Below are 72,089 nucleotides of genomic sequence, written 5' to 3'. Positions count from 1 at the left end.
CATATTGAGGAACTAGTGGTTTCAGTTCAACCACTGAACAGCCTACGTGCATTTATGAAGATAATACAGCTTGCATCGAACAGATGAAACTAGCTTATATCAATGGTGACAATACGATACATATTTCTCCAAATTTTTTCTATAATTAGCAACAACAAGCTCTCCTCAAGATTCAAGTGAACCAAGTTAAATCTGAAGAGAATGTGGCAGATCTATTTACCAAGTCATTGCCTAAACTTGCGTTTTAGAAACATGTAAAAAAATATAGGAATGCGAAAGCTTTCCGAACTCCCTTGATTAAAGTAAGAATCAGGGGGAGGGGTAGACTTTAGGGGGAGTCTAGACCCACGCATGTCATTAGTGTGTTGTACTCTTTTTACCTTTGACCAATATTCATTTTGTCCCATTGGGTTTTATTATTTGGCAAGGTTTTTGATGAGGCAACAGTTCACGCACTACTATGTCTTTGACTTGGCACAAGGGGGAGTGTTAAAGAAAAAACATTATTGCCTTATTAGTGTGCTTTCGTCAAAGTAACTGAGGGAGGCAATTAGGCAATTATCTTTGATGCTTAGTTAATTACGGATCTAAATTATGTAACAGTTCAATTAGCGTTTATAGTCATTAAACTGATTGATACATTTCCATGTAATATTTCACCTATATAAAGGGGATTCGTAATAATACGTGGAGACCAATTCCATTGTACTTTTACAATTATAACATTGATCACATAAACAAAGAATAAAACAAGCAACAAATTGTACAAGTTACAAGTTTTTTTAACAAGTTACTGTTTACGAAGTGAATTATTTTGTAACTGTACTGTTCATGATCACTGTTCACATAAATAATTTACAAATATACAATTACACATTTCATAATATAGTACGAAATTAACACTTTAAACAATTGAGATTTTCTCAATTTCCCGGCAACGACGCCAAAATTGATGCGATGCGTGAGCGTCTCATAATAAATCATGTAAAATGTCATCGTTAGTATAGAATAAGCATGTATCGTTCTGTCTGGGAATTGAATGGAACTCTAGACTTCGAAATCTTAATAAATAAAAGGGGGGTTTAAATGTTCATCTAACTATTTATAATGATCGATTTCTATTTAACAAACTTTCACCATCGCAACTATATCACATAACAATGACAAATTAGGACTCAAAAACGCATTCAACACATATTTACTCATCTGATTCAACTTACCTTCTTTTTTTTGCTGTTCCATTACTACATGTAAATCACCACTTTTGGTATCTTTTGTCCCTTAGTAAGTTTGGCAAATCTCCCTAGATATTTGCCAAATCACACAATTAGACACCGATACAACTAGAGCCATAGCGGTCATCTAGTCATGCAAGATCTCTTATGTATATTAGGCTAACTTAATGCCTAATACCTAAATTCTATGTAATCAAATCCAAAAACACGTAGCGTAGAATTCAAAGAAGATCACATATAAGCACCAGATCTTTGTCGGAGACATGTTAACATGGAGGCGTCACTCACTATGGAATACATGTAAAATTTCAGAAATTTAAACCCTTTTAATTGATACAAACCGAACATACTTAGCGCATGATTCGATGTAGATCAAAATGGTAAATGAAATTCAAGCACTAAATTATGTTGCACATATATGAAAATTATGTAAAACATATAGATGCATTGAAGAACACAAATTGACTACCGAATCATGAAATCATTAAGTACATGCGACTACAAATTGTCATATAAATAACAAATAAAATCTGAAATTATTCAACAATATATGGAACAAAAGCATGAGCATCCACAAAACAAAAAGATCTTTATAGACAGTATCTTTTAAATACAAAAATCAAAGAAGCCATTGAATGAGATATGAAATTCACACTTTGAACACCTTAGAGGGGCTGCAAAGGTGGTGGCCGGCAATGATGGTGATGATAGGGTTGTGAAGTGATGGTAGGATGGCAGAGATGAAGGAAATGCTGCTGATTTTTCTGCTGAATTATGGAGTTATTTGGCAGAGTATATAAATTTGCAGTAAAAATATTGAGTCTCATTTTTCATGTATAAGAGTTAAAGAGTTAAGCTAAAATAAATATAAGCATAAGAAATCGTTTACCCCAAGATTGGTTGATTAGTCATCCTAACTTGAAGGCTCAAAAGATCCACCATATTGAGTTTTCACTATCATTAGACAGTACTGGTTGGTAAAAATTCTAAATGTAATAACTCTATATGCAAATGGGAAGTGATGTCAATGTGAAAAAAATGTCATGCTATTTATAGAGGAATGAGGGAGAGGGACTACATAGTTATGGGTTGATTCTCTCTTTCTTTTTCTTTTTTTCTTTCTTCACCATTGAATGATGATCATCTTTGTTGGTGACATGCATTCTCTTTTCTGCTAGGCCACATGCATTTTTCAGAAATATCTCTTAGTTATCTCCTTCATTTTTCTTCTTTTATTTCCCTCTTTTCTTTTATTTTTTTGCTTTTTATGACTGGATAACTTTCCTCATTTGAGGCTACATACTTTTTCCTTTTTATCTCATTTAGAAACTATATTAGTTCTTTCTTTTTTCTTCGTTTGTTTCTGAGTTTTTATCTTTCATTTAATTCTGAAAATAAGAAAAGAAAAGAATTCACAAATGTTACAGAAATGTCGAATAATAAAACTCCTAACCCAACTAGGTTTCCTACTTCAACAAGGAATACTACTCTTTAAAGTACTCTTCAACAATGTTTACCTCTATACTACAACAATAAGAGCTAAGCAACGTACAAATAGAGGTAAACATATGTTAAGAACGTCACACAAAATGCTCATATCAAATGATCAATTCCTTAAGTGCATCTTTAACTGCTTCGCCATAATTTATTTACCATGGAGAAAAAAAATACCTTAGATGCCTCTGCCTCTCCAGTCTTCCCATCAATTCTATATCCTAGTTGCCTCTCTAGGATTTCCATCAAGAGATAAGTCTACATCTCTAGTTGGAGAAAAAGGTCATGTTGGGACCTTGATCTACTAGCGATGTTGATTGTAACCATGGAGGGGGCCGAAGTAATTTCCTTCATGCCAGTGGACAAGACGTGAGGCATTTCTCTCGCCGTGCTCATCACTCTCACCACGCTCAATAAGCCCCGAAAAAGCTCACCGAAAAAGCTTGGTCTCACCTCTTCATTCGTCTTGCGGTTATGCGAATGTAATTACGGATGTGAATATTTTGTAGACAAAGTTGCTGCTGAAGGAGTCATAGCTACTGCTACCCCTTTAGGAACCAAGGCTGCTGCTCTAACTTAAGAAGTTGAGGCGGCTATTGACGTGGAAGCACTTACTCGAATAGAATGAGCGAGGTTCAAATCGATCCTTAATATAGGATTGTAACTCACCCCACGAGAGGCAAAGGGTGAGTTATATTAAAGGCTGGTAAAAAAAGAAAACATAATGATTGAGTTCTGGACTTGTATGATTTAAAATTTATGATATTTTTAAAATTATTTATCACTGTTATAAAGAAGAGGGGCGACATGTCATGTTACCGGCTCATCTGGTGAAGTTGATGACTCGGAGGATTATAATTGATTCTAATACCGTGGGAGGTGAGTTGCCCAGTGGATATTGTTCCGTAATATGCTATCTGAATATTTCATTATGGAGTACATATATGTGTGGGACTCGGAAAGATAGGCTAACAGTGTGTTTGGATTAAAAAAATTATATTTTAATAGAATTTCATAAATCATGGGAATTACTATTTCATGGATTTAAATTCCATCAATTAAGAATTCTATTGTTTGGATTTGATAATGAAGAATTTGTTAAATGACAAGAATTATGAATTCTAGTGTTGGATTATTATATTTTAGATGGAATTTAAATTAGATCAAACAATATACGTTCATGATCAAAAATATATAATTTTTAATTAACAAAGTTCATGATATCGAATGGATAATTTCAATTAACACATTGAAATAATTTTTATCTATGATTGGCATTCATGGATTTGTAGCGTGAGAGAAGTCAGATTCTTACATTTCAAAATGTGACTGAAAAACTGAGTATTGCGAGGATATCAAAACCCTAGCCGCACATAGAGCCCTTGTGCTCTGATAGTCTCCGAAACCAAAAATCATACGGCACCGATCATGATTCTCCTTCCTCCTCCATCACACAATCATGTCTTCCACTCTCGACTCTGTGACAACAACCTTTGCCACCTCCCTTGCGCTCGCAAGGGGGGATGAGGACGACGTGATCGATATCTCACACATGAACAAGGATGCAACAGTGCGAACCAATTCCAAACTTTACCTCCTTGACAAGCCTCTCACCAACAAATCTTATACCATTGGGGACTTGCAAGCGCGGTTTTAAGGTGCTCTCCCAACCAAACAATCGATTTGTTTTCAAGTTTCATCTAGCATATGATCGCAACAAGGTGTTTTTGGGAGGTCCCTGGTACTATTTGAAGGGCACAGTGTTCTTTGAAGAGTATGATGGTCTTCAAGATCCGGAATCAGTTCCCATGAATGTGACATCCCACCCCAAAAACAATAAGAAATAATATAAGTTTAAATCAGATTATCTTCCATGAATAATCATTAATATTACCTCTATTCAGGAAAATCTAACTGTTGAATTCCTCTGAAATTTAGGCGGAAATTAGAAGACCCAATATGGAACAAAGCTTGTGAACAAGTCACAACCATACGAGTAAGAGAGGATGAAGATTTCCGCAGCGAAGTGGACTGGTTGATAAATTTTATTCTCATCGACGATCCCAGAGAGAGAGAGAGAGAGAGAGAGAGAGAGAGAGAGAGAGAGAGAGAGAGAGAGAGAGAGAGAGAGATTCTCTCCTTCTCTCCCCCGAGAGATTGAAGAACGGGTGGAAAAAATGATGAAGTCCGTGACAGGATATAATCGAGCACATCGGAGCTCTCCTCTCTCCCCAAAGAAATCTCTCATTTCCCTTGTCTCTTGTTTAGTCGGTGGCATATCTCTGATCATTCTCGACTCATACACAACATTTCTCTATTTAATATTTTGTGATACCTATCAATATTATATATTTATTTATTATACTAATTTCTTCATATATATATTTATAAAATAATTTGCACTTTTCATTTAAAAGCCTACGACTAACTATAGCTAGAGAGTTAGATTGTAGGACCATATTTTTACCAAGTTTCCAACTCTTTTTTTTACTCCAGCAGTTTATCCTAGTTAGGCCCATTACCTCTCAAATTAAGGTCATCCTGAACACCCGAAACAAGCGGACAACCTCGTATTTAGGCCAACGAGAACACCCCATACAAAGCAGATTCTTAATTGGGTTTTGGGTCTTTCACCTTAGGGAGACACAATCCCATCTTAATTATCCTGTCTAACCAGATTCAATTCCGGCTATGACTTCTTTTGCTCATATTAAGGCCACCGAGCACCCCCGTACTAAGCGGAATCCTGATTGGGTTTTCGGTCTTTCATCCTAGGGAGGTACAATCCCTACTTAATTATTTATCTCGGGCCTAACCGGATTCAAGGGCATCACATACTTGATAATTTGTCCATCACGACATATTATGTTCATCCACAAGAAGATCATAAACTGATTGGATGATCTCAACCTCAACATGGAGACATAAAACATGTATATCATATAAATGAAAGCTCATTATAAGATAAATATAGGCTACCGTGTAAGCTATATGTTCATAAGAATATACAGACATATCCAAAATAATAAAAGGGAAGTAAACCAAGTAAGGGTAGTACCTTGAATTTGAGATTTAAGGATGCTTTGCTAACTAAATTGGAGGAAGTACATATATATAAAAATACAGCCATGTACCACTCATACACAATTGTACAATTAAGTTCTTCAAAATCAAGTATGGACATTGCTTCATCTCCATATACGTGCACCTGTCACCTCACCACAACTTCAATAATTGATTAGTGCCCCTTTTACTTACTCAATCGTATACATGATCAAGCCAGAATAATGATAAAGTATAATGATTTTTTTTTTCCATTTTAGTATGAAACATCAGGCAGTGAAAATGTAAAGTACAAAATCCACATATAATAAAACATAGATTTCTTAATATAAACAGTTACTTATATGTTTGAATATAAAGACAGGATAATACATGATACCTAGATGTCTTACAGTATAACAATCTTGCAAAGGATATCAACTTCTAGTTTAACTAACCTTAAGAAATTTTGGTGTCCACATCTGTAAAGAGTTACCATAGTTCTTAAATAAAGGAAGATAACAAAATCTCAATGACACTATAATTTAAACCCAAATGATTAATTAAAAAAATTGCAGGAGTCATAGTTTTGACCATGTAAACCAAAAACCAGTAGTGAATGATATCCAAAAACCAAAGAGAACTTGGACATCAATAAGTAATACCCAACCTTGTAAACCAGGTAAATAGAAGACCATTGTTGAAGAAAAACATTAACTCTGATGTATAACAACCATAAAAATACACAGTACTTAATCACCTATAAACTTAAATACAAAAACAAGTAGACTACGGGAGCTTATTCCAGGCACCTTGGTGCCTTAGCACCAGCACAGGCATCGTTACTGCTGTTAATTGAAATGGAGACAAAAAATTGAACTTGCAGAAAACCCCGACTTTCATTATCGATTCATCATCAACCATAACTAACTTGCATCAAGCCATCAACTATACATCTATACTAATCATTCCCAACCAGACCCACTTACCCATCACGATTATAATCACCATGACCATCACGGCATCACCAACCAACTTTCTTATAACCTAGAAACTATCGAGTATCAATTCAAAGTCTCAACCTCTACAGCTCTACTTATCTTCCGGGTACTGCGTGCTTCTCATAGGATATCCAAAGCCTGATATCCGAAGTCTAATATCAGATGATTCAAAGTCTCAACCTCCGTTAAGATGACATGGATCTATTATCCCCCCCCCCCCCCCCCCAACCCACATAATAAAGATATTAAAGACTTAAAATCTCAATTGTGTTTGGTTAATGATGCCACCATCAAGTAGAATCAGAATTGGAATCGATAGTTTGGGAATTTGATGGAGCTTTGCCATGAATGTGACATCCCACCCCAAAAACAATAAGAAATAATACAAGTTTAAATCTGATTATCTTCCATGAATAATCATTAATATTACCTCTGTTCAGGAATTTGATGGAGCTTTGCCCTAATTGGGTTAGGGTTGCTCGTTCTCTTACTAGAATTTTGTTTGAAAAGAAAAAACTAAAGATTGTCCCATGTGTAGAGGCCGAGATCGGCTTTACATTTGAGAATTTGATGGAGCTTTGCCCTAATTGCAAAATCATTATACATGAAGATGGCCCTTGTACTAGGGTTATCCAGCCGCCTTCTAACCCTACTCCTGTATTACCAATCTCTATGAGAAGTTTTGCAACTGTGGGTTTTGCAGGTAGTCTTTTCAGGTTCAAAGGTGATCAGGGAAACAAGAACACTGACTATGCTAGCTCATCAGTAATGTCGGGTTTCGCTCCTACTGCTTCCCTGCGAAAACCGGTGTTTATCAAGAGGGATTTGGTGCAGCCACCGGAACCTAGAGAGATCCTATCTATTGAGGCTGCACCGGTGGAGTCTCCGTCAAAGAAAAGAGGAAGGCCGGCCTCTCCAGCTACGTTTCCAAAGAAATTAAAGCTCATAACTAGTGAGATAGTGCTTGTAACGGTGCAAGAGCGCAAGAAACTAGAAAATACCGGGTGTGAAGCTGTAGACACATGACATTTAATGAAATAAATCTCTTCATTAAATGATTAAATCGACTAAGGACCCGACAAAATTGCACACGTGGCCCAAAAGCAAACAAAGTTGGTGCGGATCCGAATAAAACTCGTGTCAGCACATAAATGGATGATTGTAATCGAAGTTACGTAATTCCGACTTAAATTGAAAATTGAATGTCGTTAATGATTCAAAATGGTAATCGGACATTTAATTATATTAATAAATTCTTTAACAGCTATAATTAAATCAATTATTTTCTGTTTAATTTAGTTATAAGAATAATTAATTTTAAATTAATCGGAAAATACATATTGATTTAATTATACAATTAAAGAATTTATTATTTTAGTGTCATTAAAATATTCTACAAAATAGAAACCTTGACACTATAAATACCCCCCTTCAACATAAAGAGGGGAGAGATTTTTAGACTTGGAGAAGGAGAAAAATCACTTGAGCAAGATCACTCTCGACAAATCCCGAATTCTCTCAAGTTCACGAAGAATCATCAAGCGGTCAAATCGCTCGTTCTTCATCAAATCCAAATCCAAATCCAAATCAAATTCAAATTCTCAAGATCAAGTTCACGTCACCCTTGAGCCAAGTCATATACGAAGATAGAATCAGAGGAGTTCACAAAGATTGTAACCCCGCGCTTGATATTCTATAAATCACATTTTTATTTGTACACGTGCATGCATTCTCTTATTGGTTTTCAGATTATCGTTCTACTAATTGGCACGCCTAGTGGGACATTTTTGGCCTCTCATCTCCTTCTCCGAAGAAATCTTTCGTTTCTGCGATGGCTTCCAAGCACAACCAAGCCGTTTCATTAAAGAAATCCAAGTCCACAACCGGGAGGTTAAGCGAAGAGGCCGAACCGGTCAAGAAATCCAAACAAGCATTCTCCAAATGAAAGAGTGAACCGATTTCCCTTGTCACCCGGAGTGTGGCTAGAGCTCAACCCACAATATTTCTGGCGCTTGCTAGCAAGCCTCGTCAACCAGTCATCACCTTGGAGAGCTTGGGAGCAATAAAGCATGCCTCTCAAAGTGGGAAGAAGCAAGTGTCAAAGGAGAAGGAGCCAAATGAGCAACCTCATCTATCCGTTGATGGTGATGGCCATATCCTAGAAGATGTTTTCTCTGATGACGAATCAAGCACGGCATCATACCATGGAAGCCCCAAAGAAGATGACCATGACTTTCATTCTATGACACATGAATCCTCTTCTGACAATGCGCAGGTCTTGGTGACGGGGGCATCCACAGTCGAGGAGCAACTCTCCAATCTGTTGGAGATGGTTGAAAAGCTCACCCGGACGGTTGAAGAAAAGGATGTGCAAATCGCTGAGCTTTATAGCAAGTTGGCAGATCACAATGATGAGAACTCCACCAAAGGGTCGCCTGTCAAGAGCAAAGTAAATGAAAAGGGAGAAACGTCCAAGAACGATGGCGACTCGCTTGGTTCCTTGTCACTCCAGCAATTGCAAGACATCACCAACTCAATTCGGGCTCAATATGGAGGTCTTTCTCGTGACTCCATCACTTACTCCAAACCTTACACGAAGAGGATCGACAGCTTAAGGATGCCGCGGGGGTATCAGCCACCAAATTTCCAACAATTTGAAGGTAAAGGAAACCCAAAGCAACATGTTGCCCACTTCGTGGAGACTTGCAGTAACGCCGGGACAGAAGGCGATCACCTTGTTAAGCAGTTTGTTCGCTCGTTGAAAGGAAATGCATTCGAGTGGTATACAGACTTAGAACCGGAGTATGTTGACAGTTGGGACCAAATGGAGCGCGAGTTCCTTAATCGATTCTATAGTACAAGGCGGACGATGAGCATGATGGAGCTAACTAACACGAAGCAATGGTAGGATGAACCTGCGATCAGCTACATCAATAGATGGCGCTCACTTAGCCTTGATTGCAAGGATCGACTGTCAGCCATTGAAATGTGCATCCAAGGCATGCACTTTTATTTGCTATACATCTTGCAAGGAATCAAGCCTCGTTCTTTCGAACAGTTGGCTACTCGAGCCCACGACATGGAGCTAAGCTTTGCAAGTCATAAGGGAAAAAATGAAACCCTGGTCGACCAACGAAAAGATAAAGCCTTTGGAAGCAAATTTGACAAGGTTGTGAAGAAGCCTTCTAAAGAATCAATGGTCATTAATACTGCACCGGTTAAGATCTCTACGCGGGATAATAAATAGTTCAATAAGGTGGAACCTTCTCGAACCTACGATAGGAGTAAACGCACGTTAAAGGAGATGTAGCGAAAGACGTACCCTTTCCCAGACTCTGATGTGGCGGACATGTTAGAGGATCTGCTCGAAAACAAGATAATAGAGCTTCCAGAGTGCAAACGTCCATAAAAATGCATCAAGTCAACGATCCGAAGTATTGCAAATATCGTCGCCTCGTTAGTCACCCTATAGAGATGTGCTTTGTTCTCAAGGATTTGATAATGAACCTCACCAAACAAGGGAAGATTGACCTGGACATTGACGACATTGCTGAAGTCAATTGCACTACCGTAACTGATACGACCCATCCCAAATTATACCCAAATTTCGAGATGAATCGTGCGGGGATCACCGTCAAAGGAGATACACCAAAATTTCGGCATAGTCTCCCCTGAAAGTGGCCAACCCTTCCTGCACAAAAAACGACACTTCTAATAATCGCAATCCACCCAAAACTCCTGGAGCCATCTGCTCCTCCAATCAAAATGGCCTCCACAACATTTAAACAAATTTTAGCATCAACAATATAATTCTCAACCTATAACATTCATAAAAACGTCCGTCACGCTATGAGATGTTAGGACATAGGACATCGATCGATCCCTAGAACTTTCCGCTCCTTTTACCACAACCTCCCAACCCACGTTACGACCACCAAAGTCGTTATTTAACGTAATATATAATTCCCGAAATAATTACTAAAATCCCGGAACTATCTAATCAATTTAGGGGATTTCCCAATCTCGAATAATCATACAGCAATTATAAAAATAGACTAGCCTCGCTAGTCAAACTAATAACTCATAAATGAAGCTGGACTAGCCCCGCTAATCAAACTAATACTATCTGATCATTCTAGAGACCCGACTAGCCCCGCTAGTCTACATAAATAATTAAAAATAACTAGAAGCTGACTAGCCCCGCTAGTCGCAACAATATAGCAATATCGTACCATAGGCCCCCAGCCAAAATATATATATACCTATCAAATCTCAAGTTTTCAATACAGTCACGTCACGTTCACGGAGAGGGTATTGAATCATCCTATCCTAGCCGGCTATATATCCTCGCCTCTCAGGCGGAAAAACGATATCATGTAATCTCGCCCCTCGGGCGGCATCGCCCTCCCGGCGGAAAAGTGATATCACGTAACCTCACCCCTCGGGCGGCATCGCCTTCAGGTGGAATAGTACTATCAAGTAACCTCACCCCTTGGGCAGCATCGACCTCAGGCGGAAAAGTACTAACAAGTAACCTCTCCCCCCCCCCCGGGCGACATCGCCCTCTAGGCGGCATCGCCCTCCAGGCGGAATAGTGATATCACATAACCTCGCCCCTCGGGCGGCATCGCCCTCTAGGCGGAAAAGTAATACAGTCTACCAACACAGTCACACAAATAGGTATCATTCATATCCGTTGATCATGCCCCCTTTTTGATGTTGCTAAGGAGAGGATACCGGATAGAATGGAATATGATTCCATTGATCGTGCCTCCTTAATAAGATTAAAGGAGAGGATACCAGAATATGATAGAAAATCATTCTTATCCGCTGATCGTGCCCCCTTTAACTTAAGAAGTTAGAAAGAGTACAGTTCCCAACCGTACGTATAAATCTCAATATGAATATAAATATCACATATCCCGAGAACCCCGTTCCCGGATAAAAATCCACACTTTCCGATTAAATCAAATAAGGCGTTATAAACATATATATCTCATATATATATATATATCCAAGTCAACCAACTATAATTGCATAGCAATTAAATCATATAACGCCCGAAAATCACATAAATAAATATTCATCCATGCATACATTTAAATTAACGTCCACTCGTAGCCAGGAACCTAGCCTCAAAATTGGATACTTGCAAACGTAACCCGATATCTAATCTAAAATAATTGTGGTTGCACCCGAACGCTGTTTGGGCTGCCTACGTACCCTTTACCAGGGATCAAGCCATTCGTAGTTCACCTATTTACTATAACAACCCGACCAGACCACTATACCCGTGTCACACACAACCGTATCCATAATAATGCAATCCTCCTAACCATTCTGATTCGTCTATCACACATAACAACACATTCACATACACAACCATCGTCATAACCATCGTCTACCAAACACACAACAATCACAATAATCCTATATACGATAATCTAAATTATCAACAACATACGACAACCAAATTCATCGATTAATATGTCGATAAGTTCGTATCGACGAATGCTACACAAAGGAGCAACCTACTGCCCTAAAACTGTCACCACGCGCCGCCGGAACAATGGCGGCGGCGCCGCTACCGGCTGCCTCCGATCATCCCCAAATTTCATCAACACAATCCAAATAACATTCCTAACAACTTTCAAGTTCACAACATTAACCAATTTCAACTCTAAATCGTCCAATTTCATAAAATCCGAAAACCCCCAAATTCGAAACCCTAGAAATTGAAATTGTCGATTCTCATACCTCGATGTGAATTGGTTCGATTCCTTTGGAGGATTTGCTATACGGCTCCTTGCGCTTCTTTTGGGACCGGTTTGTGGCCTATGGTGGTCGGAGGAGTAAGCGGCGCCGATGAGGCCGTGCGGCTTCAAATCGTCGCAGCAACCACCGGACGGCGAGACGGGGGGCACCACCGCCACGGATCTGTGGGGGTCGGCCACGCGCTTCCAACGCGACCAGTCGCGGCCAGAGCGGTGCCCGGAGGAGGGAGAACCGGCGGGAGGTGAAATCGAGGTTCCGTCGGGTGAACAGTACCCGACCCGACATTTTCAGATTTTCTTTTCAATTTCCAATTTTTACCCCTATTTATACTTATTTCCAAAAATGCCCAAATACGCTTTGATTCGTAAATTCTTCATACGAACTCCGATTTAGGCGTGCCGCATGTCCACGAATTCGTATCGACGAGCTCTACGACTTTCGTGAATGAAGTTTTCCCGAAAAACTTACGTATCAAAAAGTCAACTTTTAGAGTCGTCACACGTAGTACGACTCTCGTTCCGAGTAAAAGATTAAACTATTATTCCCACGAATCGTAAAAGATTTGGGTCGTAACAATAAAATTCGGGTCGTTCGAGCCGGTTCCACTCCCTTTTTACCCGATGAAAGCACCGTTCTGTTTCAAAAATGAGGCGTGCGAACATAAGAAGACCAAATAAGTGAAAGAATGTCCTGCTTCCACTCCTATCCTCCAAGTTGCCTCTAATGTCGATGATGAAGGATGGTGTTGGTCACTCGGAGAAGGACTCGCAGAGGTATGATGTCAAATTCACCGATTGCCCAACCAAGCCATAAAAAATCACTTCCACGACGGGTGGAGAACGGACGAGGACATTTTGAGATGAAAATTGTTCCATATTTGTGGAAGCCTCTTCGCCGAAACTTGTCAAAAGAACACTTGCCGACAAAACAACTAAATGTCACTTCAATGGCCACAAGTTGTGAAGTCCGGTGCAAAGAAGACGAGAAGCATGAAGCAAGAGAAATAGGTGCAAGTCAAGTGTTAAAGAAGAATGAGGTGTTGAAACAATTGGAGAGTCTACCTTTCCAACTTAGCCTCTCTGACTTGATGCAATTGCCAAAATCGACGAGATGCGCACTTGTGTAGCTGCTTATCGACGTAGGAAAACACTCCACAAGCATGAAGGAATGTGACGCTTATGATGCATATTGTGATACCATTCACTTCACCGATGATGACCTCCAATTGGGCTCAAAGCCACATAATCGACCTCTTTTTGTGACAGGGTACATGCGAGAGCGGAAGTTGAATTGCATGCTCATAGACGGAGGGTCAGCAGTGAATATCATGCCCAAGTCAACCATGTCTCAACTCGGCATGAACGTTGATGAGTTGTCAAGGAGTCGCCTCATGATCCAAGGTTTTAATCAAGGAGGGCAAATAGCGATAGGAATGATCAGACTAGACATGGACATCGGAGAGCTAAAATCAAACACCTTATTCAATGTCATCGATGCGAAGACCTCATACAACTTGTTGGGATGACCATGGGTACATGAAAATGACATCGTGCCATCCACTTTACACCAATGCTTCAAGTTCTATCGTGGAGGTGTGAAAACCGTAATAGGAGATACCAAACCATTCACTGAAGCTGAATCATCCTTTGCGGATTCTAAATTCTACACAGATGAGGAGTCAATGAAAGAAGTTCTTCCGGTCAGAGTACCCTCTACGGGGAAAGCCGCTAAAGTTAGGGAGAACGATGCCAAGTCAAAAGACATTGAGCTTCATAGTGAAGTGTCGCAAAAAGTCTCATATGAAGTGGTAACATCGTCTGCAGAAAGAAAAGCCAGCCATGCATTTCCGGTCCTTCGCTATGTCCCGAAATCTAGACGAGGAACCCAAAAACAAAAAAAAAACCCTTTGAAGGATACGTAGGCAGCTTGAGAATAACAATCTTAAGTTAAGTCACATCAAAATAAAAAAAAGGTTTTGTCTGCCAATCATAAAGCAAATTCTTATTTCACCGACAATAAGTTGAATTTCAAAATCGATTGATTACAAGATGATTGAAGAAAAATAGAAGGAGCAAGTCTTGATCATTCAAGTCAGCTATCACATCCATGTCAAACCCGTGAAGCTACTACAATGTTCTTCAAAATTGGCTCGCAACTTCTTCGCTTCTTCAATCTCTGTTACAGTCAATTCTGGAATCTCTCGGATTTAGCACTTCTTCTGTTCTAGATCAGCAAGTCTTGCATCGTGAATAAAAATGTCTGCATCTAGCGAGTCCAACGTCTGCTCTAGTTTTTGTTGTTCTTTCTTCAAGTTCTCAAGGGACTCAAGTGTAGACCGACGCTGATCAAAACTATTTTGTCAAATTTCTTGGGCTGTCGTGATTTCAGACTCTGTCTCCGCCAATTTTTGGGCGCTTGTGCCCATGGCGCATTTGTGAGCACATGCAAGCCTTGCCGAGTCATATAGGATAGCGCTTGTCATCAACTGCTCCAGTTTGTTTTTTATTGTTGATGGGTCGACTCCATATTTGCTAAGTTCATTCATCAACATATCAAGCTCATTCCTCCCCGCAATAATCATCTTCAGAGAATACGTCGCTATCACGCCTTCTATCTTTGCACAAACTTCTGCAGCTGCTCGCATGCGGATATCGCGAAGCCATTGACTTGTGTCCACTACCTCAATATCGCACACAGAAGTTTCAGGAAATATTGTTTTTTCTGAAGGCTTTATACTTCCCGTCGCCAAGGACAAACTTGTGTATATGAGGGTGAAAATGAGCATAAATTATTGAAGAAATACGGGAAAATAATATATAAACGAATTCGCGTGTACCTCTCTGGTCAACTGGCTGTGGTTCACTCTCCTTTCGATGTACATCCTTTTTCTGGGAAAATGTTAGCTGCACACTCCTCAAAAGGAAATTGAACGCCGTCACTTGAGCAGACTTCATCGAAATAACCGATATCTTCGAGCTGGGAGGAATAAAATTGGATTAAGTTGGCAATAAGTGAACTGTTGAATATGATACATAGCTAAAGGGGACAAGCACAAAAGCAAATACAACAAAAATGGTTTAAGTGAATACCTCAACATGCGCAGGTACGAGTTTTGAAGGACCAGGAACATCCCCAAGAAAATTGCCGCCAAGATCAAAGTCGGCATTAGGGTTGAAGTAAATAGGTCCAAGATCAGCATCATTCCTCTTTTGACGTTTGAAGTGCACGTCACTATGGGTACTACTGCTGCTTCTACTATGCCTTCTGGATGTAGCAACCTTCTCCTTCGACTTGGGACGGAAATATGCTGAATCTCTGATTCCTTCCAAAATTGGAAGAGGTGGAATCTGGTAGTTATCATCCGGGGACAAAGCTTCGGCGGAAACTAAAATTTGGAGAGGAGTTGTCGCACGGTCGTCTCCTTTAGCTTTTGGAGGCTCTTGTTGTGGCAAATTTACAATGGTTACCTTCATAGGCCTCTTCGACATAGAGTGATGAACATTGGACCACCATTCGATGTAGTCCTGAGTAACCATAAACTTGGTGATGTCACTTTTCATAGGCAAAATTATCTCACCTTTTGTGCCAAGCTTCGTCAAGCTATCCCAAAGCGAGTATGTCCGAGTAAAAGGTATGGGTCGACTATGTCTTTGGAAATCATCGGGAACACCCTGAACATATCCGAATTTTCGACTGAATCGTTGAGGGCTATAGGGTTCGACTACTCGCCAACTATCTTGCCGTAAGGACACAAAACCGGAGCGAATGCTAATGAGATAGGCAGAATCTAAAGGCCTGAAGTTTTCTGGATGTCGAGAGAAGAAATAGGTGCTGAAATACTCGCCCAACCACCCATACAAGTAATGAAAAGGAAGCGCAGTCAGACAGCTTCCTAGATCACTCGAGACGGATATCGCATTTAAACCCTGATATATATTTGCTAATACGGGAACCGCCAGACAGTAGTGTTGACCTCGGGCCATTCTGTGAGCGATCTTAAAAACTGCCGGACGAATAAAACCTGGATCATTCTTCGGGAATACGAATAAACAAAGCCAGCACACATAAAAGGCAGAGAGGTAAACAAATTTCATGCTTGTTTCTTCTACGTCTAAGTCCTCGAATGGTAAAAGATCTTCCGGAGTTCGCCGGCGAATCCCCGGAATGTTGCCCGAAGATCATGAGTATTAGTAGGCGGGTCCCTCTTATTTCGTGTACCCTTTGTAGGAGGCCTCTTGTATCTCATCTCGCCTTTTTACCAATATTGTATCCATGTAGCTATCTTCACGTTGCCACGCTCCCTCTTACACAGTCTATGGTAAGCAAGAAACAAATAACGACAACTTTTGAGGATGAGAAGCTCCTCTTCTTTACTCTTGGCAGAAAACTCGGCAATGGGTGGAACAACTTCATCATAAAACCTTCCAAGGATAGGCAAGCCTCCAATATGCTGAAGGTCCAAAAGGGATATAGACATCTCTCCTTGCGATGTGTGCAGAGTGTTTGTAGCAAGGCACCAATACTCGCAAAAAGCTCGCACAATAGGAGAAAAACGATCATAGCTGAACAATGACGCAAACACTGCTCGATAGAGGCCCGTTTTCTTGATGCGGTAAAACCCAGTAGCACTCTGTGTAGGTAAAACCGCCGGTAGTTCGAAAGGTACCCCATCGCGCAGAGTTGTTGGATATAGAGTCGTTGAGAAGCTTGAATGACGTCGTGGGAGCCTCTTCGTCACAATGTGCAGACTTCAGCATCAAAACGTCTGAACTTAACTCCTCATTGCCTGACTTAGACGGTCGAAAGCTGGCTACTTGATGGTGCACTGCGTGAGTCCACTGCGAGACGGGAGTGGAACTGCCATATAATGGAGTTTTAAAAGCGAATGGCCCAGTAAGAGAGGGATCTACGGTTAAAGTGGTGCCTTCTTATTGCTTATCTCCAACATCGTCGAGGATAGTGATCGTCCCATCCTTGAAACTCTTGAAAGCCACCATGGTGAATGTGATGCGTAAAGCCTAACACAATTTTGTTCACTGCCGTCAAGTCTATGAAGTGAGAGCAGTCAAGCGATTAGGTCGTTTACGTTCTTCAAACTCTGAAAGCCACCATGCTGAATGTGATGCGTAAAGCCTAAACTGCTTTTTTTTAGTGTTGTCAAGTCTATGAATTGAGAGCAGTCAAGCGATTAGGTCGTTTACGTTCTTCAAATCCGTCAGAAATCAACGCGTTCTGAAATGAGCCGAATGGTTTAATTGACCACAGCGCTCAAATTGTTGTCAAAATCCTACAAAAAATGGGAAGGTCAATGTCAAGCCAAAAAACAAATCAGATTCGAACCATCAAAAAAAAAAGAGGTCAAAGTCAAACGACGAAAAAAAGTTGGTCAAATTCAAAATCAGGCAAATTAAAAAAAAAAGATTGCATACCTGAGCCAAGCCGAGATGCCAAGCCGAGCCGAGCCGAACCGAACTGAGATGCCGAGCCGAGCCGAGCACCTTTCCCTCTTTTGCTCCTTTTTATTTGATTCCCCCTTTATTTCTTGTCCTTTTCTGTCTCTTTCACTCTTTCTCATCAGTTTTTTTTTGTTGCTCCTTTCTCTTTATGAAAGTCACCAACAACTTCCCTCTTTTGCTCCTTTTCATTTGATTCCCCCATTATTTCTTGTCTGTCTGTCTCCTCCACTCTTTCTCTCATCCGTTTTTTTTCAAATCTATACAGCCAAGCTCCTCTCTCTCACTTCGTCAATCCGCAACCTCCTCCCCAGATCCATCTCCACCAAGTATGGCAAGTCCTTCCTCACCTCCAAAACCGCTCCCCTCTTAAAAATGCCTTAGCCGGTTACAACACTTCGGTTTTGTCATATGCACAGATTTGTAACGGGAAGACGTGCATGCTCTAGGGTCCGCCAAGTGCCATGGTTGAGGATTCATCTCCTGATAGTTGCCAAGGCATTGTTCCTCCTATGTTTCAAATGTTGTTCTCAAAGATACAGAAGGAGCAGGAGAACTATGAAGGGAAACAGTTTAACTACCAGTTCCGGTATTCGTTTCTTGAGGTATATAATGAGCAAATAGGAGACTTACTTGATCCAACCATGCAGAACCTTGAGATCAAAGGTGATCCTAAAATGGATTGTATGTTGAGAATCTGACTGAGGAGTATGGTCAGCCAAAGAGAATGGAAGTCATGGGCATTTGCTGGAGGCAGAAGACGATGACCGAGAGGATGATAATGAGGAAGACTGAAAGAGAAGGCTACCTTTCTTTCTTCTGTGTATCGAATCAGAAGATTGCAAGTGATTATATAGGAGATTACAAGAAAACATTATGGGACAAAATGATGGAAAATGACTCGCACTCACAATGTGTTGATGACCTTTGCCAGAAATGGAGGATGCACTCACAATGTGTTGATGGCCTTTGCCAGAAATGGAGGATTTGTGCTGTCGTTTGGTGAGATGTTTGGCCCAAATATACATTTGTTTATGCTTGGCCAAAATGGAAAGATTAAAAAAATTAAATTAAATTAATCTAATTAAAATATATGATGAAAAAATTACGACAAAATTTGCGGAGTCTCGGAAGTTAGTTCCACAAATTCTCCAAATCAAAGTGCATACTTCAAACTGCGCTTTCGGCACGTGACGACGACATGTCTGCAGCACGACTTGAAGTTGGGGCATTTGTAGACACATGAAATTTAATGAAGTAAATCTCTTCATTAAATGATTAAATCGACTAAGGACCCGACAAAATTGCACACGTGGCTCAAAAGCCAACAAAGTTGGTGCGGATCCGAATAAAACTCGTGTCAGCACATAAATGGATGATTGTAATCGAAGTTACGTAATTCTGACTTAAATCAAAAATTGAATGTCGTTAACGATTCAAAATAGTAATCGGACAGTTGATTAAATTAATAAATTCTTTAACGGCTATAATTAAATCAATTATTTTCTGTTTAATTTAGTTATAAGAATAACTAATTTTAAATTAATCGGAAAATACATATTGATTAAATTATACAATTAAAGAATTTATTATTTTAGTGTCATTAAAATATTAATAACAAAATAGAAACCTTGACACCATAAATACCCCCCTTCAACATAAAGAGTGGAGGGATTTTTAGACTTGGAGAAGAAGGAGAAAAATCACTTGAGCAAGATCACTCTCGACAAATCCCGAAGTCTCTCAAGTCCACGAAGATCATCAAATCCACTAAGAATCATCAAGCGGCCAAATCGCTCGTTCTTCATCAAATCCAAATCCAAATCAAACTCAAATTCTCAAGATCAAGTGAACTTCACCCTTGAGCCAAGTCATATACGGAAATAGAATCAGAGGAGTTCACAAAGATTGTAACCCCGCGCCTGATATTCAATAAATCACATTTTAATTTGTACACGTATCTGCATTCTCTTATTGGTTTTCATATTATCGTTCTGCTAAGGCTTTGGGATTGATTGAGCAACTTGATAGCTCTTTTGTTGCTGCTAACAAGAGTGATAGAACCAAACTGGTGAGGACGGGATTTGCAGAAGAAAAGAGGATAAGCTGAAAAGAGTTTAATGAATAATTGTTCATTCCTTCATATCCCCCCAAAATGCTCCGGGTTACAAGTTTTAAAGGAAGAGCCATAGAGATTCTCTTCCAGATAAAAGGGAAAATGTGCCACGTCTTGCAGGACCCCATTAGAGCTTGTAACTATTACTACTGCATTTAATATAATGTAATACACAGAACTGAGGATTAAGAGGGTGTTAAGAAAGTGATCCTAACATGTAGCTTTATTAGGATGGGAATTAGGGATGGTCCTAACAAGTAGCATCATCAACAGGGAGACCCAACCATTTGACCAGCCACATTGTGACTGATTTCTTCTTCCGGCGGTGAATAGCAATATCAAGAACTTGCTCGGGTGTCCAGAGTAATTCCCCTTGATCATCAAATGGAGGCAATGTGGTAGAGGTAGGTGTGTCTGAGCCGACTCTGCGTTTGAGGAGAGAAACATGGAAGGTAGGGTGGATTTTGGAGTAAGAGGGCAGCTCCAAATGATAGGCCACGCTGCCAATGCGTGCTAAGACATTGAATGGACCATAAAAGCGAGGAGCAAGCTTGTGGGATGGTCGTTTCACCAAGGATTGCTGCCGGTAGGGGTGCAATTTGAGAAACACCCAATCACCTTCCTTGAATTCTCTATCGGTGCGGTTCTTGTCGGCTTGTTGCTTCATCCTGTTGCGGACACTCTCTAGATGCTGCTTAAGTTGAGCCAACAATTGATCACAACTACGGAGGGTAGTGTCAACTGCCGCAACCGAAGTAGACCCCAGTAGATAGCGAGCTACTGATGGAGGAGGTTTGCCATACAAGGCCTCAAAGGGTGTCATACGGATAGAGGAGTGGAAAGTGGTATTGTACCACCATTTCGCCCAATGGAGCAGCTCCGACCAAGATGAGGGTTTGTCTGCGACATAACATCTCAAGTAATGTTCCAAAAAACGAATGAAAAGCCTTCCAAAAACAACTAATAAAGATTAGATCCCTATCACTCACAATCTTCTTAGGCATTATGTGTAAGCGGAAAACCTCCTTGGTGAATACAGCAGCGATACCGGCAGCAGTGTAAGGATGAGACACTCGAATGAAATGGCCATATTTGGACAAGTGATCAACTACCACCATTATAGCATTGTGGCCTTGAGAGAGCGGAAGACCGTCAACAAAATCCATTGATATGTCCGAGAACACTTCTTCTGGAACCGGAAGAGGCTGAAGAAGACCTGGAGGTCTAATGGTCTCATAAGCTTGGCGTTGGCACTGGTCACATGCTGCAATGTACTCTTTGATGGTTCGTCGCATTCCTGGCCAAGCGAAACTACGACGAATATGAGCATAAGACCTCAAATAGCCTAAATGGCCTGCTTGCAAGGAAGAGTGGTACTCAAAAAGTAACTTGGGTCGCCAATCTGAGGAGGCAGGAACAAAGAAACGATCTTTGTAGAGCAAACGATCGTTGGAGATGGTAAATCCTGCCTTTGTAGGTTGGCCAGCTCGGATAGCAGCCATAATTGACTGAGCCTCAGTGTCTCGGTTACAAGCCTGTGCAATTTGATCCATAAAATTCAAAACTGAGGCAGAAATTGAATGAAAAGCCTTCCAAAAACAACTAATAAAGATTGGATCCCTCTCACTCACAATCTTCTTAAGCATTATGTGTAAGCGGAAAACCTCCTTGGTGAATACAGCAGCGATACCGGCAGCAGTGTAAGGATGAGACACTGGAATAAAATGGCCATATTTGGACAAGCGATCAACTACCACCATTATAGCATTGTGGCCTTGAGAGAGTGGAAGACCGTCAATAAAATCCATTGATATGTCCGAGAACACTTCTTCTGGAACCGGAAGAGACTGAAGAAGACCTGGAGGTCTAATGGTCTCATAAGCTTGGCGTTGGCACTGGTCACATGCTGCAATGTACTCCTTGACGGTTCGTCGCATTCCTGGCCAAGCGAAACTACGACGAATATGAGCATAAGAACTCAAATAGCCTAAATGGCCTGCTTGCAAGGAATAGTGGTACTCAAAGAGTAACTTGGGTCGCCAATCTGAGGAGGCAGGAACAAAGAAACGATCTTTGTAGAGCAAACGATCGTTGGAGATGGTAAATCCTGCCTTTGTAGGTTGGCCAGCTCGGATAGCAGCCATAATTGACTAAGCCTCAGTGTCTCGCTTACATGCCTGTGCAATTTGATCCATAAAATTCAAAACTGGGGCAGAAATTGAATGAATGGCGCAAACCTCGAATTGCCTAGATAAAGCCTCAGGAACTGTATTTTGGGCACCGGCGCGGTACTGAATCTCATAATCATACCCCAATAGTTTGGATAACCACTTGTGTTGTGACGGCGTTGTGATGCGTTGATCAAGCAGGTGGCGAAGGGTCTGGTGGTATGTAAGGATGAGGAACCGATTACCCAATAAGTTGTGGCGCCATTTATTGACCGCAAAGAGGATCGCCATCATTTCTTTGTCATAAGTGGAGAGCTGCTGATGTGCAGGAGAGAGAGCTTTGCTGAGATAAGTAACTGGATGTGTCTCCTGCATCAATACTGCACCCAACCCCGTGCCCGACGCATCAGTCTCGACAACAAATTGCTTGGAAAAATCTGGCAATTGGAGGACCGGTGCGGAGGTGACTGCGGCCTTGAGAGCATCAAAAGCGGCGGTGGCTGCAGGTGTCCACACAAAATTATCTTTTCTCAGCAACTCAGTGAGGGGTTTTGCTATTATCCCAAAGTTTTTCACCAAACGGCGATAATAGCCTGCTAATCCGAGAAAGCCACGCAAGGCTTTGACTGAAGTGGGCAAGGGCCAAGCAAGTAGGCTGCTGACTTTGTCTGAATCGGCTGCCACACCTTCTTTGGAGATGACATGGCACAAATATTTGATGGTGGGCTGAGCAAAGTCGCATTTAGATTCCTTGAGCTTCAAATCATTTTCCCTAAGAATGGAAAAAAACTTCGGCAAGCAAGGTTACATGAGAATCTAAATCTTTGCTATACACCAAAATGTCATCAAAAAATACTAACACACCCTTGCGTAATAAAAGCTTAAGCAATGAATTCATAAGTGCTTGAAATGTAGATGGAGCATTAGAAAGACCAAAAGGCATTACTACAAATTCATAGTGACCTTCATGTGTGCGAAATGCGGTTTTGTGGATGTCCACTTCATTCATGCGAATTTGGTGGTAACTGGAGCGAAGGTCAAGCTTGGTGAAAAGAGTGGCTCCATATAATTCGTCAAGTAACTCATCAACAATCGGAATTGGAAACCGATCTTTAATGGTCACGCCATTGAGGGCTCTATAATAAACACAAAAACGCCATGTGCCTTCTTTCTTGCGGACAAGGAGGACCGGAGAAGAAAAAGGGCTCCGACTAGGTCGTATGAGACCTTGGATGAGCATCTCACGGACTTGGGCCTCCAATTCGGACTTTTGAGAATGAGCATATCTATACGGTCGAACATTGACCGGTTTGGTATTGGGTTGCAGCGAGATGCAGTGATCAATGGGCCGTGGGGGAGGTAAGCCCGTCGGTGTAGCGAACAAATCGCTGGAAGAATGTAGCAACTCCTGGATACTCTGAGCATGGGTCAGTTGATGCTCCAATTTGGGTTCGAGTGGGTAGGGATAAGTATCCAACTGTTCTAAAGATAATAAAGCACATAAGTCCAGTGGAGCCGCAGAGGATGGTTTGTTGGTTATACCTTGCAGAACGTGGAATTGGCCTTGAGCTATGAAAGCCATAACTTTATCGGGGAAATACCACCCCATAAAACCCAAAGTATCTAGCCATTGGACCTCGAGAAGGAGATCACATTCATCAGCCAGAAAGAGAAGAAATGAGCTGGTAAAGTGATAGCTTTGGATGGTAACTGTTACATTCTCTGCCATCCCGGACGGTTTGACCGGTTCACCAGTCACCGACTTGAAGCGGAGGTTTGATGGGGGAACAATGGTACAACCCAGCTTGGTCGCAACTTCCGGATTGAGGAACTTCATAGCAGAGCCACAGTCAACAAATACTCTGATTGGGTGGTTGTTGATGGAACCTTCGAATCTCATCATTTCACTGATTCGGTTAGTGGTAATAGCATGGATGGGTAAGGCTATATTTTGATCTGGTGGTGGGTTACATTCTTCCTCTTCTTCTGCATACCTCTATGTCTTAGTGGGTTCACAAATGGTGGGGGCTTCTAGAATTGCCATAATTGGCTGCTTGCAAACATGGTTCCAAGACCATTTGTCGTCACAGTGAAGGCAGAGACCTTTAGCTCTGCGCTCTCTCTGGGAATTGGCTGGCCAGTGACGGAACTGAGTATCGGAATTTGTTCTTGGTTGATAGTGGGTTGGACCATTGGAGGCAGATGGGGATTGGGCATGGTTATGTGATAGAGGAATGGTTAAGTGATGTGGCAGAGGAAGGTGGTGGCCTGTTTAAACTTTGCCAAGGAAAAGGACGGGGGAAACGGCTCACATTCTTGTCTTGTAGTTTGGCTTCATACCTTCGGGCTAGGCGTTGGGCAGTGGACAGGGAAGGAGGATCTAAAAGTCTGACGTCATGTTGTATCTCCGGTTTCAAACCACCCAAGAATATGGATTTGAAATCATCGTCGGTCCATTCCGGAATCCGACAGGCCAAAACGGTGAATTCTGAAATGAAGACATCGGCCGACGAACGTTGTTGTAGGCGAGTGATACTCGTCTTGTAGTTAGTGATGGTACCTCCTCCAAAGTGCTCCAAGAAGGAAGCCACAAATTGTTCCCAAGTGCAATTGCGGTTTCTCTGCTCAAAGAAATTCATCCAATGTGAGGGGTTGGGACCTAAGTGAGCTGCAACAGTGGAAATACGCGCCTCCGGCGGTATTTGTTGTGAACGGAGGTACCTCTCCCCCATGGCGAACCAGCCGGTAACATCCTCTCCCATGAAACGGGGAAGTTCAATCTTAGGAGAGCGGTAGTATGGTTATTGGTGGTGATGGTTCTGGTTGTGAGGTTGTGGTTGTACATTTGGGATGTGGTGAAGGTTGTTCTGTAACTGAGATCGTGATGTAGGCGAAGTGAGAGGGTTGATGGGGTGGTTGTACTGTAGAGGAGTCGGATAGGGGGTTGTATATGTGGGCTGAGCGGTGGTGTAAGATGGTGTTTGTGGGGAATTGTGTAGGTGGATAGATGGGCATGGTGGGGCTGGGGTTTGTGGCAGAGGCAGGGCTGATGGAGTAAAGCTGCCAAATTGGAGATTTGAGCTGGTGTGAGGCAGAGTTGTTGATGTCACGACGCTTGGATGTAGAGTGTCGTTGGGCATGGCACTGTTGCGGAGCAGGAGTTGCTCAAACAAATCCAGCTTAGTGGCTACCCGATCTTCGTATTCCTGCCTACGCTCGGTGGCTCGATCCAATGCCATGTGCAATCCATCTCGGACGATCTCGATGGCCTGGCGGACTTCTGTAGGGTGGGTTTGGGTTACTTCCTCGGGTTAGAAGGACGAAGATGGAATGTCAGTTGGGGTTGCAGAGTTGATAGGGATGTCAGCGGAAGATATGGGTATGTTGGGTGGTGGAGGTGTCGGTGAATGGTAATTTGAAGACACTTGGAGCCCTCTCATGATGGGAGTCTCGGATACCAGATGGTAGAACCAAACTGGTGAGGACGGGATTTGCAGAAGAAAAGAGGATAAGCTGAAAAGAGTTTAATGCATAATTGTTCATTCCTTCATCTCCCCCTAAACGGCTCCGGGTTACAAGTTTTAAAGGAATAGCCATAGAGATTCTCTTCCAGATAAAAGGGAAAATGTGCCACGTCTTGTAGGACCCCATTAGAGCTTGTAACTATTACTACTGCATTTAATCTAATGTAATACACAAAACTGAGGATTAAGAGGGTGTTAAGAAAGTGATCCTAACATGTAGCTTGATTAGGATCGGAATTAGGGATGGTCCTAACAAAGAGTCCAGGAGTTAGTGATGGCTCTGAGGAAACAAAGAAGAGGAGGGGATGTCCTTTAGGCAAGAAGAACAATAACCCACCAAAGAACAAGAAAGAACCAAAAGTGGCTCCAAGTTTGGTTTTTTCTTATCACCCTATTAGTGTTACGAACCGATCTTTCATCGTAATTATTACTGGTTAATCTTGAGTATAACTATTATTTTTAAAACATTTTGGGAAAGAAGAGAAAAAGGGAAGAAAGAAGAAAGAAAAAAAAAGAAAAATGGAAGGAGGAGTGCATCAGCCCAGCCGAGCCCGACACCTCCTCCCCTGCCGGATTTCAAATCGCCGCTGCGCCGCTGTCTTACCAAGTTAGGTTGCCAAACCGGTCTTGTTTTAAATCTTGAACGATTCTCTTCCATCCTAGGTAAGTCTCTCACCCCCTCTCGTCGTCGTTTGAGAGAAATCGAGCTACACTGATATGGTTACTGTTCATCGTCTTCATTCTTGATTCTCTCTGTCCAGGACACCATTGAGCGAGTTGTTGGGCACATCGTGAAGGTCTCATTCTGGGCAAAAATCCCTGCAAGCCACTTGATCCAATTCGCTAGGTAAGAAGAAATCAAAAAAATTAATTTCTAAGGTATGAATAGTGACGAGTTCATGATGATGATGTTGATCATGAACGAGGTATATGCAAAGTATATATTGGGATATGAGAATTCCGGATTTTGATGATGATGATGTTGATCATGCTAGCATGGATGTATATTTCTATTCCACCTTAGGGTGTCGATAGCTACCCCAAGTGATGCACCCAAGCCCTTTCCGCCTGTGAGGCGATGTGGTATGCCAGCAATACCACGAAAACCCGTTACCCTCTCTGTTAATGTGACTTGACGGTTTCAGGAGTATGAGAGTACTTATTTCCCCCAATGGGCACATGCTATGGCTCTAAGATATTGAGATATTATATCGACTAGCAGGACTAGTCTATTTTCCATTATTGAGATATTATTTTGACTAGCGGGGTTAGTCCAGCTATTCTAATTACTTCAACGTTGTCTTATTTGAACTAGCAGGACTAGATCCCCTATATGTTGCAGAATTATTATATTTATCTGAATATATTCTTATATATTTTCATCTAGCGGGGTTAGACTACATGAAATAGCGTACATTTTTACAAGAGAACACACGCATGCATGCGTAAGTATTTTTATTTGATTGATATAAGAGTAAATGATACAAACAGTATCTAACTTTTCTTCAATTCTAACTTTTCGTATCTCACCTTTCAATAATATCATAATGATGTCTCACTTTTGAAAGTATATATCAGAATGGTATTTGAAACTAACGATTTCGTTAAAGTTAACATATTTTTTTTCAAACTTTAGGTAATCCTATTAGGTATCAGACACTCCCTGAAAAAGAACTAGTATTCAATATGCCAAACATTTTCACCTAACGACCTCATGTCCGTGGTTACTTGGACTTTGGCGAAATCACTGCTGACTTAACCAGGAAAGTGTTTAGACAGACTGTCAGAAATACCAGAACCAAAATTAACATAAGTAAAAAACTTAAACCAACAACACTTAAGATCCACTCTTAGGCGGAAGTCCGCCACCTGGGGACTTAAGGGTATAACAAAACGACGGTGTTATGGGCTCACAATATAGTTTATTTATTTAAACATTAATACAGACTAAACTCAGAGCCTCAACTCTGAGGTAAACAGCTAAACTATTTAGTTTCTCATGACTGAAATAAATACAATTTACTTTTATTACAAGCACTCCACACCAAATTAAAACAGTAGGAAACTTCAAAAACCACTTCTCACACTCAGACTATACTATACACTCACACTTTTCTCACACTATACTAAAAATGAACTTCTATCTGAAGAGGGAATATAACTTCACTCTCAAGTTTTCTTTTGATCTTTTATCTGCTCTTTCCACGAGAAGGGTGAGCTCCCTTTTATAAACTCCGGACTCCAAACTACATTTAAAACTTATTCAAAAATAAGTGGACGACAAAAAATCTTAGCTTGATGACTTTACTTTTATCAAAGCAAATTTGTTTGTCTTCATGCATCAGTAACATTATTATTAAAGCAAAGTTGAGTGTCTTCTTGCGTCGGCAGCTTCTCAGCCCTCCATATGATTTATTATATTGGAATGAGCTTCGTCATCAAATCAAATGAATCATCTGATCTAAAATATTCTGGAATTAATTCGAGATCCGAATCATATACAGGAACATTTTCCTCATGCCCTATTTTTTTTCTAGCCAAGTAGTTGTGGCCAGAGTACAGTTTATTTCTTTTCTTACTAAGGACTTAAAGAAATCACAATTCTGAGGGAGAGGTTGGTCATAACAAGTAACCATAATATTTTCTTCGCTTGCTAGGAGACTTGCACTATATCTCTTGGAATTATCTTCCTTATATTGGTAATAGTCATTGCCTTCATCCAGGGAATGCTCCAATTAGGCTTTCCATTGTATTTTTTGACGGAAGCCTGCTTTGACGACCCTTGGATTATTCTGATATAATGGTATGGAGAGATGTAATTCATTTCTCCATTGATTATTGTCCACTCAGGAGGTGTGGACACAAATTTTAATCTCAGGATGCATCCATCATGTCTGATATTCTTAATAGCTTCATGGATTATTGCAGGAAATCCCTTTAAATCTTCATTTGATTTTGTCCACATATTACAGACAAAACTATTTTTTAAAAGCCAAAGTTTGTGCTTCTGGGGATGTTCAGCTTGCACATCCACAAGATATGATATCTCCCATAATATGGGCCATGGACTACCATTAATGTTTATGTAAGAATGTCTCTTTTCTTAGAATTTCCCTGAAAATCATGAAAATTATACCAATCCTCCTCACTTAAGGTTGCAATAGGAACCTTGGCACTTTCAGGATTCTCATTATAGATCACCTTTGGATTTTGACCTTCTTCAGTAGCAGCTTGCTTATTTTTTCCATGAAATACATGCAACTCTTCTGCTAATACTTCAAGGGATTGAAGCATGAGATACTCATTATTTTCATAGAAATTGTAAAGAATATTGTTGACGATGATCTTTTGTTTAAAGGACAATACCATTTCTGTTTTGAAAACATATCCCTTAAAAACCATCAGCAGTTGGCCATGAATTCCTTTTATTCTGGTAACTTGAGGAAGCTTCTTTTCTAGCTTAAAAGGAGCTCTTCTGTCTCTTGGCACCTTTTTAGAAAACTGATCAGAGATATCATCAGTGTTGGGATACAACAGATACTCATTTAAGAATTTATTCTCATCTTCAGAAGTGGTGGACTTATCTTCTTCCTTTCATGTGGACTTATTTGATTGTTCATTCTAAATTTTTAACTCACGTTTTCCAGCTGATTTGTTGGATTCAGCAGCACCATAAGAAACTATGTACTGGTATCCAGGTTCGTCATGTAACGGTCCAACTGTTTTGTCTCTTTTCTTATACCTTTCCCAATGAGTTTTCTCTTCTGGTTCAGGCTTCTCTTCTGGGTCTGGACTCCTGCTTCTGGGATTTCGTCATTCTCTTTGAAACTTAGTCATTTCTCTGGTCAAGGCGTCTGGCAAGTAGTTCCTGTCACCTGCAACCATGTCAACGTCATAATCATATTGTACTAAAAACATCTCCCTTCTAAGAACTTTGCCCCTATCAACGACATCAGTCAGTTTATAATTCTTAAAATTCTTGACTTTTTTTATTATATGTTCTAACCAGAAACTTATTTCCTAAGTACGCTTCAACACCCTTAATGGACTTTATCAAAGCTAAAACTTTTTTATCTGATGTGGAATAGTTTAATTCAGCTGAATTGTACTTTCCAGACAAGAACTTATAAACCTTCTCTAGGTTTCCATCAGGAGTGATTGCTAAGAAAACTCCCACCCAATAATAATCATTTGCATCTATTTGCATAATGATTATGTCACCCTCTTCTGGCAATTCCAATGGGGGAAGATTTTTTGTTAGCTCTTTAATTCTTCTGATAGTGTTGATATCATCTGTCGTGAATAACCATTTCTTTTTTGAGCTTGTTTTAGGAGAGAAATGCAGAGAGTCCATTAACTTGAGAAATAAAATCTCTCGCAAAATTAACAACTCCAAAAAATCTCTGTAAAGACTTAGCATTAGGGATACTGTCTGGAAACTGCCTAATTTTCTTAACAATATGATCTTGGAGACGAATCTCTCCATCCTTAACATGTATGCCAAGGAAATCTATTTCACCTTTGATAAGATGAACTTTTTTTTGTCCAAGGATGATTCCCTTTTGGACAATGATTTTGCAAATCTGCTCGAGGTGCTTTAGATGTTCATTCATGGTTTTATAGAAAACCAGAATATCATCTCTATATACTATGCAGAAATCTGCATAAGGCTTGAATATATTATCTATCTTTCTGATAGATGGGACTTGCTTCAGTCCAAATGGCATGACTATCCATTCATAATGACCTTGAGGGGTTCCAAAAGCAGTTAACGCTATGGAATCAAGATGCATTTTGACTTGCCAGAATCCTGACTTTGCATCAAACTTGGAGAAGATTTTTGCTCCCTTAAGTCTGTTGATGACGACTCTCACCTGAGCTATTTGGTAACCATCTTTGACGGTTTTTTTATTGACATCTCTCTAATCTATCACCATCCTAGCCTTTCCTCTTACCTGTTCTGCATGATTTCTCACAAGGAAAGCAGGGGCATGATGAGGACTATTGGAATGCATGATTAGCTTCTTATTAAGAAGTTCTTGAATCTCGGTTTCCATTTCTTTTCTATCTTGCTCCCAATAATGAGGATTTGCTTTGACATGTAAAATGGCATTTGCATCACGCATCTTTAGCTCACAATATACTGGATTTTTATCCCATAATAGTTTAGGATCTTCATTGATAACTAGTTTCAGTAGATTCTCAATTTCTGCCAAAGTTGGAGCCTTCTTTTGTTCAACCATGTTGGCGTATACCTTAAGGTTGTGTTCCATTATAAAATCTTTTTGTCCGTTAGAGCTATGATTCTCTTGAAGTTGATTCACTTCAAGCTTTGAGTCTATAGAACTTGTTTCTACTTCTATTATCTCTTAATATTCTTTTAGTTGATCTTTTAGCAGTAAAACCGGCTGCATTTCTATCTTGTAATCACCACTATTCGCCTATGATCTCTGATATTGTTCAGTAAAACATTTTCCTGTAATGCGTACAACATGTGATAGTCTGGATTCCCAATAATACTTATGATATTTCTCAAACCCGATCATGGCTAGAGTTTGAGTGGTTGTTTGTTGAAGAAGAAAATCATTTCCTATCAACAAATCTTCTTCTTGAGCTTCACATTGCCATAAGCGTTTAACCGTAAAAGTTTCTCCTCCTAAGGAATTTTTTACGTTCTCAGCAAAGATATTCATCGATATCTCATGGTTTTCCATTCCAATTCATGTGACTGACTTTTCAACATTCTCCATGTATTCCTCAAGAATAGCATATTTTCTTTTTCTTTTCAAGCTATATCCTGATCCACTATCTACGAATTCTCCATGTAGATGGTATTTCTTGTAGTTGGGAAACTTTAATCCTACAGTAATGTAATTATTGTATCCGTTTGTCTGTACTTATTTTACTAATTCTGGCGAATCAACAACAGGTTCTGTAAAAGGATTGATTATCCTTTCCACATCTTCTTCTTCTATTATTGGACATGACTCTCGAATTATCGGACTGCTTAATGACGTTACAATCTACATTTTTACGACGTCGTTTTCAAGGTCCTGCCTGAGAGTCTGCTCTCGCTCTTCTTCATAGAACATCTCATACTCTTGATCAACAAGAATATGTGCATCATTTTCTCTTGTCATTCTTCTCAACTCTGCTATGAAGCATTCCTTATGATATGTTTCACCTGTCTGCTCACAATTCATGGGTATTGAACTGCTATCATAACATTTACAATAATCACATCGAAAAGCCCCTGGTTTAAGGTGAAAAATATTGATAATATCAGCTTTTTGCTCTTGTTTCCAATCTTGGACTTGTAACAAGAATATATGACGATATCCCATATCCTATTTTTCATAAGAGTAGTCCTCTGAAGTATTATCTGGCTCGCTATCTAATGAGTATTGAAGAGAATATATAGACTCATTTTATTCATCAGAAAACACGACTTCAAACCCTTTTAGGTTTGCATATTTGATAGCTTCGTCATATTCTGCTAATAATACATTTGAGGATCTTTTATCCTTTTTAGGGCATTCATTAGCATAATGACCTTCAGCCTTACAGAGCCAGCATTTGCACTTCTTTTTAGCATCTTTTGGAGAATTTTCTTATGATTTTTTCTTCTTAAAAAATCTTTTCATAGGGGAAGATTATTTATTTTTTTCCTCAGAGGATTTTTGCTTGGAAAAATTCTTCATTTTAAATCTATATTTCGTGGAGGTGAACTTTCTTTCACGTCCCTTGCTTGAGTAGTTACTCAAGAGCTTATTATAACCTGAGTATCTACTTTTATGTTTCTTTTATTTTAGAATACGGCAACCCCACTAAGTTAGAATATCCAAAATCAGACAGATATTTTCAACTCCTCTGAGTTGTTTCTTGGAAGTTTTTGACTTCAGGTTGTCTGTGTATTGTTTTCTTAGGAGATCCATAATTCTTTCTGCTATTCCACCAACCTTGAATTGTGATGGAGGATTCTCCTCTACAGACTGAGCTATTGCGTCATTCCATGGTCCTGGAAGCTTTCTGTAATATGTCTTGATAAGATCCATATTATCTATACCTCCAATTGTGCAGTAGTATTTTGGAACTCATTCGTATATTACTCAAAATATCTCATATTACAAATACTCAACTTCTGAATATTTTCTCTTGCTCTTTCTTTTGCCTATTTACTATGCCATATTATATCTCCACAAAACTCAGCAAAATTGGTATGGTAAAATCCAACAGATGGTTGGTCTGAGCGAGTCTTATTGCCAAATCTGCCCACTTTGAGCCCTTCTTAAAGGAATTATACCACTTCTTAAGGGAATTATACAACTTCTGGACAATTTTTGCCAGTGTCGACTCATAATATGCATGAGCATCCTCATACACATATTTGTTTAATACCATAGCTTGGGTTAGCTTTAAACTAGCAACCCAGTTGTCTATGGTTTTTCTCTTGTCTCCCACCCTATCTAGATCCATATAGACTTCTCTTTCGGAGATTGATTGTCTCCATTTTGGCTATGTAGGAATGAACCTCTCTGAGTTACGTTCTCCAGTCCTTTCTTAAGGAGCTTGCCTTTTTGGAAGTTAAACCTTATTTTCACGAATAATTTTTGTTACATTATTCGTAATATTTTGGATCGTCACCATTTGAGGTGTAGGTCATGTTTCTCTTTGATCGATGTCCATAGAGGATTCACTTGGACCTCCATTTGGTTCACTCTTTGCTTCTTGATAAGGAAAGATTTCCTTTTTTTCTTCTTCCCTTATTGGATTTGGGAAATTCTTCTAATTATTTCTTCCAATTCATATCTGGTGTCACAAGTTTATGCTTGTGCATAAAGCCTTCTTAATCCTTCTTTTTAAAACATTCTTAGAGGTCTTTTTTAATCTTCTTTTTCTTCAAAGGCTTCTTCATGGAAGGTCGTAGCTCTAGATTTAGAGGTACTTCCTTCTTCATATCCTCCAAAGGAATGCCTATGATTAAATCGTAGGCTTATCATTTTTCTTATATCTTCATAGATGGAAACATTTGAACTTTGCACCTTTTTTCTGGAGGTGCAAGTTTCCATTCCCTGGGGAAAGTTACTTCATGCCATTTTGTGACATGTTTTTGCTAAAAATTATGTTTTGGATTGGTAAGAATTGTTGTAGTAATTTTTTTTGAGCTGTTTATGAATTTTGTGTTGGGTGCAACCATTGAACAAATTAATTTGTAATAGATCATGTAGTCTATTGCAAGTTCCATCATTCCCTCTTTCATAGAAATTCCATTTGTTTGCATCCTCGGTCTAAGGCAGTGAACTGCATCTCTTAGATGAGTGGTGAAATTGGGAAAAATATTGAAATATGCATCTCTTAGATGAGTGGTGATTAATCTCACGTCTGTTTCTTCACCAGTAGCAAAGACTGTTAGTTAAAGGATCTTGAACCTATGAGAATCTAAGAGAAAATATCATCTCTTATATATCTCATTTAATTTGAATTTAGGGACAGATGCTTCTCTAACACTAGATTCAATCTCGTTGTACTCAAATTCTTGAGTATTAATGAGCTGTATTGGCACAATATTCTTTTTTGTACTGAGTATTCTACTCAGCATCTTCATATCTCTTGTTCATTTTGGTTTTTTCCACTCAAGTAGTTTAGGTTCACTAAACTTGAGTTTACCTTCTCCTTTTGGTTAAGGTATTTTACTAGCAATAATCTTTGCTAGTGCTTCTTCATCTATCTTATAAGATGTTTCTTTCATTTTCTCTATATAATATTGTAGACTTGTGATTCTTCTGCTTAACTCTGGAAATTGTTCTTCAAAGTTATTGTCTATTTCTTGAAGATAAGCAATGCTGTAATTCTGTTTATGTATATGAGCATCAACATTTTCGTTGAGTTTCTCAGTAGGGATGTAAAAGCTTAAAGCTTTACCATCTTCTTCTCTTACATTTAGATCTACTCTTTGATTCATCATATTCCGGATACAAGAGTTTTTAAAAGCTTTTTCAGGCTTTCTTTAGTGTCTCTTAATTCAGCTGCTTACTTGTGGATAATATTAGAGAGATTCTCTGATCTAGCTAACGTTTTCTCAATATCTGAGAATTATTGCCCTTCTTTGAGGTAATCTAGCTTGACCTCAAGCGTTGTTACTCGGGAATTTATCTCTTCGAGTTGATATGTTTGAAGATTAAACATTTCGAGTTGTTCTGCAACTTTGTTATTGCCTTTTTCTCTAGATAGATAATCTAGGAACTCAATTAGGCTAGGTCTTGATGGATCACGATCTGCTATTCTAATCTCCTTTTGGAGATGAATATGTCCGTCGTATAGAGCATTTAATATTCTGCAAACGTATTCAATGGAGTACTGGCTTTCTTGAATATGTTTCAAATGAAAGCACATTTTTCACTTATCAGTAGTTTTTTTAGTACAAAACAACTGATAATTTTTAGGTCTAGCTTCTTTTTTATTAGATAAAAGGAGCCAACTTTATGGCATAAGCCTGATATTCACTTGTTTCTAAGCGAAACAAGCTCTGATACCAGCTATGGCAGATCTAACCGATGCTCACAATATCAAGAAGTTTTTGGTCTTCTATTAGAGTTTATTGGAGAGTTTCAATATCTCTTCTGACATAATATATTCTTCTCCGTACTTGATAAATGGTATCTCAGTATCCTGGAGTAGTTCTAGTAAGCTAATTTCTAAAATTCTCTGGCTTTCTTAATTTGTTTTCTTTTCTTCTTGCAATTCTTTATATGTTATTTTCCAAAATGCTAAATAGTCCAGTTGAGTATAAACTGATTCAATAATTTCAGATAAAAATGATTGTTTACCTTTAAGTATAGAGGTTAGATCTTAGTTGCATAATATCAAAATAAAAAAACATAATTATAGGTCCACTACACTCCGTCAGTAAAACTTAACAGTGTTAACGGAGTTAATGGTTCCATATACCAAAGTGATATAAGGTTTCAAACTTGAGATATCCTGTTGATATTTATAAAACTTGAGATACTAAAGTTAGAATAGGGAAATGTAACATACCCTTTGTATCATTATTCCTTGATATAATTATGGGGGAAGTATTAAGTTGTTTTGTGTTCATTCAGTACTTTATTTTCGTCCACTCACTCTAACGTTTTAAATACTTTTCCCCTGGGCCATTCGTTTTTAAATGCCAAGTTCGCAGGCTTACCGACCCCCTAGCAGCAGTGAGTCCATCGCCGAATATCCAGACTATAGGTTACCTATTTAACCTACAAGTCACTCTATTTATTTTTCGTTAGTTGCTCTAATTACCATGGGACTTAGAACTGTATTAGATATGGGATGTTAATTTGAGTATGTTGTATAAGAATGTGGACTTAAGTTGTATAATTATGGATGTGATGATTGTTATTGAGGTTGAGTTTTGTTGGAGGTTTTGGCTGTATTGTTGCAGGTTGAGTTGTCTACTTTCAAGAGAGACTATGCCGAAATTTTTGGTGTACCTCCTTTGTTAGTGGTCCCCACACGACTTATTCCAGGTATTAAGCTAATATTTGCGGCAGGTCATGTTAGCTTTAATGTTAAGGGCAAGGACAAAATTTAAAGTGTTATTTTATTTTGAATAATGTTATATAATTATACTTGCTTGTAGTTGTAGGATGAATAAGTCGTGCTTAATTTAGAATGAGTAGACATATGCTATGTATCATGTGAGTATGCTCACAATCTCTTGACTATCTGTAGATAGTAGTGGAGGGATATCTAATGGCTATTTTGGCCTTGATCCTCTTTCTTATAAACAAAGTGGTTTCTTTAAAAAAAAAAACGATTTGTAGCATTGGTGCTACGGGAAAAAAAAAACAGAGAGAGAGAGTGCACGGCCTCCATTGGTGTCACCACAAAGACTACGCCACCGCCGCCATTTCCGGCAACCTATGGCAATAAAATTGGTATCATTCTCTTCATCTCTTCATGCTTTTTCTACCCATACTAGCCGTGTAGTTTATTTCTCCGTGTGCCTAACAACTTGGATTAGAGAAGAATTTGAGCTTTTCCAGCGAAATTTGTGATTTCCGGCCAAATAGTCAAGAGTTTGGAGAAAGCCCAAGTTACAAACTTGTTCTATACCTCTTGGGTAATCTTCTAAGTATATGATTGCTTCTAGATTTGAAGTTTTTCGAGATTGGATTTTGGCTACCATAAACCACCGCGGCTCCGCTGCATTCGGTGGTGTTTCATAGTCTCTAAGTCAATTTTAGGCCTTATTATACCTACTTAATTGTGTGGGAGTTAGCCAAAGTGAATTGTTAATTTTTGGGTGTGAAATTAGAGTTTGTTGATGAGATTTAATTGGTGAAAATTGAATTGAAAGTGTTGAAGTTGAAGATGGGAAGTGGAATTATATTATGATAGGTTTGGTTGTTAATAAGGAAGCCTAAGTGATCGTATATCGGATTACATCAAGGAGTGAGTGACGATTAGTATGTTTTCTTTTTACTTAATCTATTTAAATTTGAGTTTAAATCTTATTTATATTATTATTATTTGGTTAGGTGATCCGATAATGCGAGCTTCTGAGGACGATCCTGAGACAAGACACACCTAGCCACCTCTCATAGTGAGTTGGACTTTGTTTTTAAGAAAGATAAATGCATGCAATTATTTTTTGACTTTGAGTTTCCTAATTTATTCTATTACATCCTTGAAATTATATTGTGTCTTTTCTCATAAACTAAATTTTATATAGATATATATATATATATATATATTGGTTTTGTGTTTCTATGGGTTATAGTATGTCCTCAAGTGAGTTGCGTGAATTCAAATACGTACATTACTTGTTTTAGTGAAAAGAGGAAGCAAAGTCTTAAACCATTATTCTTGGTTAGTGAATTATAAAAAATTTTAAGTTCTTTAATGTGTATGCAAGGAACGAATAATTTGAGAAAGTAAAATAAGATTTTATTTTAATATACCTTACGAGTACCCAATTTCAGTAATTCTAGATTAATGAGTCAAACATTTCGGTTATGTGCATGTATACCACCTTGCTCTACTTGTTATCAGGGGATGCACAAGTGCATGACCAGTTCTCCCACTCTATATGATGCGCACAGATGTACGACCAGTTTTTCCCCTCCCCCGCTTTACCCATGTTGACTTCGCTCAACATGAGTGGATAACCAATTGTCCACCACGCTCTACCTAATTTGACTTGGTCATTTTAAGTGCATGACCAGTTTAGTTTTTGGTATAAGTTTGGTAGTATTTTAAGTTATTTCGTAGTTCAAGTTGTAAGAAAGTGTTGTTGTTTCTTTTAGTTCTTTCCTTTACTTTTGAGTTTATATTATAGTATTGATTTATTTTTGTTATGAGCTTTACTTTATGTTTAAGTCCTTGAAACATGGCTATGTTTTATAGTACGACAATTTCTTCCTTTAATATAATTATTGTATGCATAGATGACGCGACCCACCCCAAATATCACCATAACATCTAGAGTAAGTCGTGCGGGGACCACTATCAAATGAGGCATATCAAAATTTCGGCATAGTCTCTTTTCAAAATAGTCAACCCTACCTGCGAAAAACAACAAATTAACTCTAACAACAATATCCTAACCATAGTTATACAACTAAATCCAAATTCTTTAAACAACATAAAAATAAACTCAAGGTATTCAGAGCAACTAAACAGAAATATAAATACAAGACTCCTAGGTAAACAGGTAACCTACATTCTAGAGACGAAGCAACGGCTCAAGTCTCAGTTGTCACTACAGGATCAAGTACCATGCAACTAGGCATTTGAAACTGAATAGCTCGGGGGAAAATATTTAAAAATGTCAGGGTGAGTGGATAAAAAATAAATATTGAGTAAAATAACAATATATAAAATACTTCCCCAATTTCCTTGATTATAAAGAAACTGATGCATGCAAGTGTTATTAAAATACGTTTAGTAACAATAACTGATTTCGTGTAAACAAATTAGTCCCCGCTAGTCAAAATGATATCGAAATAATTAGAAAGTCGACTAGCTCCGCCAATCCAAGAAAAATATCAAAAATGCAAACTGACAGAAATTGCCAATTACCAACTCACGTTTCTCAAAACAGTAGCGATCAAAATAATAATATAGTACAACCAAACTTCATACACATGCCCGTCACATCACTAACAAAAACAAGTGCAAGACTACCTTAACACTTATACGCGTTTCCAGTGTATCCTCTCTCTCCCTGGACCTATATCTAAGGTCCATTAGTACATGTCCTCTCTTCTAGCGACTCAGTAACATCTAAAACACTACTAGTACATCCCCCCTCGTCAAAAGAAGTGTTTGTACGTCATCCTGGATCAAGTGACAATACGTAAATAATAATCCAACACTACATGTAACGATATTAACATATTCGACATAGAAATCTTCCAACTAACTCATACGATAACTAAAATCGACAAATTATATATTGTTAGAGTCGCACCACCAAATAATAAAGCTCCAAATACTACAGGACGTGCCGCCCGAACGGCTGCGTGTTGGCCACACACGCCACCATCTCCAACTCTCCAAAACCACTAGACTCCAGCATCAAAGTTGTAGATCACAAGAAAAACGCTATTCCTAATCAGAACAGTACCCCGAATCCAAAATCGTGATGCTTCCAGAAACGTAGTCCAAGACCGGTAGAATCAATCACAGAGGAAGCAGGAACGTCAAATTGAGGCAGTCCCGAGCTTCGGAATAGCCAGAAAAGCTCGCACGGTGACATTGATTTTATGCAAGAATTTGCGGGCGTTACTACGCCTTGCATGGTAGCCAGCGTGACTCGTGGCTTAGTTCAAATGATGGAGGATGTCGAGCCAGTCAGATAGGTAGGTGGCTCAAGTTGGGGCATCGCCGGATGACGGAAAAGATTTCTGGGTCGGGGATGAATAGTGGCGCGCACAAATTTGAAATTTTGAAATTTCCCATTTTTCTCCTTTAAACCACCTATTTATACTATTTTCTAAAAATGTCCAAATGCCATTTTGTATTCGTAACTTTTTCATATGAATTCCAATTTAGGCGTCATGCATGTCTACGAACTCATATCGACGAGCTCAACAACTTCCAAGAAGGAAATTTTTTTTTGAAATAACTATGTATCGAAAAGTCAATTTTTAGAGTCGCTACACTTAGCACGACTGTCGATACGAGTAAAAGGTAAAAGTAAAACCTTAAGGAATGGTACAAGGTTCGGGTCATAACATAAAGATTTGTGAAAGAGAAATTATTCTATTAAAGAAGATCATATTTTTTGAAGTATAGTTTTATAATTATATTTTTGTCCTCTCATTGAGCTTGTTTCACGTTTTCCTATGTTTTCTCGGGACTTTTTGGTTTTCCGTTTTACCCAGGTAATAGATTTCGATGAGGTCGAATCGCACCACGTTGAGGCATTTTCCTTATCCACTGTTATCCTTTTGAACTTGCAGGATTTGTTCCTTTCATACCTTTGCATTTTGTACATCATTTGATCTAGTAACTCATACTCTCATGTAACCATATGGATACGAGATTCCTAGTTTGTTATATTTGGGCTAATGACCTTCATATATTTGGGTTGGTGATGGATGTTTTTATGAGAGACGAGAGGTTCTATTTGGGAGTTTAATGTGTGTATTATTAGGAGTGTTTTATTTGATTTACAGGTTTTGGGTAGTTCATTTTTTTAGGGGAGGTTATGCCCAATTTTCGACATATATGGTTTCTAATTATAGCTATATAGTTCCACCTCGGAATTCAAGGGGGATTCCAGGAGCGAGTCTGTCACTCAGTCATAATAGGAATGACTACTCTTCAATATCAATTACAGCAGCCATTCTTAATAGCATCAAAATCTCAGTCATAATAGCATAAAAAACAATGATTTCAATATCAGATGTTTTAAATTTGAAAAACAAATCGCAAAGAAAGAGGGTATGATTACCTCTGCTATCAAAGAACCAAACAAAGCTACCAATAATATTAGGGCTCAATGTTGGAAGGTTTTCTTGCAACTTATAACCAGATAAGGGATGAAATTTTACCTAGCGTGAGAGAAAACTTAAACTCTCGCTCAGATGGAGTTGAGAAAAAAAACGCCTATTTTTTAAGGAATTCAAGTTGGGAATTTACATTTCCAATTCCCTAATTTTTTTCCCCCAAAAAAGTAAATTTTACCAGAATACTTATCCAAACATGAGACTTTGAGTGATGGAACGTGAAATCCTTTTTTATTTTTTTAAATTCTAGGGGATTTTGGCATATCCAAACACACCGTAAAAGCCTTAAAAATCTAGCTAACTTCCATGTTCCAACCATATGCTAAAAAGTCAAAAACCCATTCCCAAGAAAAAAAAATTTAGTTTATAGGTCCGGTGCTAAAGCCAAATAATATTATATTTAGTTTAAAAAGATTTTCAGTTTTGTCCCCACAATGAAGTTTTCAAATATAAAGATATCTCGATTCAAAATAGGCACATAAATAAGTTTTTTTTTGGAAAATTTCCAAAACTTCCAGATTGTCTAGAATTCAATTTAAAACAAGTTTTTGGGTAGCAAATGAAGCTTCAATGCTTCAAAAAGAGTATCCAAATAGAGTATGTTCAATCTCAAAATCAATAAACAGTTTAAACTTCACGAACCAAGAATCATAAGCATCATAAAATTGATTAGAACACCCAAAACCCAAGAACAATGTCCAAAACGGACGAAATTTTTACGGGTTCCCTAAATATATATACTGATCACATCTACTGGTGTCGATCGACCATATTTTGAATTGGAGTTGTCGATCGCCAAAGTGTCCACTAATGTATTATAACATTTATATTAGGTTTATAATAAAACTATCACATTATGAAGCGATTATATGAAGGAAACTTCTCGGAATCGATCAACATCATCCGATGTGATCAATATATATATTTAATGATCATTTTAAAAGTTCATCCAATTCGGACCTCGTTTAACCGTCGGAATTTCCGGTAAACCAAAAACAACACTAATATGCCATAAGGGGGACCAATTATCAAGATGCGAATGTGGAAATTTGTTTACATATTTGAAATCACCTAATTTTTTTCACCGCGTTGTCGCAACGAGAAAACCAATTAGCAAAGCCCCGGTCAATGGGATTTTATTATGTGAAAACGCCACTTTTTTTTGTTGACCGAAAATTCCGACAGTTAAACGAGGTCCGAATTGGATGAAATTTTTACACGGTCCCTAAATATATATATTGATCACATCTATTGGTGTCGATCGCCAATATTTCGAAACTAGAATTTATTTGTGACTTTTGTTTTAGAATGTTTTCTAACAATTCTTCTATTGTTTCAAACCCTTAAATTAGAGTATTATATTGTTTTTCTAATACAAGCCCGTAAGGCCCAGCCCGGCCCGGCCCGCAAAAGCCCGCAAGGCCCGCCTTAGGTGGGCGGGTTTGGATCTTCGTATTTTTAAAAATACCCGGCCCGCCACTTATTTAAATTTATTAAGATCCGGTCCGGGCCGGCCCGGGCCCGTCACTCATGGCCGGGCCGTCCGGCCTGTTGACGAGCCCTATACAAGAGCATAGAGTTTTATAACATTGATAAGTATGGCCCATAAGAGTTGTGAAGCTATCCCAGCATGAAGGTTGCAATGTTGCATTATACATATGTAGAGAAAGCACGTAGTAGGATGATTTTCATATGCGAGGGCATGATAAGTTGGTTGACCATGTACGAGTGATTCTTCAGTTTTCTGTACGTTAGTGTGCATATAGATCAACAATAGCTTGTGCCTATTGTAGTAAAAAAGGTTACAGATACGAACTTGCCTTGCTCAGGTAGTCAGGTCTTTCTAATCCAAAAGTTTACCGAGATCTTTGGGCATCACAATCTCACTTTGGTCTTTCTAATCTAACATATGAAATTATCCTTTGGTAATTGCAAGTGATTAACGACGTTATTGACGCCATGTATCTATTTCGAGTCGTGTTTTGAAGATCATGTACAGGTTTGAGAATGAAGGTAATGCCCATCGGCACTTTTTCTCTTTTAAGATCTGTTTAAATTGGACCGGATTGACACCGTCCATCTTTTAAACGGATCCGGTCCGACCCGGTCCATCTCGGGTGTGGTCAATGTGTTTTCAAAACCCCAACAACAAAAGTACAAAACCCCGAAGACACAAATCAAGAGTTTCCATAGAGACTCACACGGAACAACAAGAGTCGGGAAGTGATGGGTTCCGCTACAGAATCCAAATGGTTAAGAGCCACCACAGCCGTCGCGCTCGCCGCCCTCTCCGCCTCCACTGCACTTTCTCGTATGTTTCTTACTTACTTCTCTCGCTCTCTCCCTTTTGTGTGTGTTTGGTTGGTTCCTTCTTACGAGTTTCTTTTGTTTTGGTCTTTTCATAGTGTATTTCTTTAGAAGAAAATCCAAGGATCTCGACGCCAAGGTTAAGGAGCTCGAGAAATCCCTCAAGGCCTCCTTGAAGCATTGTGCCTCCGAAAGACAAGGTCGAATTCGCGCCCAGCAGGTAGTTTTTTTTTTGTTGGCTGTTGGCAGTTAAAGACATCTAATGGTGTCCTGTAAATGATTGGGCAATAGTTTCTTCTCTGTTGTTGCTGCTTCTTGAATCATTTGTTAATGAAGGCTTTGAGGAAATCGCTGACGGAACCAAAGACTGATGATTTGGAGCTGACCTCTTACCCCATGGCACCTATTGGTGTCATTCAGTCCTGCTTCTCTACCAGGTAATTATGATGAGCGTTGTTTAGTATTTCAAAGTTTGGATATCTTTTTTAATTGCATTCCTTCTCTGCATTGTCGTACAATAATCGGTAGAAAAAAATGTAGTCATGCTTGAGAATTTGTAGTATATAAAACTGCAGACATGTACTGGAGTTGCTCGAATATTAACTTCAAGAATTTGAAGATTTGGATTACTAGAATAGGCTTAAGGTCATAATTCATTATCCAGTTCACAGATTTTGATATGCATCTACTATTTATCCCCAACAGAGACTAGAAAGCAGACGTATGGAAGATTTCATATAGATAAAGTAGATATCTCAGTTAAAATGAACGTAAAAAGTTTCATACTAGAGTTTGGGATGTTGAGTAGTAAGCTACATATTTATACATGCTCTTTATACTATTGCATGATTCAGATACCTATAAAACTTTGTGTCTTGTTTGGGAATGGCAACAGGCCTTCAAAATGTCCAAATTTCTCTGTCCTGAAATGTAGTTTCTGATCTTTCCCCCATTCTTTTCTCAGCATGAACTCATTATTTGGAATAAATAAGATGGTATTCATTTGGTGAAAATGCATCTGGTGACCCCTATGTCTCAAACCTGAAAAATAAAAACAAAAATTGTTTTCAACTTTAACTCAAAGAAATTGAAAGCAATAATTTTGAAGTTTTCACATCCTTGTTCTCCCAATTTGGTAACATGAGAAATATTTTTTTCACTAAACTACTGCACACATCTTTATATTTGGAAATTACATTATCGTTTTCTCATTTAAATTTTTCAAATTGTTACCAAAAAGACCTTAAGTTATCAGCTGTTGTTCCCTTTGTTACTTATTCATAAAGTATCTTTTTCAATTATGTAGTTTCTGACTTTACACATGCATGGTAGTTTAGTTATTGATCAATTGTTGATCCTTTACTTATTGATGAGCAGGAACGGGACACCAAGGCAACCATTAATTGTACCTCTTTCCAGGGCATGCTTGATCTTTAATTCAGCCCGTGTTCCTCCAGCTTCGCTTGAGGGTCTTGGGGATTACACACACTGTTGGGTTATCTATGTTTTCCATCTAAATACCAATCTAGAGAATCTTTGGAAGGATCCATCTAAAACAAAATTTAAGGCCAAGGTGCTTGCCTCTACTCACTGCTATACTACTCAGTCTTCAGTTATTGTGTTATTCTTTTTAACATTAAAATTAGGTTGACTGGATGGTAGGTGAGAGTGCCAAGACTAAAAGGTGAACGCATGGGAGTCTTTGCCACACGATCACCACACAGGCCATGCCCCATTGGGCTCACTGTTGCAAAGGTATGATTTTATTAAATAGGTGCATACTTTACAGTGGCTTGAGTGCGAGCTCAACAAAAATCTGCATTCGACTAGTATTACCGTCTTGTGCAACCCAAACGGCCAAACTTCTAGCTGTTTTTTTTCTGGCGTTTTTTTTATATCTCTAAGAATATAACCTCTATATATATATTTTCCAAGTCTGAATTAGCAATTGTAAGTTATTACTTCCATAAATGAAGGGTCTTAAACCCCTATGGCTTTTACTCAGTTATTGTGGATTTCCTGAAATTATATATTGTTGATCTCTTGGTCTGCCTTAAATAACTCGTCAACCTGGTTTAGGAAGATGGCAGAGATCTTTGAATTAAAACGCATTTTTATGTGTTCTAATGGAAACAATATTAATTATGTTGTTTCCAGCATTTTTGTGTGTTTTATTATAGCATAGCATAAACATTGATTGACCTCAAAGATGGTTGAGTTCCAATTGACTTCAGTTCTAAGTAACAATCAGTGATGTATTCTTCATATTGGAAGATTTTCTATAGTTTATTGTTTTCCTTGAAACTAATATAAAAATGAATTAAAAGTAATTTTTCTTCATGATTATTAATGTCAGTGTCCTACTTCTAGCTGGCCAGCCAGATATTGAGAGAGCCAACAGCTGTAGCCAATAGTAGAATACTTTAAAGCTAAAACTTAGAGAACTTCTGTATTTTTCTCTAGGGTTATGCATAAGTTGTCATACCTTATTCGCCAAGCAAACAATGTCAGACCTTGTCCATGTTAGGCACTGGAGGGTACCAATTCTGGCCCTGTAAACAACGGACTTGGGGAAATGCCCCTTGGAATATAAAGTTGAGGCAAGAAATGGGAAAGAAGGAAGATTCACCCTCTTGCAGGTACGGTCTCTTTTGTTTTGGGAGGCTGTCTTATGGGTTTATATTGGTAGAATCAGGTTGATTAATTTCAGGGAAGAGATCTGTGGCTCTGCGCTACAGACTAATCGTTTAATGCTGCTGTAGGATTGGAGTGAGTAGAGACTTCCACCAGACATAAATGCCAGCATTGAGTTCAATAGGCACTAGAGGAGCAATTTCTTGAGGTAGAATGGATGGATTGAGTAGTTGACCAAGGAGTTGAGTGTTGACTTATTGGAAATTGGACGTCATGTGGCCATGAATTTGGTGGTCAGTTGTTGACATTGGGTATTTGGATTCATGTGCTTTTGGTGTGGAGTGAAGGAATGTCATAGTGGCATAGAAGCAAGCGTTTCAAAAGAACTAGAATATGTGGTGGGTAAGAGCAGAAGATTATCTGAAAGATGAGTGCTGAACTTGGAGCAGATAGAACTGAATGGTTTAGAAAAATGATTCTAGGTTTCCAGAGGTGAATTTGAGAAAGGACTATGGAGGCGGAGGGCCATTAGAATATGCCTCTATATATTTTGATGAAACACGTAGAAACAAAGAAACATAATGTTAAAGTAAGACTTTGAAACACGTAGAAACAAAGAAACATAATGTTAAAGTAAGACTTTGAAAGAAATTATTCTGTGTTTTTTCAATATGTTCATTCCATTGGTAAAATTGCTCATACATATTTGCGCCGCTATTAAACCCCAATTATAGAGCTTTACAGCTAAAGGGCACGTCAATGCTGCTCTATATACAGTAGTGATCAAGACATTTTCTTGGTGCATAGACTCCTGATGGAGGAGTAACGTAGCCTTGTCTTTATCATGTCTAAGTGCCGGGGTACTCATGGCACGGTTGGCACCTAGAGTACTAGTACGAACGATGAAATGCATTTATTGAAGTTTTACATTGTGAAGTATGATATTTATCGCATCTCCTTTTTGTTTGCCTATTATGGCAACCTTTATTCAGATTTCTCTCGCTAACATAATGCATGATATCCTGTATAACAGATATCTGAAGTAGATTCTAATCCTGAACAAATACATATGCCATTCAAAATTGAAGTGTTGAATCTTTACTGTAGGTAGAGGCTGTGAAAGGGAATATACTTCTACTCTCTGGTGTTGATTTAGTTGATGGGACGGTAAGTTTTACATTTTCTTCTCCCACAGTCTCCTTATTTGTGTACTTTTTTAGTTACTTAAAGATATCACTCGTTTAACTTTATAAACAGCCCGTACTTGATGTCAAGCCATATCTTCCTTACTGTGAAAGTATCCAAGAAGCAGGAGTGCCAAAGTGGTTAACGGTATTATTTCTTTCATCATTCAGGAAGTTTTAAATTCATTTACTACATCATAAAAGATATTTAATTTCAAATGGTAAAAGGACCACTTTCGTTGATAATTTAAAGGCTTTGGCCTTTCAAGATGGAGATTTAAAGCCACATTGGTCTAGTCATGACCTAGTGATTAGACACATATACTGTGAATACAAATGCCCAACTTCATTGGAGAAGTAGTATGCAATATGGACACTATTTGGGATTAGTGGTGCTCAGTGAAAGTGCATGACCAATACATGTTTTTGGATAATTATATCCTTGATCATTACATTTTGTAGATTGTGAAAATATTGGTCAACAATATTGTGCTGAGAAAATTTAGGTTGGGATTTTGTGCTTAGCACATTTGTATTATCAGTGCCTCCTTGTTTTGAAATGATATTTATGTTTTCTACAGCTAGCATTAATGACTGACTAAGCCTTATATATATCAGGTAGACAGATCATTTTCAGTGGCTTCTATTAATTTCTCTGAGGGCTTCACTTCGACTCTTGCTCAATGTTGGGCCACAACTGTGAGTGATATATCTTTTTGAAAATAGCATGTGCCAATTTAAAGGACTCTTTTTTAGTTTTATTTTTCTTTCCAAGTGTTCTTTGGTGGCTACAAATTGCTTAATGTATTTGGTTTTTTCAATTTTATTGTAAAAGCCAAACTCTTGATTACAACAACAATGGAATTTTTTGTTCTCTTTATTGAAAATACAACAATGGACCGCAGAAACAAGGTTTCTCTCCAAAGGAAATAAGAAAACTAATAAAGCAACCAGCATATAACTGTTCACCTAAAATAAATATTTTTCTATTGAGGAAATTTAAAATCAAATTATGACCTTTGACGAATTTGAGGGACACCGTGAAACTGAAGACAATAAATATTTTTCTGTGTGCACAACTAAGCTTCCGAGTTTCATTGAAGACAATTTAATTAACCAAAGAACTATATAAACCATGGAAAACTTGTATGTTTCCACTATGAATACTTGAATACTCAACCACATTATTTGGGAATAATATTACACACATAGTGGGTGCCTATTGCTGTGTTTGTGTTCTAATAAGATTGCATTCTTTAATGAAAATCCATGCTAGACTGATTTCATCATTTGGTTATTTCAGGGTAAGAATTCATTGTATGCATCACCAGACGAGTTCCAAAACTTGTTAGAGCAGGTGCTCTCATGGGATATTCGATCTGTATCTCAGCGAACACGACCTCATGAGCCCTTCATTACATCCGCAAATGATAACCACCTGAATGATCTCTCAGATGAATACCAAGACGAAGAATTTTCTAGCCCTCGAAAGGAGCAGCCTCCGCAGTCATCAGGGGACATAATTTATCACTTGATTCTAGAAGGATTGGATGTTTGGTACAGACTCTGTGATGGCAGTGTTGTTGTTGAGAAAGTAACCGAGGCAGCAAGCATCATTAAAAGTAATCAAAAGCGGTGTAATTACTCTTTATGGAGAGAATGACAACAATCAGGTTACAAAGTTATTCCAATGCTTCAATATTTTGTTTTGTGCTAAATATTGTTAACAATTGATTTTACTTGAGAGACTAATTTTAGTTGATTACTTGAATATAATTCTTCCTATTTCTGTGTACGGAACTCACTTTGCCTTGTGTGGGTACCGTAAATCATTATTTTCCTCAGTAAATTAATAAGTTCTAGCCTATTATAGTATTACTGTATTACATGTATTTGCCAAGTAATATTATAAGTTAATTACTTCAATAAATTCTTCCTTACCTTTAGCTGCTAGACATGCTATATTGTTTGATGAGTTTGCTTTTGATTTGATTGTATTAGAGGTTTCGTTTTGTAGTTTTTCTTTGAATTGCCGGAAAAAAAAAACTAAGTACAGTACATTTTTGAAATTTTGTGACCGTCCAAATTGGCTGAGGCCAAAAATTATTACTCAAAAGAGGAGCCGAGATTAAGTTTCCCAGTTGCATTCAGATATCTCCATATTCATACACCTCTAGTCGCTCAGCGTGAATAAAAGTTTCAAGGTGAGTTAGTTCATTATGTGCATATGTGCATACTATAACTTAGCCATATTATTGTAAAAGCCAAACTCTACTAAACCTTAATAACAAAGGCTTACAGATGCAATTACCAGATAGAGCATACATATTTGGGTTAGTATCTGTATCGGGTAAAAGTAAAACAAGGATGGGTATCGGAGGGTATCTGTCACTTCATAAACTTAACTCTATCCCTCTATGGTCCTTATTAGTATCCTATCTTCCCTATTTTTGTTATTCATATTTCAAATTTCAGTAACACCTTAATCACCTAATAGACTCATAAAGTTTGTAGACAGAATAACTAGTACATTAAGATATATATCAACCATGGAAGACCTATAATATTTTACTTATAAACTCAACCACATAAACTGGGGATAATGTTGTACTCTTTCGTTGTGAAGCACCTATGGCTGTGTTTGTTTCATCACTTCATGTTCCAATAAGATTGCATTCTTTATGATTCCTGTTTTAAATGATTTTGCCTTATGATTTGGTTATTTCAGGGTAAGAATTCACTGTACGCATCACCAATTTTAGAGTTCCAAAATTTGGTATACCAAGATATTTAGATCAGGAATATGATGTGGAACAGTATTAGGGTTACTTGAGTTCATCACGTCCGCAAATGTTTCAAATTTAGTTTCTATTGGACTACTTGATAATTGACATACTAATTTGAGGTAATTACTTCAGTAAATTTTCTTCCATAAGAGAAATTCATTGAAACCAGGTTGTTTGCCACTTTGCCTTGTGTGGCTACCGTGGACTGTTTATCTTCTTTATCTTTTGGAGAAGCCAATTGGAAAACAAAAGTGACAGTAACCGTTGCCGCAAATAAGCGCCCATCATCTTTAAAATGCATTTTTGTTTAGCTCTAGGAAGCTGTTACTACTAACTAATACTATCAGGCACCAAGTTCATTTCTCGGATTTTTACATCACTTCTCTTTTAAATTATGAGAAGATAGAGAAAATTAGACACCAGACCTCGTACATATAAGTTTAAAACACCGATAAAATAAAAAATTATGGATTTTCAACTTTTCTCTCTTATGAAGAGACGATCAAAATCTGGGTGGTTTATCCGACCAAGTCATACCAGAAAATCAGGTGTCGCAGCTTACAAGAGCTCTAGCTTCTTTTGGTTGTCCAATTTAGTTAGGGAATTGAAATTCACATACGTCAAATTGTAATCCACAGACCCTCTTTTGGTTGTCCAATTTAAGGAATGTATTAAATTGAAATATTTAACTTTGATCCATCTCACTTTTTAAATTTGAATGGTGAATTAACTCAAAGTTAAAGTGAAAATGTAATATAATGTCTAGTGCAACTGTTATTCTTTGTAAAAATGAAAGAAAAAAAAAACATGCTATATTACGTAACTAAAAAAGATTGTCGTTTTTCAGTTAGTCAGTCCCTATTATAAGTTATCGATCACAACCACGATTCTTTGTCACGGTAGTAGATAGGCGAGAAAATATAATCAGTTTCTTTATCTTAAAAAATAATAAAACTACAATATTAGGACGAACAACAGTAATTGAATCCAAGATTCTAAAAAATGATGAGCGCTAGTTTGGTGGAAAGTCAGGGACTAGCGCCTAGAGGACTAGTCGGGGACTAGGTATTTTTATATTTCTTATTTTTTAAAATTTATAGTAAATAAAATTGTATACACTAATAAATATTAGAGGTATTATAATGTTTGAAAATAGTTAAAATACTCAAAAAATATATGAAATGCTTAATAATAATGAGACATAGTGTATAGTCGGTCGACCGCCTAGGCGTCAATTAGACGGACTAGTCGATCGATTAGGTGGATTAATCGGTTGATTTTCAACCTAATGCCTAGCTCTGGGACTAGGCCATAATTAGAACAGCAAGACACCGCGTAGCGCCTAGGCAGGGTTTTTTTAGAACCATGATTGAATCCTCTTTGTATATACATTTTAGGGGTAAGAGTCATGTCCCCTCTTTAATTAATAAAATTTTCTTCCATTATCAAGGTTATTATTTATTTTCTTCAATTGTCAAGATTAGGAATCCGCCGCTACGTATGTGAACTAGTGTATGTGAAGATAGACCGCTATTGCAAACAACAAAAGAGGGGGCTTAATTATACATATTCTATGATTTTGGATAATGAAACTTCTTGATGAAAGAAGAAAAAGATAGGAAGTTGCATGTATAGTTTGACTATGTCCACTTAACCAACAAGTCACAAGTGCTTTCATCACTCTAATTAATAAAAAAAAACAAGAGGAAATAATGACAGCAGTCAGCAGAGAAGTCAATTCCCAGAACGACGTCGTCGTCACCATCCGGCCGAGCACCATTTCTTTGTCGGGTCCTCCTCCACCTCATAAGCAAACCCGCCAATTCCTTTCACACGGTTGTCATTTCTCCTTTTTACCCCTGACTCTATGCTTCATCAACGAAAGCGCCATTGAGTTAAGACGACTTTGACCAGAGAAGAAATTGCGTGTAGTCTAGTTATCTAGAAGGTCAAGAGTGAAGTTAATTAGAGACCATAATTTCCGATTTATAACACTTGCCTTCTCAACAGTCAGCAAACCAAATGAAACGATTCCCTTAGTGGAATTGTGCTTACTGTATAAGTTGATGACTTGTCATTCCATTTACACGGACTAATTTTTGTTTTTCTTATTTTCCTTTAATCAATTAAGATCACACAATTCCGTAATTCACACACATAATTCTTCTATTATATGGATGTTGAATGATGAGTAAGCAACAATATTACTAGAAGGTCGCAACTCGCAACCATTTGATGATGTCAGGAAGTGAGGAACCCTGGATCCCTAATATAGATATCTAATAAATCATATTGTACCCAAAAGGCAAACTTGAGTATTATCATATTGGATCATCATGTTCAACCAGCTTGTACTTCAAGTGCAATCAACCTTTGTACGTTGTCAAAGCATCCTAATAGACTAATGTAGGAACTATATTCTTGAGAAGAACATGTGCATTTAGGACCAGAAGGGAAATACGGTATTGAAAAATTTGATAGTGCCTCATGTAATTGAAATGAAAATTTAGGTAGCATTGCTTGGTTGTTGGATTTGGATTGGGACAATGATATTAGCTGTGGAAGAAAAGAATCCCATGCCATCCCCTGGCTTCCCATGTGAATTATGGAGAGTGAGACACAGCTCCAAATTGAATCTATGCACATGTATCATGATGCACAATACTATATAATATCACCAACCACCCACGAATATTTAAATATTGTATATGTTTTTTTTTTCAATATATCATTATTATGCTACAACTAGTATGTTTTAAGTCACACACGATATTTGATTGATTTCTTTACACGAAATACCCAAATGGTGTTGCGCATTGTATTTGTATTTCATCGAAAAAGAAAATTTAATATATATATATATATGTGTGTGTTTTTTTAATCTTTGATATTGGCTAAAAGAAAATCATGATGTTGAATGAATTTAGCCGTTGACAAGAAGTCGGAAATTGAGTCAAAATTCAGCTAAAACTATATAATAAATATTAGAATATAAAGAAAATTGAAGAAATTTAGGCGTATCATGTCATTCGTAAAACTACAATAACAGAAATCATAGGGGCGAAACTATAAAATAATTGTTCTAATGCCCAGTATCATAACGCCACCTGTCTCGCCTTCCGTAAGTGGTAGTTTGTTAATATAACTCACAATAGCCTTTACTATGTGAGTTTTTCTTCACATCTTTTTTTTAGTTGTGTCAAAAGTTGCGCCGACACTCTAATAACTATTGCATGCAATGAAGTGTGGTTGGTCTGTAAGTGCTACAACATTTTTAATGCAGAGGATAGAATGGAAGTAGCAATGCAATCAAAGATTGCAACCACCCCATGATTCAATTAGCACAGTCGCACCCGTCCGTCCAATCTCTATCAAGTTGTTATCTATTCATCCTTCTTAGCTTATCGACACATTCCATAATCTGTGATCACAACCTAAGTTAATCTGCATATCAAATCCACGTCCATGTTTTGTGATGAGGATGTCTTCTTCTGGTACGTTCATGTTGTCTAAAATAACGTAGCTGTTTTACTTCACGTTCCCTCGTACCATTTTTGGGATTAACAGTTAATCAATACATCAAGTACAACACGTTCGATTCTAAAAAAAAAAAAAAAGTACAACACGTTCGATTCCATATTTACCATTTCGGGAAGGATATTTGAAGACTACTTTCTTCGAGAAATTACTTGCACATTATATATTTCATTCCCCAAAAGTCACGTTCATTTTCTTTCGTCACTTTTGGATTAGAAATTTTCTAACCATATGTGCACACACACACACACACATTCTTTAGTCATATTTGACGAGTACTTTATTTCATAATATACTTAGGTATCCCAAATATACCATTTCAAGAATTAACCCTCTAAGGTATAATAAGTACGTGAGGTATGTTTCGATCGTTTCAAGTACCTTAACCGAATCGAGCTCCAATAAATTACAACAACAAAAAGCAAACAGACCCAACTCCAATCTAATGCTTATGACATGTTAACAACAAATGAAATCCCTTTCACAAGTTCAATTCAAACCGAACATTTTACGCGTAGAGAACAAATAAAAAACCACCTTCCAGCCCGAATATCTAATTTGAGTGTAGACATAATCTAGTCTTTCGGAAATTAATCAAAACCACAATAGAAAGAAATAACAGCAATTTGAAAAACTTCGCTTTTTATAATTTGCAGTGTGCAAGTTTTAAATGCAATTTATCAAAAACGACCCAAGTAGAGGGAGGCAGTGGGGGACGGCCTGAAATAGAATCCAACATTATAAAATTCATAAAGTAACGCACTCGCAAACCCTCCTTCATTCCCATTGGCTCTTCAAGTTTCAATCATTTCATCCTTAATTTTATTTGTTTTCTCCAAACGCGGTTTTTGAAAGCGAGAGAGAGAGAGACAGAGAGAGAGAGAGAGAGAGAGAGAGTTTGAGAGAGACAGAGATAGAGAAGGAAATGGATTCTCCGTCGTCATCGGCGACGCGCGTGACGGCGCGATCGTCGATGATGGACTCATTCCGAGGCTGCAGCCTATCGGGGATTCGAATTGACAAGGAGGATTTGAAGAAGAAGCTACTCATGCCGACCTACCTCCGCTTCGCCATGCGCGATTCCATTAGGCTCAAGGACCCCACCGCCGGCGAGAGCCGCCTCCCCGGAAGCCGCGACCTCGTCGCCGTTCCATCCGACGGAAATGGCGAGGAGGCGTCGGCGCCGGAGATGCCTATGGTTGTGTTTATTAATCCGAGAAGCGGTGGCAGACATGGACCTATGCTTAAGGAGAGGCTGCAGCTCCTTATGGGCGAAGAACAGGTCCCTCATTTTTTTGAACCGTTTCATTCTTTTATGCTCTGAATTATTATTATTTGGATAATTATAATTTACTTCATTTTCATGCTCCACTCATGTGAAAGCTGATTTTTTTTTGTTATCATTAGTTTATGAACCTCTGCATGAATTTTGCGTGCTTTTGTTTTTTGTTTTTTTTAAATTAAAATTTACGTGTGGTTTTAGGGGGTTTTTGATTACGTGTGAGGATTTTGGTTTCTTCTTCTTCCTCTTCGTTTTTTTTTCTCAATGTTTTTGTTTTCTTTTTCTGCGAGATTTTTTATTCTTACTGGTGTTTTGATGAGAGCTTCTAATTAAAGATGGATTGAACTGTGATTCTATACACTTTAGCTTGTTAAGGTCGATTGAAGATGACTTATATGAGATCTGAAATGTGGCTAAGCTCAAGTGGTGCTTATTCTGTTTGCTCTTTAAGTGAAACAAGTGCGGAATTTGGTTAGTTTGGGTTGGTAAAGGTATGAGTTTGAGGTTTATAGGTCTTCGAGGAAGAGGCAGAGTGGGCTCTTATACATGTGCTGGATTTGTGGGATTCGAAGAGCTATTTTTCCGTAATGTAGGTCTAGGTGGTTATAAACTGCGCTGCGAATCTACTTATAATTTGAGGTGGTTACTGTCAACTGGATCAGTAAATGTTTAATGCCTGCCATGAAGCCTTTGTGTTGGCATCTGAATACTATAAGAAATGGATGCGAGACTAAATCCATTTAGTCAAGTAAAGCTTTAGCTTCACCTTGTGTAATTTGAAGTAAGATGTATGTTTGCATTAGTGTGTGAGTGTGCGTGCGATTGTGGTAGTGTGTTTGGTTTGCTTGTCTGAATTTGTTCCTCTGCTTTCTGTTTTTCGCGGTTTTTTTTTTCCTCAGAGGTCTCTTTGATATTTATGTCTTTTTAGTAGATTATTTCTCTTGGAATTTTTCTCTGTTACGTAGACATTCTGGTTTGCTTGAAATAAAGTTTCTTATTGTGCAGGTTTTTGACCTCTCAGATGTGAAGCCTCATGAATTTGTGCAGTATGGATTGGGTTGTCTTGAGCACTTTGCGGAACTTGGGGACAAATGTGCAAAAGACTGTCGTCAAAAGATCAGAGTTATGGTATGACATCGGGCACATTTTTCCTAAAGATTAAAACTGGTGTGAATTTTGGCATATCGAGATATTCTGCAATAGACAAGTATGGCACATTAAAATCATACTTATATCATTGTGCAGGTTGCAGGGGGTGATGGGACAGTCGGTTGGGTGCTAGGTTGTCTTTCTGAGCTTCAGAAGCAAAGCAGGGAACCAGTTCCTCCAGTTGGAGTTGTACCTCTTGGAACGGGAAATGATTTGTCTAGGAGTTTTGGTTGGGTAAGCTTTCTTCTGGTATGAGTTTGGATTGTTTAGAGAATTTTCTTGTATGACTGAGCATTATATCTACATATTCCTACCAGGGTGGCTCATTTCCTTTTGCCTGGAAATCAGCCATAAAGAAAACTCTCTACAGAGCTACTACAGGTCCTATTTGCCGTTTGGATAGGTAAGATATAGTAATAACTCACAATATGTAATCTGAATTAGGTATACCTGTACATCTGTCTAATCATGCCCAGTGAATGATCATGCTGAGTTACTGATCAGTGAGTTCTTAGATGGTTGTACATACTGATATGTTGCCCTTAATTTTTCACCTGAAATTTATAAATATCTATACACCCCATCTTTGTTGGGGTTTGAATCAAGGTATCATTTTGTTTTTAATAATAATTTGTTTATTGGATGCTTAATGCTCATCCTAAAGCATGAGATTAAAAGATGGAAATATGTATGAAGCTGATTGCAACTGCATTTTTTTTAATGAATTGTTATAACAGCCACTAGTTTATGCTTTATACCCCGTATGTTTGAAACAAGATACCATGTATCGTTTTCGTTTTTGTATAAAAAAATCATAGTTGTTCCTTACTTATGTTATTGGATGCTTAATTCTTGTTCTGAAACCCAAGAGATGAGATGAACGGATGGAAAAATATATGAAATCGATTGCAAATTACTTTTTGTTTGAGTTATTATTTCCTGTAATGGATAGTAATAACAGTCACTAGTTTATATTCCATCATTCACTAGTCCACTTATCATAGCCAGCTCCTTATGTACTTCGTAGTAACAACAATACAACTTAAATATGGGGTAACAACGATACAACTTAAATATGGGGTAACAACGATACAACTTAAATATGGGTTTTGCTCAAGCTAACAGTGACGTTAATATTTGATTTCCATGGTGCAGCTGGGATATTCTAATCCAAATGCCAGAAAGTGCCGTTCTGGAGCCACCTCATTCTTTAAAGTCTATTGAGGAGTGCGTTCTTGATGAGGTTGTAAGTCTGGCTATTTACATTCTGCCATTTGCATTGTTTTGCATTATTCCTGGGTTTACTTTCCCAATCTTAAATTTTAACAATGATGTCTTCACATATCAATTACTAGGCAAATGTGTCATGATTTCGAGTTACTGTTCTCGGTGTAAATTCGGGTTTCATGTTGCTCAAATCTCTGTATTTGAATGTGTTGTCTTTGGAAAACAAGAGCATACATTCAAAAAATAAGACATCTCCTGAAATCAATGCATAAGACCATCTCTTGGATCTGCATAATAAGACTCTTGCACAGCCAAGTTGAGTTTTGATGAATGAAATTATGTGTTTCTTAAAGTTATTCTCTGGTAAGTGTACATTTTCCTCCTTATTTGACAGAGGCTCATATAAAGTCTTAACTCTTAACAAGTACCACATTTTAACATTATCCCAGTCACTTATCCAAATTTCACCAATAATCCATTAGAAGTTCCCACATCATGATTCCCGCTTCTGACGTAGCATAAGAGGACCAACCCATGAATCCTTTCAGAATTCTGTTAAAATTCTTTAAAAAATTTCTGCCATTGAATGCTGGAATCTCTATCATCATCAGCTTCTTTTGATAAATCTCTTTTCGAATTATTATACCCATCAAGGGCATCATCATTTCCTTTTTGAATAAACATGAAGTGCTTTTTGAAATTGTGAAGTGTTCTTTCCCTCCTGTTGTATGTCTAAAATAAGTTCCATCTAACATTTTTGGACACTGGTATTGTGTCCTCTGTGAATGAAGTATTGGTGTTAGTGAATGGGATCTCAAAAAGTAATGAATTAGGGAGGTTAATGGAAAAAAATCAATGAATTTATTGTATAAAATAATGCTTGATTACACAATATCATTGGCAGAATCTCGTATTCTTGTTTGCTGAGAAATACTTTTGTGCTAGTGAGATTTTGGTTGATATGTTGTTAAATCTACAATTATTCTGTGCTTTACGTTTGACACTTTTTGGTGACTGCAGGGTTTGGAAATTCATGGGCAGGTGCCTGAGAAACGGACTTGCTATGAAGGAGTGTTTTACAATTACTTTAGCATAGGTATGTACAGTTATTGTAGGATGGCTGAGATCCACCCATGGTTTTTAAGTTGTTGTATGTGGACATGTGATTGGATACTGATAGTATGTTTCATGCACATGGAATATCATTTATAATCTTATGTGCAGAATCATCTGTGTACTTGTACGGAATCACACACATGCACACGTGTATATCCCCAACCCTTTTATTGTGCTGTGTTGGTCTTGGTGCTTCTTCCTTTTCTGGCAACAAATGGAAGGTCTAGAAATAATCATTTATATTGACAATGGATTTAGATGCATGACCTACACATTAATTTCAGGTGTCAAAATGTTCCTTACCGCTACCTTATCATGAACAATGATAATATGCTAATTGTACAAACAATTCTTGTCGAGAAAGATTATCTGAAGATGCTGAATATGTTGATAGTAGATTGGATGCAGCCTTGTGTATTCTAGCCTATGAGGTGTACTGCTTTATTTGATGCTTCTAGATTTTATTTCCTTATTCAGGGATGGATGCCCAAGTAGCTTATGGATTCCACCATTTAAGAAATGAGAAACCCTATCTTGCACAAGGTCCAGTATCAAACAAGGTATGAGTGAAGCTTAGTCTCTCTTTATATATGATATGAATTATTTTGCTGGATTGCTTATAATAGTAATATGGTCCAATTCCAAATGAGGTGTTTTGAATACCTCTATCATTTATGTGATTGGAATTTCTTTTGTGGCATTCTTTTTAGCGTTGGCACTATTTGCATGGGCTAGTTGTTTTTCTGAGTAGAACAGTGTCCATGTTGCTTTCTTGATCAGTGGAATTCTGGAAATAACAGATTAGAAATTTGTTTGCTATTGATTTATTAATTTATCTACACAATGAATTAGAATTAAAAAAAATTCTTTACTCATACATTCATGTTTAGATTGTCATGATTAGGCTGTTTTTGCAGTTGGTTTACTCTGGTTACAGTTGCACACAAGGCTGGTTCTTCACTCCTTGCACAAGTGATCCAAGTTTAAGGTATGATATCCCCAAAACTAAAGCACTATATATATATATATATATATATATATATATATATTTTAACTTTGATGTTACTCTCTCCTCGTCTTTCAGCTCTGTACCGTCCCGTATATATTATGTTGATTTCGTAAGATTTAATTTTTTGGAGCTAGCTTCCTAATTATCTTGTGCCCTTTCTGATCCATACCACAATACAATATAACTTCCCTTTCACATTAAAATATTCAAATTGTAAATTTTAAAATGTGAGGTCATTAAGTTAGAGAGTGATTTTTTGAAGCCATTTTACCCGCAGACAAGTGGTCCATGTTTACGGTTTCATGTTTGATATCTTCAAATTGAAGTAATTCGATTTCATGTTGCTGTCCTTGTTAATCTGCTTTGTACCCCCAATACAGCCTTTTGATTTAGTAGGATGTTTAGATCTGCCTGTAATTGTATTTTGCCTTTTCTAATATACTATTATACATGAGAGTTGCTATTGTCTAAACTCGTGCATAAAGGACCTTCTATATCTGTTTCTTATTGAGTTTAACGAACAACTATAAATGTGAGGTTATCAGTAATTAGACACAAGTTATTCTTACCCACTTTTGCAAACCTCACTTTTGTTGTTTGAACTAGAATATTTGAACTTCCAAGTAGACATAACTTCTAGTGCATATGGCATTGGCCCTGGTTGAGAAAAATTCATTCTGTAGGTTTTTTGGTGTCAAGGCTTAAAGTCGTTTGGTTTTATATTTCCATATTAAGGTAACTAAAACATGAGATATATTTCATTGTGATGTGTGAACCTAATACCCATTAAAAATGTACAATATAAATAAAAGTTGTGTTTATGAAGTGTTGTGTGCTGTCATTGAATGATTGCCTTATCTTTTTACTTTTAGTTGGGTGATTGTTTCTTGGTGTAAACTTGGAGTCCTATGGGCTGTACTGTATTTGGTTTTAGTAATCAGATCAGCTTGCGAATTGATTAGCTTTGTTTGTTTCAAAGACTGGTTCTCTCTCTCTGTTCCTTTTTTGATGTGTATGCAATTATTTATCTGGTTTTAGGGGTCTAAAGAATATTCTAAGGATGCATGTTAAAAAGGTTAATTGTTCAGAATGGGAGCAGATTCCAGTGCCGTCAAGGTGCAGTTCTTTCCTTCTTCCCTTCTTTCAGTCTTTCTTTCTTTCGATCATTTTCAATCTTTCAGTCCTTTCAGTCTTTCAATTTCTCAATATTTCTTTCTGATCGCTTATATTGTTGTGTTGTTTTTATTCAGTGTTAGGGCTATTGTTGCTTTGAATCTTCATAACTATGGGAGCGGAAGAAATCCATGGGGTAATTTGAAGCCTGACTACTTGGAAAAGGTATGATAAGTGTTTAGGGAAAGTATGTGGTGTAGCATAAAAGTAGTTTGCAGAATAAGTTTTGTTGTGTGGGATTAGGGTGTTGGCACACATACTTTGTTTTCCATGATCAGTTGCAGCTTTATTTTTTCTTGTTCGTCTTTTTTTCCCCTTTCCTAGGGGTCATTTGATGTTTACATACTTTGTCATGATACCATATTTCATAACTTTCAATCAGTATACAAGGAAGTTTCATGATAATGCAATCAAGCCAATCACTGCTTTCATTTAGTATGTTATGATATTCTGCATACAAGAGCAATGCGAAATCAAGCATTAATAGTGGTTCACTTACATTTAATTGTTCAGAAAGGGTTCGTGGAGGCACATGCTGATGATGGTCTGCTAGAAATTTTTGGTTTGAAACAAGGATGGCATGCATCATTTGTTATGGTTGAACTCATATCTGCCAAACATATTGCTCAGGTACAGCAACAGTAGTTGACATGCCATTAGGTTATATCAAACAAAAGGCCTTTTAAAATATTGGTTATAGCAGATATTTATATGTTTTTTGATGCAAAATCTAACTTTAGAATGATGTGCGCGCGTGTGTGTGTGTTTTGCTCTGGTTGATTGCTCATGGTAGCATGGTAGACCCATTAAGCTTGCTTGTAGAACATTTCTTGCTTCAATATTACATAGTAGGTCAGGGATCAATAGTTCAGTAGAATGTACCCCGTAACTGCAGTGAAATTGTTGTCCTCTTTTTTTTCTTTAAGTGAAAATGTTGTCTATCTACTCTTATTGGTGGAGATGGGGGATAAGTTCGAACAATAAATAGTATATTTACCAGTGAATTTAAGGGCCATGTTTCCCAATACTTTTTCATCAAGATATTGAATTAATTCTTTAGATACGGCCTCAAAATTTTAGGACTCTCAAACTGGAACATTGTGTTTAGTTTTTTCTGTTTATTTGTTCAAAGTGCCTGCCCTCTGTAAATGCATGCCTCGTGATTTGATATGTTTCCATTGGCACTTGTTGGTTTCTACAATTTTTCCGGTCATTTAGGCTGCTGCAATTCGGTTGGAAGTTAGAGGTGGGGAATGGAAAAATGCATATATGCAGATGGATGGGGAACCATGGAAGCAGCCAATGGATGAGGAGTTTTCAACGCTAGTTGAAATCAAGAGGGTTCCTTTTCAATCACCAATGATCAGTGGAGACTAATTCTTGGGTGCTATTTGTATTTTATCACTAGTGTTTCGAATGGCTGTGATGTGAAGAGAATACATCACCCAAGTGCCTGTAAATTGTATCTATATGCCTGTTAAGTCCTGGTATCAAATCATTGGTTTGTTACCAAATTCATTGGTTAGTTAAAATCTCAATTGTATTTTCCAGACCTCTATTTAGCTAGGTACTGTTTTACTGATGTATTAGTTCGCCGAGGATGAGTGGATCTGTGGATGTAATAACTAATAACTAGCTTAAATGACATTTCCAGAAAAACTGGCAGTGATGTAATGTGTATACGATGTCAAGCGGGATTAATAGTGGTGTTGCCTTCTTTTTCCATTTTCTTTCTGCCAAATGTCCAAGTGGACGTTAGCTAAGACCTGTGTAGCTGTTTTGTGCAGTCACCCGAATTGGTCTGGCTGGCCGTACTGGCTGGTTATACGGTACCTGAACCATTGCTCCGTTAGCCAGAAATTCCATTGTTAGGAATTTCCGAGGGAGTAGACAGACGAGTGTTGAGATTTAGCAACCGCAACTAGCAAGTAGAACTTGATTGCAAGCAGTTCCGCACGCCCGAGCTCAACGGCTACAAAGGCTTTGTAATGTCGAATTGCGAATCACACGAACCTCTGAGGCCTACATTCATGGTGATTTTACTGTAAATGTGTCTAAATTAAGTTCCAATCTAAAATTCAAATAAGAAACCATTGGTTAACATTCATTGACACAATACAGTATATTGCTTGTACTTTTTCTTGATTGGTCGATAGATTATACTTGTGTTATATATTTCAGTAGAGGCAACAATTTATCCTACGCTAATCATGCCATATGATTTCAACATGTCAATTATTCTGAATGACCAACTCAACTCACTGGCAGATCAGTGACTATTAAAAAAGAGGATTCCTAAAACTGTCTTTGCTACATTGATGTCAATTCGATTCCAAAGAGTTTGGATTCTTTGATACATTAGTCTTGTATTTTGGAGCACTTTGAATCTCCTGGTTACCCTTGCAATGTGTCCTGCGCCTTTTCATTTGAAGTAGGAAAAAATTCATTTGGTTTTGGGGAGTTTAAGGCATCGATCCACAAATTAGATTTACCCATAAAACATTCAGCTTGGATATTGATTTTTTTGTTCTTGGATATTGGATCTTGGATATTGGATCATCTAGGTTATACACACTTAGCTTGATGATGATGATGATGATGATGATGATAATGATAATAGAAATTGTAGTCTGCTATGTAAACATGCTATAACCTCCCCAATGGTGCATTTACAGTAAGCATATACATCTTCTCTACTATGTGTTTGATTGTATGCTAATTAGCCATTCAATCCAATAAAATAAAATTACCAAGATGACTACATATAATCATTATCATTATCAACAGTAGCTGCAGTAAGACAGTTTGATACATTTACTTCATTCATCTGGTTTGCCTCCTGTGATGTACTTCTGTTTGTCTCGCCTGCCATGCTGAGGAGTGAGGAGTGCAGCCAATGAAGGCCCCGAAGGTAACAACCCAGCCCTCTGTATGGCCTTTTGTCCATCTCGATTGCTATGATCTCCTGCACAGCCACCCTCAGTAATTTATCAAGTTCATCCTTGTTAAGAGCCAGGCTCACTTCCTGGCCCTCCCTATTCCTCGTCTGCTCCACTTCAATCCTCTTCATTTCCGAGTCTCTTTCGTATAATGCTTGGTCACCACCACTAGCATTTTTGCAGAAGAAACAGTTATCTGTTGATCAATTTGTTTGTTTTGATGAAAATGCTTCGATATTTTTGACAACAGTGAGCTGTCTTCTGGATGAATGGAATTCAATGCAGCGCACTGTTTATTGAGGAACTTGGAAAGTGTATACATTGAGCATGAAGAAAATGAGATGACTGCTGTGATGATGAAAAGGCTTGCAAAGATGTGCACGCTTAGACTTGAATTTTCTGAAGATAATCTGGAACTCGAATCTTGACATTTGGATTCCTCTGAGAAATATTTCGTTGCAGTTGTTCCATTTTCTCATGATCTTGAGTCACATTAAAGATTGCCCTTGAAACGTAAGCAACAAGAGGGGAGCCTCGTGGGAAGGCCTAAAATACAAGAAAAAATCATTAATCTCACCATGTTTGGTATCATCCACATTCTAAATAAAATATATCAGAATCATATCAGTGTAGGTAGTGTAAATGATTTAAAGTTGAAGGTAAGTAGAACTGCAGATAGCACATTACTTTCGGATTGAATTGCAAAATCCCCATGATCAAAGTAGCATACCTGGTTGCCAGTGGCATGTATAAAATGGTTGAAGAACTATACTATATATGTTGTTCAAATTATCTTCAAAGTATGTCATCAGCGAAACTTATTCAATACACGAGCCGTGTAGATACACAGGTGATCCCAGCCGTTCCTTTCAACACGTGGAGCTACTTTCCGATCGTTTGAGATCAAACTCCAATTCGGCGGAAAACTCGTGAGTGAGGTCTAATAGATTTCAGTAATTATATAATCTATGTTTGGGCCACAACGAATTCTTACATCTTCGCAGTTTTCAGGAGAGAGAGACTAAATATGCGTAATTGGGTCAGGAAGATGGTTGGATCTGGATAGTCAGGTCGAAGTCGAAAGCAGTGAGAGGTGGCTGGGTGAGGATGAGGCCATGAGGGAGGTGGCGGCAAATACGGAGAGGGGCTTGCAGGAAGACGAATAATCGAAGAAACACAAAATACACAGTAGAAAATAATGGTTTAATATGGGGTTTAATGCTTAATGTATTCTTCTCCAATAGAGGAGGTATATATAGATGTACAAGTATTATCCTGATAAGAAATCTATACATATAAGGAATGTAAATATTTACATAATATTTTACACTCCCGCTCAAGTTGGTGCATAGATGTCGATCATGCCCAACTTGTCAATTGAATCGTCAAATACTTTCCTAGATACTCATTTTGTAAGAACATCAGTCAATTAATCCTCCGTATACACAAAAGAAAATTTGATGACTTTCATGTCCAAGTTTCCTTTGATAAAGAACTGATCAACCTCCACATGTTTAGTCTGGTCATGCTGAACTGGATTATGAGCAATTTCAATCGTTGATGTGTTATCACAATATAGGTCCATAGGTTTCTTGAGTTTGATTGATCCAAGAGGATCTTACGCATGATAGTATAATATAATTAATATATTATACTATATTATTTAATTAATTATAAAAGATAATATAATATTAAATTTATTATATTATCTAATTAATTATAACCATTAAAATTTTTACGCTTTTAAAACATTCAGTTTTAAACCGATAAAAGTTAAAGGTTTACATTCATTGAAGAATGTAAACCATTTATCTTTTATGGTTTATAATTCATTTGTTATTTTTAGTTTCTATTTAAGGAAATCTGTTTTCTATATAAACAAACAGATTGTAATGAATTGAAAGGAATTAGAATCAGTTTCTTAATCAGCTTCAATCTTCTTCTTTCTCCCGTCTATTAATTAATTATCCTCTTGTATTAAGAAGTCCACTTCCAAGAGAAGTAGCGACACTTCTATTTCCTACGAAAGTTCTATCTCCTAGAAGTTTTGGATCACGTGGTATCAGAGCCCCAGATCAAAACGGGGTAAAGGTGGTTTATGGTCCTAACTCGCAGCCGACGTAGAACTTCTAAAGAAGAACTTGTAGGTCCTTTGCTCGTTCATCGAAAGCCAAGGATAAAGAGAGGAACAATGACAGGGGAAGTTCTAAAATTAGATGGTGAAGGTGAACGTATCACCAATCTTGAACGACAGGTGGAATTGTTATCTGCATCAATTTATGAGCTTGTGGAAAATTTGAAAGCCTCTAAACTTCCACATGCATCGCCTTCCAAAAGAAAGGTTGAAGATGACAGTGAAGAAGAGGAAGACACAGGTGAAAATATCGCCGGGGATACAGGAAATCAGAAGAATCCTGTAAGTGCCTTAAAAATTGATTTTAAGGTAGAAATTCCTACATTTAACGGTGTTATGGATGCAGACAAACTGGATAATTGGATAGACACATTAGAAACATATTTTACCATACATAAATATTCTAATGTTGAAAAGATCCAATTTGCAAGCTTGAAACTCTCAAGCCATGCTGTTACATGGTGGAAGTCATACCGAAAACGGTACAACGTTGCGGAATTGACATGGAGTAGGTTCAAGAAGTTATGGAGAAAACAATTTTATCCTGTTGGATATGAAGAAGAAAGATGGTACAGATGGCAGCACTTCAATCAGAAATTTGGTCAATCGGTACAAGACTATACCTCTGAGTTCCACAACCAAGCTTTGGTGTTGGATATAGATGTTGACGATTATGAAGTCTTCATGAAATACATCGGAGGTCTTGCCGATTACATACGGAAAGAACTAAAATTGTTTTCCGTAGAATCAATTGAAGAAGCTACAAGCAAGGCCATTGCCATTGAGGCCAAATCCAAAAGGCTTGACAGGAAGGACGACAAACAAACAACTGCAAACAAATCTGATTGGAAGAATAAAGGCAAGCAGATCAATGATGGACCAAAACAGAAGAACTACTGTGAACACTGTCGTACCAGTAAACATGTCACAGACAGGTGCTGGATACTTCATCCTGAGTTAAAACCCAAGAACCAGAGGAATAACCAGGGAAGGAATGACAGGAAGGCCACATTGACTGTGCAACAGGCAGAAGAGCTTCCAGAGTTGAAGCAACCTGACACAACACTTGCCTTAATGACTTCACCAACAGAAGTTGCAGATGCCTACAACCGTGAAGAGTTGTTTCATTTAAACATTCAAGTGAAACAAAGTGTTGTACAAGCAATTGTCGATCCGGGAAGTCAAAAGAATCTGATTTCAGAAGCTCTAGTAAGGAAGGTAGGCTTAGAAACAATGCCTCATCCTAAGCCTTACCCACTAGGGTGGATTCAGAAGGACATTGACATGCAAATTACAAAACAATGTACCTTCAAATTTGCAATCACTAATCGGTATATCGATGAAGTGACATGCGAGGTGGTTCCGCTGGACGTATGCCAAGTTATATTGGGTAGTCCGTATCTTTGGGACCGTGATGCAATTCACTATAGAAGGCTTCGCAAGTATCGTATGGTGAAGGATGGAAAAGAGTTCCACATCAACGCTTGTAAGCCACAATCTACAAACACTTTATTGACAGTTAACCAAGCCAAAAGATTAGTTAACTCTTGTGGGCGGTTTGTTTTATTGATGATTCGACCACAAGAACAACATATTAATGTTGTTACTTTGTCAGCAGTAAGCCTAACACCTTCACAATATTCTGATATTGGAAAATTACAATAGGATTTCAAGATACTTTTTCAAGATGTACAGGGATTACCACCGCGGAGAGCTATAGAGCATGATATCCAGTTGGTAGGAGATTCACCTCTGCCAAACTTGAGTTTATATCGTACTTCTCTGACGGAGAGTGAAGAAATCAAGAAGCAAGTACAAGAACTTCTTGAACAAGGAGTTATCAAGCCTAGTTGCTCACCTTGTGGTTCACCAGTGCTCCTTGTACCCAAGAAAGATGGAGGTTGGCGCATGTGTGTGGACTATAGAGCACTCAATAAGATTACCATTAAGAATCGGTATCCACTACCGAGGATTGATGATCTTCTAGATCAATTGCATGGTGCTCATTATTTCACCAAATTAGATCTCAAATCTGGTTATCACCAAGTACGCATCCATGAAGAAGACACTTGGAAAACTGCTTTTAAGACAAAGCAAGGATTGTTTGAGTGGTTGGTGATGCCATTCGGACTATGTAATGCTCCAGCAACCTTCATGCGGTTAATGAATGAAGTACTTCGTCCTTTCATCGATAACTTTGTCATTGTTTATCTAGATGACATACTAATCTACAACGTCACATGGGAGGACCATCTTCGTCATATTGATGAAGTTATGAAGGTTCTGCAAGCGAGTCAACTACGGTTGAACGGGAAGAAATGTGAGTTTCAACTGAAAGATGGGCTAATGTACAAAGGAAGCCAATTGTGCATACCAGAAGATGGTGACAGGCTGCAGTGGATTCAAGAAGCTCATACTTCCAAAGTAGCAGGACATTTTGGAGTAGAGAAGACTTTATTGAATCTTCGTCGATATGTCTATTGGCCAAGGATGCACATTGATGTTTCAAGATACATAAGAGGTTGTGTTTTATGTAACACATCAAAGCCTTCTAACAGGAAGTTAGGGTTGTATCTTCCACTACCGGTACCTAGCCGACCTTGGGAGAGCATCTCAATGGACTTTCTTGGAGGATTTCCTAAGACCAAGTCGGGGAAAGATTATTTGTTTGTAATCGTGGATCGTTTTAGTAAGATGGTGATACTCATTCCATGCAAGAAGACTGTAACTGGCGAAGGAGCAGCTAAGCTATTTTTCGAGCATGTTTGGAAACATTTTGGTCTCCCAACATCGATTATATCAGACAGAGATAGTCGATTCTTAAGCCATTTTTGGAGGTCTTTATGGGGAATGATGGATACCAGATTGAAACGAAGTACTGCTTTTCACCCACAAACTGATGGACAAACTGAAGTCGTTAACCGAACTATGGTCCATTTACTACGGGGTTATAACTCCAAACACCCAAAAACTTGGGATGAAAGTCTCCCTTATTTGCAGTTTGCTTTTAATCGAGCAATTCATGGCTCCACGATGAAGTCTCCATTTGAGGTATGTTTAGGTTACTTACCTCAAAGTCCTTTTGATATGGCGTTCACTATAGGTGACAAGCCATTGAATGGAAAAGAAGAAGAGCAACATGTTCGAGCACAAAAATTCCTCGAACGAGTTTCAAAAATTCATTCAGAAGTGGAAGCTCAATTGAAACGCTCTCAACAACGCTATAAAACTCGGCATGACAAGCATAGATGTCGATCATGCCCAACTTGTCAATTCAATCGTCAAATACTTTCCTAGATACTCATTTTGTAAGAACATCAGTCAATTAATCCTCCGTATACACAAAAGAAAATTTGATGACTTTCATGTCCAAGTTTCCTTTGATAAAGAACTGATCAACCTCCACATGTTTAGTCTGGTCATGCTGAACTGGATTATGAGCAATTTCAATCGTTGATGTGTTATCACAATATAGGTCCATAGGTTTCTTGAGTTTGATACCTATGTCATTTAACACATTTCGTATCTATAATAATTCACACACTCCATGAGCCATACTTCGAAATTCTGCTTCAGCACTTAATCTAGCAACAACCTTTTGTTTCTTACTACGCCATGTAACTAGATTTCCTCCAATAAAAGTGAAATATCCGAATGTAGATCGTCAGTCAGTCTTATCACCAACCCAATCGGCATATGTGTATCCCACAACTTCTAATTCGCTCTTCTTTTCAAACAACAAACCTTTCCTAGGTGCCTTCTTGAGATACCTTAGTATGCGATACACTGCATCCATATGCTCTTCACTTGGACAATATTAATTGACTAACCATACTCACAGCATAAGCAATATCAGGTCTAGTATGAGAAAGATAAATAAGTCTCCCTACAAGACGTTGATACCTTCCTTTATATGTTGGAGTTTGATCAGGATAGATGTCGAGGTTGTGATTCATCTCAATCGGTGTCTCAGCAGGCCTACAATTAAGCATCCCAGTCTCAGCTAACAAATCACGTACATACTTACGTTGAGATAAAGAAATTCCCTTCTTCGATCTTGCCACTTCAATTCCAAGAAAATACTTCAACTATCCGAGATCCTTCATCTCAAACTCCTTTGAGAGATAATTATGTGAAAGCCTCCATCTCTTTCGGATCATTTCCTTTGACAACCATATCATCCACATATAGTATCAAAGCAGTGATCTCACCCTGATTACGCTTAATGAATAAAGTATGATCAGAGTTGCTATGTCTGTAGCCAAACACCTTCATTGCTTTAGAAAATTTCCCAAACCACGCTCTAGGAGACTGCTTCAGGCCATATAACGACTTCTTCAATTTACAAACTTTGCCAACATCACAAGGCTCATGTTTGACTCCTGGCGGCATGTCCATATATACTTATTCTAAGTTTCTATTGAGGAATGCATTCTTCACATCAAATTGGCGAAGTGACCAGTCTCTACCTGCTGCAAGTGAGATCAGAATTCTGACAGTATTAATTTTTGCTACAGGGGCAAACGTCTCTTCATAGTCAACTCCATAACGCTAGGTGTATCCTTTGGCAACCAATCTTGCTTTGTACCTATCAATGCTTCCATCAGCTTTCAGTTGTATTGTAAACACCCAACGACATTCAACAGTCTTCTTTCCAGTTGGCTTAGTCACAACCTCCCAAGTTGAGGTTTTCTACAGTGCTTCAAGTTCTTCATTCATTGCTTGTTTCCACTTAGGATCTATTAATGCATCATGTACAGTACTAGGAATATATACAATGGATAATTGATCAACAACATGAGCATGTGACTCCGACAACCTATAGTTCGACATTTAATTCGCTATTCGATATTTTGTTTTAGCTTTGATATCTGCTTCATAGTGCTTTCTAGGAATACCCTTGGTAATCTTATGTGATTTTCTAAGTTCAATATCATCTACACCCGAAGAACTGCTGAACTTAAAGGTACCTGAGGAACACATGCAGATTCTTCACTTTGTGGTGTAGGAGGAAAATCGGAAGATTGTACTGTAGAGAGATCATTTGATGTGGGGACCGCTCCTTCAGACACTTGTTGATCACTTCCAATGTCACAACCATCACTTGAAGGAGAAAGAGAGATGACACGACTCAAATCTTCTTGTTGGCTTGGCTCAGCGACTCTTATGTGGCTCGACTCACATGCATCTTTATGTGTATGTGCATCTTCAGTTGGTTGTGGCTCGGCTTGTGTGTTAGAGAGCGGCTCATCTACAACGCGATGCGTCGTTACCAGCTACGTGGGACCCAGTAGGTCCAGTTTGTGGTTCAAATACTTCTATATTAATTATAGGTGCAGTTTCAGGTTCAGTACGCTTTGTTGCTTCTGTGTCACCCATGCCAAACCTTTGTTCTAGTGCTTCTATTTCTTCAAATTCTTCAAATTCGAATAAATGCCAAGAATTTCCTTCATTAATTCTCTTCCCTTGAAGGGAACACTCTGATACTCTATTAGAAAAATATGGTTCTAACTCTCGGAATGAGACATCAAGGGACGTATAGATTGTGTCTGTGACGGGATCATAACATCTATAACATTTCTGAAATTCCACATAGCCAACAAAAATACACTTTCTTGCACGAGGATCGAGTTTGCTTCGTTGTTGCTTCGGAATATGAACATACACTGTGCAACCAAAAACTAGGGGTTCCAAATTAGGCATTGAGGGAACTGAAAGAAGTTTATGAAGTTGTTGTTGAGGATTTTGACATTCAATTACCCGAGAAGGTGTACGATTAATAAGAAAAGCAGCAGACTTCACAGCTTCTCCCCAATATTTACGAGGTACATTCATGCCGAATAATGAGACACGAACTACTTCAAGGAATTGTCGATTCTTCCTTTCTGCTAATCCATTTTGCTGAGGAGTATAAGAATTTGAAGTTTGATTTCGAATTCCATTAGATTGTGTAAACTCACGCATAGGGCCATTAATATATTCTCCACTATTATCAGATTGGAAAACACGAATAGCTTGTTGATACTATGTAGACACTATCTTGTGAAACTCTTTGAACCTGGAACATACGTCGCTCTTATTATTCAATAAAGACACTCAAGTCATACGTGTGCAATCATCAATAAAAGTAACAAAATACCGAGCACCACAAAGTGCAGGAATTTTTGCAGGACCCCAAACATCAGAGTGAATCTTCATAAAAGGAATATGACTTATGTATAGACTTGGTGAATATGATATGCGGTGGCTCTTTGCTAATTCACATATGTCACAATAGAAATCTGAAGCGTTGACACCCAAAAACAATTGAGGTTGCAACTTCTTAAGATAGTGAAAGTTCAGATGTCCAAGACGACGATATCATAGCCATATAGTTTCTTTAGCACTCTTGACGCTAGGAACCTGGTTAGCTTGCCCCAAAAGGTGTTTATGTTTTTCTCCAGTCTCTGTCAGATCCAAGTAGTACAATTTTCCCTTTTTGTACAGCATAACCAAGAATCTGCCGAGTAAGAATGTCTTGAAACACACATAAAGACGGATAGAAGGTGACATGAGATTATAGGACAATGATGGAACAACTAAAACTGACTCAAGGGCTAAGGTATTAGATAAGTCAATAGAACCTTCTCCAGTAACTAGAGTGAGAGTACCATCAGCAGTAGACACATAATTTTGTGAGGAAGATTTAACTATTGTCAAGAGGCTAGGGTCATGATCAAATGTACATGTGTCAATTATCCAAATATCATTTAAAGTACGGTTACCAGATTGTGCTACATTAGCGGAGGCATTA

General features: G+C 38.1%; 2 protein-coding genes across 3 annotated transcripts; both read left to right on the top strand.

Annotated features, from left to right (window-relative positions):
* The first annotated feature begins 43,038 nt into the window (after nucleotides 1–43,038).
* On the top strand, nucleotides 43,039–48,809 carry LOC126789798 (uncharacterized). Its single transcript, XM_050515851.1, has 9 exons — nucleotides 43,039–43,130; nucleotides 43,225–43,346; nucleotides 43,463–43,563; nucleotides 44,504–44,699; nucleotides 44,789–44,881; nucleotides 46,868–46,927; nucleotides 47,018–47,092; nucleotides 47,563–47,643; nucleotides 48,248–48,809. Exons 1-9 carry the CDS (start codon nucleotides 43,046–43,048, stop codon nucleotides 48,605–48,607), a joined length of 1,173 nt encoding a protein of 390 aa, XP_050371808.1. The 5' UTR covers nucleotides 43,039–43,045; the 3' UTR covers nucleotides 48,608–48,809.
* A 5,321-nt stretch (nucleotides 48,810–54,130) lies between these two features.
* On the top strand, nucleotides 54,131–61,957 carry LOC126789795 (diacylglycerol kinase 4). 2 transcript variants are annotated; one of them, XM_050515846.1, is made up of 12 exons: nucleotides 54,131–54,549; nucleotides 55,555–55,677; nucleotides 55,795–55,932; nucleotides 56,016–56,101; nucleotides 56,854–56,944; nucleotides 57,946–58,021; nucleotides 58,519–58,601; nucleotides 58,959–59,029; nucleotides 60,089–60,166; nucleotides 60,301–60,388; nucleotides 60,737–60,853; nucleotides 61,442–61,957. In XM_050515846.1, the coding sequence occupies exons 1-12, from the start codon at nucleotides 54,193–54,195 to the stop codon at nucleotides 61,598–61,600; spliced, it is 1,467 nt and encodes a 488-aa protein (XP_050371803.1). In that variant the 5' UTR covers nucleotides 54,131–54,192; the 3' UTR covers nucleotides 61,601–61,957. The 2 variants fall into 2 exon arrangements, with proteins under 2 accessions (XP_050371803.1, XP_050371804.1); XM_050515847.1 differs by having other exon boundaries at nucleotides 54,132–54,549; nucleotides 56,854–56,941.
* The last annotated feature ends 10,132 nt before the right edge of the window (nucleotides 61,958–72,089 follow it).

The sequence above is a fragment of the Argentina anserina genome, chromosome 4 (assembly GCF_933775445.1).
Source record: "Argentina anserina chromosome 4, drPotAnse1.1, whole genome shotgun sequence".
Lineage (NCBI taxonomy): Eukaryota > Viridiplantae > Streptophyta > Magnoliopsida > Rosales > Rosaceae > Argentina > Argentina anserina.
The sequence above is the reverse complement of the archived record's forward strand: the minus strand, read 5'-3'. Positions and strand labels throughout refer to the sequence as shown.

Bases quoted from the DNA above. Each gene is read 5' to 3' on its own strand.
- LOC126789798 (XM_050515851.1), top strand. From the start codon at position 43,046: ATGGGTTCCGCTACAGAATCCAAATGGTTAAGAGCCACCACAGCCGTC. The intron at 44,882-46,867 runs GTATGATTTTAT...TCTTTACTGTAG, and splicing joins TTGGGCTCACTGTTGCAAAG to GTAGAGGCTGTGAAAGGGAA. The intron at 47,093-47,562 runs GTATTATTTCTT...TATATATATCAG, and splicing joins GAGTGCCAAAGTGGTTAACG to GTAGACAGATCATTTTCAGT.
- LOC126789795 (XM_050515846.1), top strand. From the start codon at position 54,193: ATGGATTCTCCGTCGTCATCGGCGACGCGCGTGACGGCGCGATCGTCG. The intron at 55,678-55,794 runs GTATGACATCGG...ATCATTGTGCAG, and splicing joins GTCAAAAGATCAGAGTTATG to GTTGCAGGGGGTGATGGGAC. The intron at 60,854-61,441 runs GTACAGCAACAG...CCGGTCATTTAG, and splicing joins CTGCCAAACATATTGCTCAG to GCTGCTGCAATTCGGTTGGA.